Raw genomic sequence first — 71081 nt, 5'->3', positions numbered from 1 at the left:
GGGGAATGCAGCTCTCGTGGTCGCTGAAGCAAAAACTCGGGCATGGGAGGAGTTCGGTGAGGCCATGGAGAAAGACCTCCGGACGGCTTCGAGGAAATTCTGGTCCACCATCCGACGTCTCAGGAGAGGAAAGCAGTGCACCACCAAGACTGTGTATAGTGGGGATGGGGCGCTGCTGACCTCGACTCGGGACGTTGTGAGTCGGTGGGGAGAATACTTCGAAGACCTCCTCAATTCCACCGACACGCCTTCCCATGAGGAAGCAGAGTGTGGGTTCTCTGAGGCGGGCTCTCTTATCTCTGGGTTTGAGGTCACTGAGGTAGTTAAAAAGCTCCTCGGTGGCAAGGCCCCGGGGGTGGATGAGATTCGCCCGGAGTTCCTAAAGGCTCTGAATGTTGTGGGGCTGTCCTGGTTGTCACTCCTCTGCAACATCGCGTGGACATCGGGGACAGTGCCTCTGGATTGGCAGACTGGGGTGGTGGTCCCCCTTTTTAAGAAGGGGGACTGGATGGTGTGTTCCAACTACAGGGGAATCACACTGGTCAGCCTCCCTGGTAAGGTCTATTCAGGGGTGTTGGAGAGGAGGGTCCGTAGGGAAGTCGAATCTCAGATTCAGGAGGAGCAGTGTGGTTTTCGTCCTGGCCGTGGAACAATGGACCAGCTCTACACCCTCGGCAGGGTCCTCGAGGGTGCATGGGAGTTCGCCCAACCAGTCTACATGTGTTTTGTGGACTTGGAGAAGGCGTTCGACCGTGTCCCTCGGGAAGTCCTGTGGAGGGTGCTTCGGGAGTACGGGGTACCGAGTCCCCTGTTACGGGCTGTTCGGTCCCTGTACGACCAGAGTCAGAGTTTGGTCCGCATATCCGGCAGTAAGTCGGACTCGTTCCCGGTGAGGGTTGGACTCCGCCAAGGCTGCCCTTTGTCGCCGATTCTGTTCATAACTTTTATGGACAGAATTTCTAGGCGCAGCCGAGGCGTAGAGGGGGTCCGGTTTGGTGGCCTCCGTATTGCATCTCTGCTTTTTGCTGATGATGTGGTTCTGTTGGCTTCATCCAAGCCGTGAGCTCCAACTCTCACTGGAGCAGTTCGCAGCCGAGTGTGAAGCGGCTGGGATGAGAATCAGCACCTCCAAATCTGAGACCATGGTCCTCAGTCGGAAAAGGGTGGCATGCCCTCTCCAGGTCGGGGATGAGATCCTGCCCCAAGTGGAGGAGTTCAAGAATCTTGGGGTCTTGTTCACGAGTGAGGGAAGAATGGAACGGGAGATCGACAGCGTCTGCAGTGATACAGACTTTGTATCTGTCCGTTGTGGTAAAGAAGGAGCTAAGCCGAAAGGCGAAGCTCTCAATTTACCGGTCGATCTTCGTTCCTACCCTCACCTATGGTCATGAGCTGTGGGTCGTGACCGAAAGAACAAGATCCCGGATACAAGCGGCCGAAATGAGTTTCCTCCGCGGGGTGTCCGGGCTCTCCCTTAGAGATAGGCTGCGAAGCTCGGTCATCCGGGAGGATCTCAGAGTAGAGCCGCTGCTCCTCCGCATTGAGAGGAGCCAGATGAGGTGGCTGGGGCATCTGATTCGGATGCCTCCCGGACGCCTCCCTGGTGAGGTGTTCCGGGCACGTCCCACCGGGAGGAGACCCCGGGACGACCCAGGACATGCTGGAGAGACTACGTCTTTCGGCTGGGCTGGGAACGCCTCGGGATCCCCCCAGAAGACCTGGATGAAGTGGCTGGGGAGAGGGAAGTCTGGGCGTCCCTGCTAAAGCTACTGCCCCCGCGACCCGACCCGGATAAGCGGTAGAAAATGGATGGATGTCCTTCATTTTATTTATAGAAGCACAAAAAGGTTAGGCTGCTATTGTGCCTGCAAACGTCATAGTAGGAGTCGGATCGACCACTTGGGCAAAAAAAAAAAAAAGGAAGTGAAGTAATATTTCTATCAGGAATGGGAAAACAAATTTCTCATGTCATCAAATGGGAAGACGATATGTCTCATATGCAAATAATTTGCATCTATAAACAAACGAGGTAACCTCGAGCGGCTGCACCTAACTCATGACAACCTTAACGATACCACGACAGAAACGTATTTCCAAGTTAGCCATTTATTGGCTAAATACAAGGAACCTTACGGATGGTGAGTTGAGAGCCAATGAGTGTGATGGCACACACCTCCTTTGTTAACTTTGAATATAAAGAGGAAATTCAATCAAAGATTCAAAGTGTGCGCAGAACCTCAGAGATAAAAGTTATTTCCATGATCCCAAACAATTATGTGCCCGTCTGAACCAATTAGTAATTTCTTTATGAAATTACAAAGCATGAGTCAATTAATTGGTTTTGTATCCAACCCTTTCCACAACATTCACAGAAGAGCTGTGAGGGAAAATGTTTGACATTCAGTTTAATTAGATTTAGATGTTTTTGTGGGATAGGCTCCAGCACGCCCACGAACCTAGTGAGGATAAGCGGTACAGAAAATGGATGGACGGATGGATGTTCATGCCAAGATTTCTGCATTTGTTACAAAGCTACAGTGGTGTACTTGTTGTTTTATAATAGTTCAGCCTACCAAGTACTAATCTTTGCGTTATATGTGCTTGTCTTGTCAAAAGTGAAAAAAATAAATGACAGAACAGCGTGACCTGTGGCATGTGTTTTTTGAAAGATAGTGGTAGATTTCACTTACATTCTGTGGGGGAGGGGGAAAAAAACTGATTTTAGGCTTGAAAAGGTTGGTTACCACTGATGTACGTCCTTCTAACGTCTTAAATAGTTCCTGCCAGAAAATATTTGTAAAATTCCATTGTTCCAAATTAATGCATATCCTCCTTATAGATAACTGACATTAAAATTGAGTAGCATTATTATTATTATTATTTTTGCTGGCAGAAATGGTGGCGCTTGTACCGACCCATGGACGATGAGGAAATAAATCAGAATGCCCATGAGGAGGCAGCCATGTGCCTGCAGACACATTGGCGGGGGTACCGGGAACGTCAGAGATTCACTTTGTGGAAGGAGGCTGCGCTGGTGCTTCAGAGGGCATGGCGACTGTGGCTGTGTCGACGCTGCACGGCAGCGCTTGTCATTCAGACTGCCTGGCGCTGTCATTGGGCGAGAGAGGCCTATTTGCGTCTATACGCTGCTGCCGTGCACCTCCAGGCTGTAATCCGAGGCTACCTTGCTCGGGAACGGTAAGACATACAACAGGTGTTAAACAAACGTTTAGTTATTTGTTAGCGCCAATTCAGATTTGTCTTCAGGGAGTGATAATCACAACATAGTTCTGAACATTTGAAACATGACCAGTTTAATCACAAGAAACATTGTAGGTCAAGCTGGTGGAAAACGTAGATGAACATTTGCACACTGGTCTCCCAGTTCAGCGTTCAAACCAATTTTAGTATGAGCAAGGACACAAAGCAGCTCTACAATCCGCTGATCTGCGAAAAGCAAGCATTTTCATATTAGCCGCTAACTCTCGTGAAAACATTTTAAGGTAGTTGGATGTTTGATTTGGATACACAGAGCTGTATTCAAAACAGAGTGTAAACTAATATCATAAGAATCTAGTTTGAAATGAGCTAAAACTGTTTTGTTTTCTTTCTTTTCAATCACCAGCTTCAGAGAACTGACCAAGCAGAAGCTTAGGGAGAGCAAGTATCAACTACGGAATGGGCAGGTGAGCTTTTCACCAGAAGAGGAGCCTTTTGAGAAAGTCATGGATTTGGAACTTAGCACTTGGGAGGACCACTCCTACGAGGAACGGGAAAGGACGCTCAATGTCATAAGCAGCACAGATGGAGAGTTCAAGGAGGGAGGAGTGGGAGAGGAATATGCCATCTCACCAAAATGGCACTCAGAGGCATCTACATCCACAGTAGTGGTGCGAGAGAAGCTCAGAGCAGCTGATGAGCTCAGCCAGAAAGCCACTCGGGCCAAGAGAGAGAGCCGGCGGATGCGAGAGTTGGAGCAAGCCAAATTCAGTCTGGAGCTCCTCAAGGTCCGTGCAACCTGTGGTGGAAGCTCGCCCACTTCTGAGGAAAGGCGCTGGTCTGTTGAACTGGTGCCTTCCATCACTCCCCCTCTGTGTTCCCCACAGGGCACACCTGACAGTCAGAGCTCCAGAGGCAGCTTTGAACTCTTAAGTATTGAGGATGCTCCCAAAGCTACAGAGGAGGTAACTGACAGTGAAGACCTTTGCTCGCCTATTGGCTCACTCGGAGCACTGTCCGATCCAAGTATGGAGGCTCTCTCTATAAGCCCAAAGACAGAGCAACTGAACAGGTTGCCACCTTTAGATGCCGGAAGCCATTCTCAGCAACAAATAGAGCCTGCCGTCTCCTCCACTCATCCGTCCAAACTCGAGAACTACCTCCCAACCTTTTATGTCCCTGCTAGTGAAAGCAGCACTGCCATTCTTAGTCATCCAAGGGGGGCGCCCGTACTGAACACAAAGATTGCCGTCTCTACAACTACCACCATTCAACCTTCAAAGGAAAGGCGAGAATCAACACCGAGGCCGGTGGTGGTGGTCATCAGTATGCAGAAAGAAATCCCACTGAGTGAAGAGCTGAACGAGCTGGTCTATCCCTGTGTTGAGGTTTGTGACTCAGAGTCTCAGAAGAAGATGCAAGCGCATGTTCCGGCTCCAGTACTTCATGTACCCTACCCTGTTTCCACTGTCCTCCCTCAGGTTGATCACGATGCTTTGGAGAAGCTGGTAAGGCTGAATGATGAGAAGGAGGAGAGGCAGCGTAATAAGCAACAACAGAATGAGAGGGAGATGATGGAACAGATACGAAAACAGAAAGAAGTGTTGGAGCGTCAGCGCCTATTCTTTGCTCAGTATGAGAGAGAGATGTTTGAGAAACAGAAGGGAGAGGCTCTGCAGAAGATACAACAGAGCCGGCAGAGTGAACAAAATACTGGCGGACCTGCCACCTCTAGCACACCACTAAGACCTAGATCTCTGCTCATTGAGAGAACATCAGGGATAGTTCATCACAGTAGAACCCAGTCGGAATCGTCTGACCCTTCGGTACACTCCTCACAAGGGGGGAGTATCCCCAGCAGTGCCGCTATTCCCCAGCTGCCTCCGCCACCTGCCTCTGGCGCCACCGAGAGGCGTAAGGACGGCAAGCCTGCTGCGGAGGGCTGGGCTCCAAAACTCACCCTGGAATCTAAAGATGGAGCTACAAGAGTGACAGCCGCCAAGAAAGTGCAGCGTAATCAGGGCTCCACAGTCAGCCTGACAGACAAGTCAGGCAACATCTTCTTCGCTCCCAAAGACAAAGTAAAGTTTGCTAAGTAAGTATTATGTTAATAAACTGTTTTCATTCAGCCACTGCTGAGAGTATTAAGCAGTGTTTTTACGGACCTTAAATATTTTTGGGGTTTATCACTTCAGCTCAGCATCAGTATTTCTCAGTAAATGCCTTTACTATCTGAGGGAGGAGAGTGTGGCAGCACATTGCTCGACTCAGCAACATGTATTGGGGTTTAATTATTTCATATACATCGTTTTTTTTAAATATGAATAACTGAGTACTTAGAAAACTGAAATTATATCATCTTTATTGTGATACCATCAACACACTTAAAAGGATCTAGATTTTATACCACAAAGCTTCACAAATGTTCAACATGCACACCATCTGTGACACGACATACGTTAAGTCAGTCGTTCAGCACCTGCCAGACAAACTGTAGCTCTGCACAGACAGCCTTCCTCTTTTTGTACAACATTTAAATCTGCTCTCCACTATACCAAGTTTTGAGTTTTCTTGCAAATGCAAGCTGCACACAATGTTTTGACTGTGCGAGAGCTAATTTGACACGCAAAATGCAATTTCATTGCTAGTCGTTCTTCACCCTGGAAAATAAGCAAAAGGGAAACACATTTTTAAAAAGGTTTTAAAAATCTTTGTGATGATTTGACTGACAATTGGCTATGTTATTAGACTACAGAAAAATTGCAACACCCTGTATTTGGTTACCTTATTTAGCTACTTAGCTACTAAATTGAACTTATCTGTGTAAAGGAAGATTTTATACAACACTGTCTTACCGCTCATTCGATTGTGTACGACTGCATGCATAATCCATCCATCCATCCATTTTCTGAGCCGCTTCTCCTCACTAGGGTCGCGGGCGTGCTGAAGCCTATTGCATGCATAATCATTTGCTTAAACTAATTCTTGAATTAAAGCGACACATTTGGGGTGATATACAGCGAAACAGAAACAGACACTGAAAGACACACCTTTTAACATGTCTAGCATATATTGCTATGTACAATGGGGATGGAAAGTATTCGGACCCCCTTAAAGTTTTCATTCTTTATATTGCAGCCGTTTGCTCAAATCATTTAAGCTCATTGTTTTTCCTCATTAATGTACACATAGCACCCCATATTGACAGAAAGAAAACTGAATTGTTGACATTTTAGTAGATTTATTAAAGAAGAAAAACTGAAATATTACACAGCCATACGTATTCAGACCCTTTGCTGGGACACTCATATTTAACTCAGGTGCTGTCCATTTCTTCTGATCACCCTTGAGATGGTTCTACACCTTCATTGGAGTCCAGCTGTGTTTGATTATACTGATTGGACTTAATTAGGAAAGGCACACACCTGTCTATATAAGACTTTACAGCTCACAGTGGATCTCAGAGAAAATGAGAATCATGAGGTCAAAGGAACTGCCTGAAGAGCTGAGAGACAGAATTGTGGCAATGCACAGATCTGGCCAATATTACAAAAAAGATTCTGCTGCACTTAAGGTTCTAAATAGCACAGTACCCACCATAATCCTTAAATGGAAGACATTTAGGATGACCAGAACCCTTCCTAGAGCTGGTTGTTCGGCCAAACTGAGCAATCAGGGAAGAAGACCCTTTGTGAGAGAGACCCATAGATCACTGTGGTGATCTATGGGTCAAAGATGCAGTCAGAAGATGGGAGAAAGTTCCAGAAAGTCAACCATCACTGCAGCCCTCCACCAGTTGGGGCTTTATGGCAGAGTGGCCCAACGGAAGCCTCTCCTTACTGCAAGACACATGAAAGCCCGCATGGAGTTTGCTAAAAAAAACACCTGAAGGACTCCAGGATGGTGAGAAATAAGATTCTCTGGTCTGATGAGACCAAGCTAGAACTTTCTGGCCTTAATTCTAAGCAGTATGTATGGAGAAAACCAGGCACTGCTCATCACCTGTCCAATACAGTCCCAACAGTGTAGCATGGTGGTGGCAGCAGCATGCTGTGGGTGTGTTTTTCAGCTGCAGGGACAGGACGACTGGTTGCAATCGACGGAAAGATGAACGCGCCCAAGTACAGGGATATCCTGAAGGAAAACCTTCTCCAGAGTGCTCAGGACCTCAGACTGGGCCGGAGGTTCACCTTCCAACAAGACGAAGACCCTAAGCACACAGCTAAAATAACGAAGGAGTGGCTTCAGAACAACTCCATGACTGCTCTTGAATGGCCCAGCCAGAGCCCTGACATAAACCCAATTGAGCATTTCTGGAGAGACCTGAAAATGGTTGTACAAGGAGGAATGGCAGAGGATCCCCAAATCAGGTATGAAAAACTTGTTGCATCATTCCCAAAAAGACTCATGACTGTATTAGCTCAAAAGGGTGCTTCTACTAAATACTGAGCAAAGGGTCTGAATTCTTATGGCTGTGTGGTATTTCAGTTTTTCTTTTTTAATCTGCAAACATTTCAACAATTCAGTTTTTTTGCTGTCAATATGGGGTGCTGTGTGTACATTAATGAGGGGGAAAAAAGTGAACTTAATGATTTTAGCAAATGTCTGCAATATAACAGAGTGAAAAATAAGGGGGTCTGAATACTTTCCGTACCCACTGTAAGTAAATTCAAGCTCTCCTTGCTGCAAATGATTTAAATCTTACGTCTCAAACCGAGCAGACCCTGATTATATTATCTACAATAAGAGCTCCCTCTAGAGCCAGAGAAGACATAATGCAACTTGTACAGGTCAAGTTGTCTTTTATTTCCATGTAAACTGAGAGCTGTTGGCCAAATTAGCCTCTTTGATTGTTTTTTTTCCTTTTTTTTCTTCACTATTTGCATTTCAGATTTGATAGTGAATGTTTTTTTTCTTCACTATTTTCACTTCAGATTTGACAGTAACGTCACCAAAGAGACGCCACAAGCCGTCCCCACAGAGGGGCCTGCATATGTTTCCAGACTTCCTAAAGGAGCAAAACCACATGATGTAAGCAATCTAGCATTTTTCTGATAAATAAATGTGGTGAATTCTACATTTTGGTGCAAAGAATGAGTGTAAGTACAGTATTTGAGAACAGGTGGTGAAACATAACTACCTGTAGAAGAACAAGGCTATGACAGCAACAGGGCTGTAGCCTCTTACTGTTTCAACATACTGTTATCACTTCCGGTGAACTCCAGGTGGGCAGAGTGGGGCACAAAAAGAAAGCCCGAATGTCACGGACTCGCTCAGACTTCCTCACCCGCGCACCTGTCCTTTCTGTTGGGGCCGATTCAGATGAGGATGACAATGATGCCACCAGTCCCGAACATTCCCCTCTACCCCTCTCCAAGCAGAGCTCCACGGAGGAAGGCCTCGGAGGCTCGTGTTTTAGTGACTCCGACATGGTAACGGGCCACATTGATGCCATTGCTGGCCTTGGCTACGTTCTTTACGTCTGCTTCTTTTCTCCTAACCCCGACAGCATAGAGACCTCACACTTCTTTATACTGAGCTACCACATCTGTTTTATTCAAATGACTCAGTGGAAGACACATTTTGAAATGCCCAAAAATATGTTGGTATTGGAAAAACAAGCTGTCCTCGAGAAGAAGAAAACAACTGCTGGAAAATTAGTTCATGAATCAAAGGGCCCCTAATCCTCCATTTCAAAGATGTTCATCAAGAGTAAATGTTAATTTCACACAAGATGGAAGGAGGGCGATTTTTCAAATGTGTTTTCCCAGACCTTCTACTAAACCTTTAGTGGGTTTACTAACATAACTTTACCTTTCTTTCTCTCACAGGTGTTTCGGCAGTTTTTTTGCCCAATGTTCACAGTATTTTGTGCAAAATGTGCATGCCTTTGTTGTCTGTTTTAATTTTAGCTCTCTCATCATGGTTTAAGTGTAAAATTTGTCATTCCAAAACTTTCTGAGTTTCTAGTGCACTCAGTTATAGTTAGGTACTACTAGGCGGTGTTGTGGGGGGTGATCTAGGCATGATACAAGATGATGCTGCCATCTACTGGTAGGCCGTGTTATAGACCAACGTTTCAGGCAGATTTTGTCTCCATTTTGGCCTTATGAACGTTCTCACACACTGTTATTCCAGCCTGCAGGCCCAGAAGCAAAGATGAATCTACACAAAGTTTTGTCATCAGGAGATTTAAGAAAAGTGGAATCTTTGCGCAAGAACTCACAGGACGGAAGGTTTGTTGTTTTCCTAAAAAATAACCAATGGAAATTAATAATGCATGTTGTACATTTGAAACACAATTTTATGCTGCAATCACATAGTGTTTATTTTAAGTTGTTCCGTACTTTCCTTTTCAGCAGAGTTCGCGGAAAGATGCGTTTCTGGGGCAAGACTAAGCACAGCGATAAGAAGACCTCCAGAGAGAAGCTGATTTGTGGGGCTGATTCCCTGGATGGAGACCATGGAGATGCTGGGCCACTGCTGAGAGGTCTTCAAGATCATTTCTTTATTTGTCTCTCAATAGAATCAACGTTTGTTGAGTGTGGACGTAATGGAACCTCAACATACTTTTAGATTAGAAACTCTGCTATCACAATCTCTCTGACTGAGCTTCTGGTTCGTTCCACAGGTCAAGAAAACCTGTCACCTCGCTGCAGTCCTGACCCGACATTGGACCGAGGGTTCAGAGACTTGAAAGAGAATAAGGAACCTTCTCCCAAGTTGAAGCGAAGGCGCAGTGTAAAGATCAGCAGTGTGGCGGTGGAACCTATTCAGTGGGCAAGTGATAGCCTGCAGATCCTCACCTGCACCAATGACTACAGAAGCATGAATGACTTTCTTATGAAGAAGGTATGGCCACACACACACACACACACACACACACACACACACGGATTCCGTAATGGCCTTTGTAGGATAAAATAAGAAAGCCTACACACTTTTGTTAAGGTTTCTATGAGATTACTGGTAATATAATAAAATATTTGGACAGTTACACAATCTTTAAATATTTTTGCCTTCACGCATCTGTAATGGATTTAAAATGAAACGGTCAAGGTGTTCTTGGCCTCTTTCACGTCCCTTGTTGCATTTTGGTAGCTCCAGTCACGTTCAACACTTAAAATCACCAACGGAGCTTTAAGCTACGTAATGTGTCTTGAAGTAACAATGAAGCAAAGACCCCTGGCAAAGACACTGCTTGTCAGTCAATTGTCCAAATACTTAAGTGTCTCATGCTATTGTGGTACACTGCAAAAAATACCTTTCAGAAAATGTGTACAAATGCATATAATGCTCAGTGTATAAGACATATATTTGGAAAGCTGCAAAATTAAAGCCATCATTCACATATTACTTTCTTTTCAAATCCAATGCCTGTGTCATAAAAAGAGGCGAAATAATTAAAAGACATTCTGCTGTGCGACATTTACAGCTATGTTTAGTTTACTTGTGATGTTTTATTTTAGCTCAATGACTTGGACACAGAGGACAGCAAGAAGGATACCATGGTGGACGTTGTATTCAAAAAAGCACTGAAGGAATTCCGTTTGAATATCTTCAACTCCTATTCCACAGCCTTGGCGGTATGTAATCTTACTGGATTACGGTCCGTTCACCCAGCACAGTTCGATCTGCTTTGGCTGGAAAATTGTTTCCACAGTAACTTGATCAATTCTATGCCCATTTTATGCCAGTTGGACGATGGTAAGAGCATCCGCTACAAAGACCTCCACGCTCTGTTTGAGCAAATCCTGGAGAAGACCATGCGGCAGGAGCAGCGGGACTGGAGAGAGTCGCCGGTCAAAGTTTGGGTTAACACCTTTAAAGTCTTCCTGGATGAGTTCATGACTGAATATAAACCTATGGACAGCACACAAACTAAGGTAATGCCATCACAAACCTTTGGTTTCAACTATACAGCATTTCAAGTGGTGTGGATCATATTTGAAATAAACATGCACATGTTTGTGATGTCTCTTTTGTTTTACAGCAACCTAAACCTGAACGCAAAAAGCGGAGGAAGAAAGATGCAGACATCGTAGGTTTCGTCATTGACATCATCATTATATAATATTTATCCGAGAATCACAAGGGACTACTTGCCTTTACATTCTAATTTATACAATAACTTAATAAAGCGTATACACTAACCAGCTACAACATTACTACCACTTGCACAATATTATGATATATAAGAGCTGTATCAAAAATGCTGCCTTTGCAAATGTAATAATGTTCAGTTTTGACTGATCCTGTCAGAGAGGTGTGAATTTAGCAGCATGTTTATTATTGGGATTGTAATTTGGAGTGGGGGGAGAACTTCACTACATTATTATGGGAGCTGTGTCTAATATTTTATTGTCCTCAGTTGAAGGTGAGAGGGTCACAAATATTAATAGCAGCTCTTAGTATGATGCTGCTACTAAGATTTTGTGTGTACAGTTTTACACCACTGTACACTAATGCAAACTACATCAACGATTGTTAACATATTACATAATATATAACATGATACTACTCTATCTGTCATTGACCAAACATTGTCACGAATATTTGATAAAGCTTATGTATTGGAGATATCATTACGTTGTGCAAGTGGTCATTCTATTAGGGCTTGACGGTGTATACAATGTACTTAAACACTGTACATTACATGGACGAAGGTGTGAGGACACCTCCCATTATAATTACAAGAACAAGGTTGTTGTTTGTGGCGACTTGTCCATTTATCCAGAAGACCAACGGGCTCTTGCTATAAAACCTTGTAGCGCATCCAGGCATTCCATTATGGATCTTTGAGTATTAGGAACAGAAACAGGTGTTCCCCTAAACTGTTCCCTGTTGGCCTGCGATTAGCTGGCGACCAGTTCAGGGTGTACCCCGCCTCTCGCCTGAAGATAGCTGGGATAGGCTCCAGCACGCCCACCACCCTAGTGAGGATAAGCGGTACGGAAAATTAATGACTGAACCATTCCCTGTTGGAAGCATACAATTGTCCAAAATGTATTGTTATGCTGAAGATTTAGGATTCAGGGCAAACTCTGATTAAATAATTAATTGAGAGGTGTGTTCCAGTACGTTTTCCCAAAACGTCAATATCATATACAGTGAAGTGAAACCTTTCTAATAGACATTTGTTCCCCTCCCATATAAAGGTAGAGGAGCATAATGGCCACATCTTCAAGTCCACCCAATATAGCATCCCTATATACTGTGAATACTGCTCATCGCTCATTTGGATGATGGATCGTGCATATGTTTGCAAATGTGAGTATGCTTACACACAAAATAATACATTTGTATACTAATTATTTGTGAAAGTAGTTGAACTGTTATTTCATTCAATGGTTTCTGAAACAAACAAAAAAAAGAAACCAACATTTACTTCTTGCTGAAGAACTTTGTTAGCAATTCTATTAGTTTTGTATGTTTGTAATTGAACCAAAAATCAACTTTGCCAGATGGAAAATCCACTTTTTGACCTTAAACACTTACACTTGCAAACAGTGTTGTGGTTTAACAAACCACACAATATATTACTTGTGACCTAAAATAACACCCAAGTAGATATTTTTTTTATTAGTCTCAGGTCGTGCAATTACATGTTTTTTTTAATGCAACTAGTACCTCTATGGCCCGATGCGTCATAAAGACTTTCTCATGATCTCACCCGACTCTACGCCATATAACGCACATATACAGTGTCTGAGACTGGCCTTTGAAAACACATCTCGTCCTCTCTCCCTCCTCTGTCCTAATCAGATTGTCTTCAACTGGACTCATGGGGTCTGTGACTCCAGAAATTTCTCCTCACAATTTGTCCTTTCTTCACTCAGTATAGTCTCCTCATGCCCACCAATGCTGCTCTGCCATCTTAATCTCGGTAGTTTTTATTTTGACTCGCTGAAAGATGAGGAGGCATCGCCTTTATTTGGATAATGGGAATAATGCGTTTGATTTTTCTCGCTGTGCTTACCCAGTGTGCCGTTATACCTGCCACAGAAAGTGCTGCCAAAAGACGACCACTAAATGCAGTAAGAAGGTGAGTCGGCCGCATACAATTCCAATGACTTGAATTGTGTTATTGTAGCCTATAGAGTATACACTTATTTATTCTTTATTTATTAGATACCCCTTCTTCAGGTCAATACTATTTTTTACTCAAATTTAGCAAGCTAGCATTTCATTTTCATTTCTTTTATTGTATTGCTGTATCTGCATGTGTCATTAAGCAATATTTTTGGCACTGTGAGCAGTTTGACCCGGAGCTTTCCCCGAGACAATTTGGTGTTGAGGTGTCACGTCTGACAAATGATGAGCGAACAGTGCCCCTTGTGGTGGAGAAGCTAATCAACTACATCGAGATGCACGGCCTCTACACTGAGGGAATCTATCGAAAATCAGGCTCCACCAATAAAATTAGAGAACTCAAACAGGGACTTGACACAGGTAACTTTAGCAACAAGTTACAATTGTTGTAAAAATTGGATGTTGAAACCATGGATGGTAAAGATTTAAAGATGGCTGTTCATACAAGTTGAACTTTGCTTTCTCTTTCTGCACTATCTCCATGTTGCCACAGATGTGGAGAGCATGAATCTGGATGACTACAACATCCATGTGATTGCAAGTGTGTTCAAGCAGTGGTTGCGAGACCTGCCGAGTCCTCTGATGACGTTTGAGCTGTATGAGGAGTTTATACGTGCTATGGGTAAGTCATGAGCTTGTATGTGTTAAAAATGCCTTCCACTGCACATTCTCTATTCCTGTGAGTGCCTACAAATAAAAATGTGTTTTTGCTTTCTCAGGTTTGCAGGATAGAAAAGAAATGATTAGAGGGGTGTATTCGGTTGTTGACCAGCTAAACAGAACTCACCTGAACACACTGGAACGCCTCATATTTCATCTTGTCAGGTAAGCGCAGGGGATTTGAACACTGTAAAAGGGATTGCTGCTGACAGAGTAGTCAGACACTGAATTCATACTTTCAGGATTGCTTTGCAAGAGGAGACAAACCGTATGTCAGCTAATGCCTTGGCCATAGTTTTTGCTCCTTGTATCCTGCGATGTCCAGACACTATTGATCCACTTCAGAGCGTCCAGGACATCAGCAAGACCACAGCGTAAGCAACCTGTACCGTTAGTCAAGTGAAAATACAAGACTAAAATATTGTGTACTATTTGTGTGGTCAGGAAATGTTTGTAGTCCCACTGAGGTGTATTTTTGTCCCTCCGTAGGTGTGTCGAACTTGTCATTTGTGAACAGATGACAAAGTACCAAGTGCGACTGAAGGACATCAATACCCTGGAGTTTGCTGAAAATAAGGCCAAATGCAGACTGACCTTCATCCGAAGAGCAATGGTAAGATCAAACGTTGACTGTTATTCCTTCGGAAAAGGCTGAGCCACCTGTACATAACTTCTGTTCTGTGCCATTTCATTTACATGTCCCTTACTTTGCACAGTAACCTCCACTTACAGCTATTAGAGTTTTGAGCATAGTACAATACAAGGTTGTAAGTAGTCGTAATAATAATGATAATGAGGCCCTTTTTTATTCCTGCATGACTGTGCCCCAAAGTAATGCCGACTTTATGTAATTTATTTGAATATTATGAACCAAAATTACATGGTTTTCCTTTATTTTCTTTTAGGTAGTAGCTGTCTTTATCTCATACGCCATGGTTATAAGACTTAATAACACAAAGTAGCTGCTTTGACCTGACCTTTGAAGGTGTGTCATTAAAAATATTTGTAACTTTACCTTTTCATTTTTATTTGTCTATCTCACAGTCAAATGCACCTAAAAAGGTAAAGTATTGTTGATCAGTGTTGTATCTATTGTGATGCCAACTGTCTTGGGGTTTGTGGGTGTTTTTTGGTTTTTTTTTTTGTGTTGGGTGGAATTTTCCAAGGTTCCCATCCAAGGGATGGGGATGCCTATGACAGCACTGCCCTTTTCATTCTGTGATGTGCAACAACTTCTATTGCATGAAAAAGATATGGAATTAGTGTGAAGACAGGCTTTCGTTCAGGTTTCAAGGTATAACATGAACTTTGGGGGGGTCTGTTCAAATTTAGGAGCAAATTATTATCAATTATTATCATTATCACTGAAAAAATATGACTGATGCACACACTTAAAGACAAATGTAACGCTTGGAAATAAAGTGCCGCCAATGTTGTCATCAACGAGTAAAAAGGTCTATTTTTGTCATTAGCATGAATAATATAGGTGCATCTCAATAAATGAGAATAAAATGGAACATGTATTCTATTTCATTCGTTCCAGTAAAAAAAAAAAAAGCTTGTATACTGTATTATATAGAGTCACTAAACATTTTGATTATTATAGCTGTAGAATGCATCGTTTATTCAATAAATAGTCTTAATTTGTTGTAAGATCACAAACAGCAGCAGTACCTCCCACGACAACAAGTGAGATAAAGTGAAACTTAAGTGTTGGCATTACCTAGTATATAATCTTTGTTAAAAGGGGCACCACATTGCTTTGTTTATTTTGAACAGGTCCTAGCAACAACAAAACCTCGATTTCCGAAGGGTTGCTATACTCATGTAATTTGGGTAGTTCGCCGACTTTAGAGGTTCTGATCTTTGATTCAAGAAACACACAGCACAGTCCACGTATTTTGTCAGTTTTATTTTCAAATTCTACATGCAATCAAAGAGAAAAGGGAGGAAAATCAGAATCATCTTTATTTGCCAAGTATGTTAAAAAAAAAAAAAAAAAAAAAAAAAAAAAAGGAATTTGTCTCCGGTAGTTCGAGCCGCTCCACAGACAGCCAATTGACAGAAAATACTTTTGAGACATAAAATCACAGTACTGCGCAATGAACGGTTACTGGTAATGTGGTAATGCCGATACAATTTTTGTTTGTTTTGTTATTTTTAACAATGGTGCAAATGATGCAGTCCTCTAGGAAGATAGAGCAGTTTGAAATGACTAATAGAGCAATAGTCTGGTACAGTGACCATTGTGCAAATGGTGCAGACTTCCACAAATTCAAGCGTTTTAAAGTGACTAGTAGTCCGATAATCTGGAAACAGTGTCAATTGTGCAAATGGTGCAGATACTTCTCAAGCACATGGGTGGCCGGGGATAGCACGGTATGCGTCATTTAGCGTGGTATGGCAGTGGTCTATAAGGTTGTTTTCCCTGATGGTATAGTCAATGTGTTGCTTGTATTTAGGGAGTTCGTGGTTGAATTTAACTTTGTTAAAGTCACCAAGAATAATGAGAGTTGAATCTGGGTTTTTTGTTTTTTTTCAAGTTTGTTGACTTGTTCAGTAAGCCTTAGCAGTGCGGCATTAGTGTTAGCTTGAGGAGGAATGTAAACATCCACGTATGTATGAAGCGAACTCGCACGGCGAGTAGAATGACTTAAAGTCCAGGCCTCAGTGTGTGTTGCGCTCCATGACGTCGGTACACCATTTTTCGTTATTAATATTGAAGCCACCTTTAGTTTTCACCGATAACTCCGTGACACGGTCTGCCCAGTGTAGTTGGAAACGCGGGAGCATTACGCCGCCATCGGGGATGAGTTCACAAAACCATGTCTCCGTGAAGCACAGGTCGACTGAAGTTCTTTGCTGGTCTTTGTGAGAAGATGAAGCACGTCCATTTTGTGGTGTAGGGAGGGTACATTTGCAAGGTAATTCGATAGGAGCGGCATTCGGAATCCTCTCTTACGGAGCTTGACCTGCACTCCGGCTCGCTCCCCCCCCCCCCCCTGGCGTCGCCTTTGCCTCCATGCGCCGTAGACCGCGGTCGCCCCTGCGGTGAGTAACTCAGAGAAAGATTTTTGCGGATTTATGAAAGTACAAAACACGGATTGGCGCCATCTGTATTCTACTTAAAGAAAGGTGAGGCAAATAGCGAGAGATTACACAGGGTGAATGTGCCTGCTTAATCGTTACTAATTACTTTCATGGGCCGAGGGTGAGATTCGTGAGACTTTCCCACTTGCAATCTTAATCTCAATATGTGATGCGCCAGTTTGTACTTAATTTGGTAAATAGCAAAGTTTGACTCACAGTTTGAAGAGGCGGCCAAGGATGGTGCGCGCCAAGAAGGAAGTTTGCCCTGAGCAAACCGACTTGACGGAAGAAGAAAATTCAGCTTTGCCAAAAATGTGTTTTCTGGGACCAATTGTGTCGAGGTCTGGCTGGCTAACTGTGGCTCTTTTTGGGAGAAAGCGGCTGCTTTGCTGAAAAATCTGACCACGTGGGTAGCCAGTGGTTTTCCCTTACTTTGGTCATTACGACCAAGGATCGTTCAGTGACAATGGCAAGTAACGCCAGCCAGCGGCATGGACCCAAAATGGGGGGGAATAAAAGATGAAAAGAAAGGAGCTGGCTAGGTCGAAAGGTAGCACCCCGCGGGGTCAGTAACCAGAACAGAACCAAAAGCTTCTTTTCCTTTTTCAAAGCTAAAAGAGGCAGGCCGAGAGCTGCTTCTTTTAAAATTCCCGGGATACATACAATAAGGAGAGGGATGGACCCACTCGAGTTTATGATGGGTGCGAAGGTTTGTGTGCTAAATTTCTTGAAAAAAGAATTTGGTGTGACTAAACTTTCTCTCGTATCTCACGCTTGGCTCATAATTCTTACCTCGTCTTGAGGTACGGAAAATAACTTTGTCGTCAATTGTCCTTCCTTTGAATCTAAACATGACTCATTGTGTAATTTTAAACTTATCTTCATCGCCACACTAATACTATTATTTTGTATATTTGTTTAAATAAATAAAAAATAAAAATCACATTTCGTCATCTGCAATATAAGAAAAACACATAAAAACACGAGCTTAAGCTTTGCATCAACAGTTTGTCAGTCCCAAGATTCCCTTCTTAGGGGTGCTGCTGCTTCACTGTTCAGCACCGCTTTACCACCAAAGGGGTCCTCTTGTTGTTGATAATGGAACCTTCAAAAGGGACGAATTCTCTCTGATCCACGAGTTTGTGGCTTTGCAGATCGGATTTATCAAGCTATGGCTAATTAGGTTTGTCCAGACTTTCTGTCTTTTGGCCGTTGTACCCAGTTGGGGTTCTTGAGGTACCTCTCTTTGTCTTCAGAAGGAACGATGCGGTGTGACGGTATTACTGATGGCCATTTGTCCTTTGGTTTGGAGTCTGTGATATTCGTTACATAGCTTTGGCGAAGGACAACCCCAAATTTACGAGTTCAATAAATGGTAATATTCCATAAGAAACAACCAAACATTTTATATAGTTGGTAGACAATGGCTGCATTTGTTGAATCTACCGATGATGATTCATATGAGTGAGGTATGAGTTTCACTTTTGTAATTGTGAACTTCTGAAATAAAATGAACTTTTCTATGATACAGTAATCCCTCGTTTATCGCAGGGGTTCGGTTCCGGACCACCCCCGCAATAAGTGAAATCTGCGAAGTAGCGACCACATATTTCAAGGCTGTATGACCCTCCCCAGACTATTTCCCATACTCCTATTGATCTCGACCGTACTCTTAGAAACACTTTGTGTACTCTTAAACATACAGTAATGTACAGTATTACTGTAGAGTATGTACCTTTTATTCCTTGTAATGTGTGCTTTAAAGAATTTTTTAAATTTATTTTTTTAGCAGTTGTAATGTTTTTGGCTCGGAAGCGTTTATTTTACCAAGAAAAAAAATGACAGCATACACTCAAAATCCCACGATATGGGGAACTTTGCGCGATATCAATATGAAACAAACCGCAACACAGCGAGGCAACACTGTATTGTAATATATTGAGATGCATCTGTACATTTTACCTGAAAAAAAAAATCAATGCTATATTTTTAAGCATGAAAAAAGGACCCCTACAGATTGATGAATTTACCTTCTTTATGGGCGCTCAGGTGCGCTTTGTGGGTACTCCCATTGGCTCCCACGTAACTTGAACCCTGCTCTTATCTCAGTGATTTGTTTTCCAGGGAAAAAGTAACTTTCGGCGTCTCAGCTTCCATTCGCCTTCGCCTCCTGTGAGCCCGCGATTTCCCTCTTTGACAGACACCTTAAAAGAGGAGAGCGAGGGAGACGAGGGAACCGAGTCTTTGTTTGAAATCTCCGAGCATCAGCACGCAGCAATGGAGCAGGAGGAGAGAATGCTGACGGAGGAAATCGAGAACATGCAAAAAAAGAAGTAAATGCTGCCGCTGCACATAATTAGCAAGTGCCTAATGATGTGTGTTCAGCTCACATGCTAATGTGAATGCATGCTCCTACAGAGAGGAGCTGACTTTTGAGATGCTGACTCTGGAGCCACGAGCATCTGATGATGAGACTCTGGAGTCAGAGCCCTCTATCGGTACAGCTGACAGCTCTGAAAACCTCACTGTGGACTCTGAAGTCATTTCAGACTTCTCTGGTATGTCGCTATATAGAAGCTGTAAATACAGGGTGTTTCAAAAGTCGCTCATGGTTTTGTCTGGTGTATTGAACATTTTAATTGAAACAAAGTAGATGAAATTCACAGGGTAAATATTTGTGCTGCCATCTTTGACTAAGAATGTTCAAGTCAGTGGTGCACCTCGACGTGCACCACCTTTTTGGTAGCAATCAAGCCACTGTTTTATGCATGCCTGACCAACATCTGACAACATTTCGGGGGTCATTGAAGCACACTCGTTTCTGATACATTCTTCAAGCATTGGGATATCCCAAAGCCTTCATCCATAGAATTTCGACTTGATGTAACCCCACAAGGAAAAAAAAAAAATCACATTGTATGAGATCAGGTGAACGGGGAGCCCATTCCACGGGAACACGACGACCAATCCACCAATCCGGGAACTGCTCATCCAGAAATGCACAAACCTCACGCGAATAATGCACTGGGGCACAATCTTGTTGGGAAATGACTTGCATCATCAAGTCGAAAGTCTATGGAACAATTCGTCAGAATCTCCTTAACGCTTTAAGAATGTATCAGAAACACGTGTGACTCCTGAAATGTTGTCAGATGTTGGTCAGGCATGCGTGAAATAGTGGCTTGATTCCTACGAAAAACGTGGTACACACGTAGAGGTATACTACTCACTTATGGATGAAAATTGCAAATCAAAGATGGTACCACAAATATTCATAGTTAATGCAGGTTTTACCCTGTGAATTTAATCCACTTTGTTTCAATAAAATGTTTAATTAACAGTACAAAACCATGAGTGACTTTTGAAACACTCTGTATAACTATCCTGCTCAACATTGCCCTTGTGTTGTAATAATAATCCCATTATAAATAGACGAAAACGTAATTGTCCATATCTTTCAGAGAGAGGTCCACTTTTTACTTCCCCTTGGTCACGGATATCTGATGGAAAGAACCCACTACATCGCACTCGGAGACGGCAACCCGAGTCCCAGGATTCAATCGATTCTTCCTCTGTTTCCCCCTACTCCTCCTCATCACACTTCCAGCCGTCACCTTCCCCCATCTCTAGTAGCAGCCGTGGTTTTCGGTTCCACTCCACTTCCAAGTCTCCCTCTTCAAGCTCAGGTGCATCACAGGCCCAGAATGCACCTCAAGCTTCCTGCTCTGACAGTCTAAATTGCAGTCCTACAGCAGAGCTGGAGAGCATGTTTGACGAAAGACCACGGTTTACCAGCCACGGCACCTTCAATCCAGAGAGAGGCAAACAGAAATTTAGGGGGGCAAAACATTTATCCCAGAGGCATACCAGAGAAGGCGGTGGTCACAGCAGGGAACTACCCGACATTCAGCAGCAGCTTGTGTTGTATGGGAGTAATGAATTCATGGTATGAAGGACACCATGATGACACTCCCTGGATGCACTCTTACTTAGCCTTATAACCTGTCAAACAATTGTACCGAAGTGCCCTGTATAGTGTTTCCACCACCATGTGGGGGCCAACGTAGAGGTACGAGATGGTCAGCAGAAAGAGGTCCTCTTCTGTGGTCAAAGCAGCCACCCAAGCTCTCACAGTGCCTTGGCAGCTCCACACCCAGCACCAATGGAGATGTGCTGGTCTGGATGATAGAGTAAAGGGAATGTTTAAATATGCAAAAGACCACAGAATCAGTGAATATTCCAGGGCTGAAAAGCAGAAGTATTGTCCCACAAAAATGTGTGTTCAGGGATAATTGATGTTGTATTGGATCTAAATCTCGCAATTATTAGCTGCTCTCTGAGTTTCCAGTTCTTAACAATCAATGTAAACAGTGGTTGCTTGATTGCAAAATGTAATTTTCCCTTGTATTTAATTAATTTTAGTGCCACAGAAATTCTTATTAGCCCATACAGATATAAATAATGTAAAAAGCTGGAACACCATCTTATGCTGGGTAGTCGAAGTGAAATATTTATCTTCTTTTTTTCTTTCTTTTTCCTTTTTTTTTTTTTTTCTTTAGCTGTTTTGGTCAGAAGTTACAGATTTGGGCAATGGAGACTTTATGCATGTGTTCATGTGCCAAGCGCTCATGAGAGACTATACTTATATGCTACTTTTCCACACTACAAGGGAGCTACCACCATCAAAGGGACCAAGTGAGTTGGTGTGTAATTCCTGCCAAGGGGACTTGTGTGCTGCGAGCAATGTCAGATGTGTATAGAGTCTTTGCGTTAACTATTTAACAGCCATAAATCAACTCTAATGTACAATACAGTCCATATGTACAGTGTAGTGAACAGAAATGCCATCTATTGTGACACCCCAATATCAAAGCCTCTCTGACTGTTTGCTCAATAGCAACCAAAAAATAATATAAAACCACCATGTTGTCTGTCTTGATTCCTGTATTCTGTCATCTGTAGCCTCGAGGTGTCACTTTTCAAGGACGTGTTGTTATATGGGAAAAGATCAAGGTCTTTGTGGGCTTGAGGATATAAATTATTAAGTACTCAATAAGGTTTAAGAACACCAACAATCTGCCGTCCGTATAGTGCTTTTGGTCTAAAAGCAGTTTAATTCTTAACCTTGGATTATTTCCTCAAGTGCAGAAAGATGAGTTTATGTGAAATTCTTTATCTTATTTTGCTCCTGTGTAATTTGAGTTTATTTATCAAACTATGTCTCAGCTTTTGCAGAGACATCTTGAAGTCTAATATTAATGAATAATCGAATGTTAACAATTAGAATGTCTTGTAAAGATGATCAATGTGTGGAAAGGAAACATTTTAAATCCTGCTTTTACTACCAGTTGTGGTTTTTGGAGTGGTATGGCCACACAGGGAGATTTAATATTTTTGTGACTGATTGTTTTTACTGAATTTGTGACATATTAAAAGGTTTGCTACATCAATCAAAACCATGCTGGTTCGTCATGTGCATGCAAAAAGATAAACTTGGATTTCCAGAAAGTATTCAGATCCCCTTAAAATTTTCAATTTGTTATATTGCAACCATTTGCTAAAATAATTAGTTATTTCCCCCCCCCCTCAATGTACACACAGAACGCCATATTGACAGAAAAATAAAAACGGAATTGTTGAATTTTTTGCAGATTTATTAAAAAAGAAAAATGAAATATCACACAGATTGGACTTAATTAGGAAAGCCAATCACCTGTCTATATAAGATCTTACAGCTCACCGTGCATCTCAGAGCAAATGCGAATCATGAGGTCAAAGGAACTGCCTAAAGAGCTCAGAGACAGAATTGTGGCAAGGCACAGATCTGGTCAAGGTTACAAAAAGATTTCTGCTGCACTTAAGGTTCCTAAGAGCACAGTGGCCTCCATAATCTTTAAATGGAAGGCGTTTGGGACGACCAGAACCCTTGGCTGGTCGTCCAGAACCCTTGGCTGGTCGTCCAGCCAAACTGAGCAATTGGGGGAGAAGAGACTTGGTGAGAGAGGTAAAGAAGAACCCAAAGATCACTGTGGCTCAGCTCCAGAGATGATATGGGAGAAAGTTCGAGAAAGTCAACCATCACTGCAGCCCTCCACCAGTCGGGGCTTTATGGGAGAGTGGCCCAACAGAAGCCTCTCCTCAGTGCAAGACACATGAAAGCCCGCATGGAGTTTGCCAAAAAAAAAAAAAACACCCTAAGGACTCAAAGATGGTGAGAAATAAGATTCCCTGGTCTGATGAGACCACAATAGAACTTTTTAGCGTTAATTCTAAGTGGAATGTGTGGAGAAAACCAGGCACTGCTCATCACCTGTCCAATACAGTCCCAACAGTGAAGCATGGTGGTGGCAGCAGCATGCTGTGGGTGTGTTTTTCGGCTGCAGGGACAGGACGACTGGTTGCAATCGAAGGAAAGATGAATGCGGCCAAGTACGGGGATATCCTGGACGAAAACCTGCTCCAAAGTTCTATGGACCTCAGACTGGGCCGAAGGTTCACTTTCAAACAAGACAAAGACCCTAAGCACACAGCTAAAATAATGGAGTGGCTTCAGAACAAGTCCATGACTATTCTTGAATGGCCCAGCCAGAGCCCTGACTCTGGAGAGACCTGAAAATGGCTGTACAACAACGTTCACCCTCCAACCTGACAGAACTGGAGAGGATCTACAAGGAGGAATGGCAGAGGATCCCCAAATCTAGGTGTGAAAAACTTGTCGCATCATTCCCAAAAAGACTCGTGGCTGTATTAGCTCAAAAGGGTGCCTCTACTAAATACTGAGCAAAGGGTCTGAATACTAACGACTGTGTGATATTTCAGTTTTTATTTTTTAATAAATTTGTAAAAAAAAAATCAACAATTCAGTTTTTATTTCTGTCAATATGGGGTGCTGTGTGAACATTAATTAGGAAAAAAAAAAGGATTTTAGCCAATTGCTGCAATATAACAAAAAGTGAAAATTTAAGGGGATCTGAATACGTACCCCACTGTTTAAGGGTCATTTTCATGTAATTTGACTGATAACAGTAAAGACACGTGTAAAAAAAGCATTTTTTTTTATACCGCCTTGGTTTTGTGTAAATGTCTCCCATGCTGAAACACCCATGCTTTAAGTCCTATTTTCTAAAAGTTGATTTAAAATTCAATCCAAATGTAATCGCAACAAGATTTCTTTCAACTTGTATGGGAAAAATCATAAATGTTCATAACTTAAATATTACTTTAGAACGTCTTTTTCTTCGAAACAATTACAGTATTATTTTTGTGTGAATGATGAAAACTGCCAGTTACTCCAATACTCAGTAAATTGCTATTTAAAATGGAATTCAGAGGGGTATGTCTTTACCGTTATTGAGCAAATGATATGAAAATGACCCATAAGGTCATTTATTTTCAGTTTTAAATCCAAAGAGCAATTTTGTGACGAGAACAACCAGTTGCTCGAGACTGCAAATAAACGTCACCTCCCCCAGGCTCGAGTAATCGATAAGAAGTGACGCGTCCACCTGGCGAGTGACGCATGCGCAGAAGGCCGCCCACCGCAGCGCCATCAGGAGCAGTTGCTGCCTTGCTTATTGACAAGAAGGAACCCACGCTACGATGTCAGGATATGACAGCAACCCATTCGCCGACCCCGTGGACGTGAATCCCTTCCAGGTGAGGTTTTGGTGTGTTGTATGGGAGAACGACTTTTTTTCCCCGTAGTTTGGGCCACGACCGAAACCTGTTTGGTCGGTTGCTGGGTTTGGCCTCAACATTTCCTACCCCGACAAGCGTCACTAAAAGTCAAATTTAAATATGAAATGTTGTCAAAATGTTGGCAGTTTATAAAGAAAAAGACTCTGAATCGAGCTACACGCATCGACTATATCGGTACTATTGCCTGAACAGGTACGAGTCGCAACAGGTGCCTGCTGGTATTCGGCCACTTGTGTGGCTCCACAACGCCATTTATAAACCAGTTTAAAGACTTTTATTTATAAATTAAATCATCTACTGTTTGAGGAATAGTTTTGAATATATATATATATATATATATATATATATAATATCATAGTCGCTTTTGTGTGTCTGTCCTCATTTGTCAGTAATGTTCATTTTGTGTGGCGTACATATTTGCTAAGGAAAGGTGTTTGTTTAACCTCGAAACGTTTGAACAAATGCTTAAAGGCTCAGAGCCTGTCACTTAATAGTTAATATAGCATCTGGAAAACGTGACCTTCCAAAGCACTTCCTGGACTCTCTGGACCTGGGCTGTCGTTGCGCCACATTAAATGCACCCTTGAGCATATGTTCTCCCCCTTCGTATTCATAAGTATGATTACTAATCATATCAATAATTTGTTAACTACTTTTTTTTTTTTTAGGATGCCTCGATCACTCGGGCCACCCGAGGAGTCGTAAATGGTGTTCGGGAATACAACGCATTCTCTACAACTGAATTGGTGAGCCTCTTGTCTATTGATGTGTATCACAGTTATTCCAAATCCAACCTTTAATTCTTTATCAACCACTATTGGGTGGGGGGGAACCTGCATTCCTTGATGTTTCACAGAAAGACCGCAGTGACACGACCATCCCCATCTCAGCAGTTTCATCTCAACCCGCCATACTACAAACCTCTGTGGAGCAGAGTTCACAAGTGAGACACGCATGCAATCCTATGGAAATTAAATAAGCAGGTGTGCAATTATATTAAAGAGATTCTGTACACCTGTGGGCTAGTGTGCTGTGACTTTTAACATCAAGTCTCAAGATGAGGTCGTCACAGCATTGTGTTACATTTGTCATCTAGTTGGAATCCAGCCATTTTCTATAACCCTTGTTATGTGTTAGCTCAAGTGATCCCAGCTGACCTGGGCAAGAGGCAGGGTAGACCCTGGACCGGTTGACCGGTTGCCAGTCAATGGCAGGGCATATACAGTATAGACAAACAAGCATTCACACTCCCATCTAAGGATAATTTAGAGTGGTCAACTAATGTCTCGATAAGACTACAAGATAAATTTGGTCTTTCACGATGGCACTATGTCAGACTGCAGAAATGTTGCCGTATTTCGGCCAGATGGTACCAACGCTACGTGACATTTAATACCATGTCTTTACGATCACTGGACTTGTCAAATCAAATACTGTCTGGGGAGGCGAGACCAGCAAACACTGCGACCAGATATGCCTATTACTATGGCGACGACAACAATGGATTACTCAAATGTGTTTGGGAGAAAAAAGAACAAAAAGAGGGGATGTAAAAACATGTGGTGTCGTCACCGGGTGCTCGGGAGATGACTTTTGGGCTGTCCATTCAAGGAGAGCTTGAGGTATGTTCATGTAATTTTATTACGGCTCACAAGCGGGCAGGATATAACGTTATGTAGCCTGCTAATGCTAGCACTAACGTTTGCATGTAAACATGCTGCCGTTCTGTCGAATCAGGCTCTAAAGCTTCAGTAAACATTGGTTTGCGCGCATGAATACATGTTAAAAACGGTGAGCAAGGTAGGTAGTACGTAATCCTATTGGTCGACGTAAATGTGCGCTGTCGGAGAGATGTCGTTCATATGTCCCACTGCACAGAAGAGTTCCCCCAAAAATCAAACATGCTCGACTTTTCGTTTTGGCATCGTTGGGCTATCGTAGGGCCAAATCGTTGGTTTCCAAAATATGTTGGGCACGATCTGTGAAATCGGCCATGATAGTAAACCAGGCTAACAACTGGGCTAAAATCTTATAGTCTGATATAAGCGTAACCTAACATCCATGTTCTTGGAATGTGTGATGAAGCTGGAATACCAAAAGAAAACCCACACCGGCTCGGGGAAAACGTGCAATTTTTTTTTGTCGTCCTGTTCAGCTGTTAGGTCAAGCAGAAAGGAGGATCTGTATCCCTTTTATGCCGGAACAGTTTTACTATGCCACAGTGATGTTTTTAAGCTGCCACTGTGTTTCTTTGTATTCTGATAGATATTTATTGAACAATGTTTTAAAGGGGAGTGACAGAAAAACAAAGGGGAGTGACAGTGAAAACATAAAATAATATAGGAAGAGAAGATGACAAAATACAGGACATTAACTTGAAGAAAGTAAGTTATTATATGCCTAGTACAGTGACACATTAGATTTGAGTGTTGTATGGGGCAGTCGTGCTACACCCTGTGAAGGAAGGACAGGACGATATAGGATAGGACTGGACAGGAGGGGAAGCATGCAGGACAGAGGTCGTGGGCCTGGCTTTACAACTGAAGTGTGGTGGCAGTGACTCTGTCAATTCTAAACCTCTATAGAAACAGAGTGCAAGCGAGGGGATGCACAGGAAGTTTGCATAGATAGGAGTTATTTATCGCAATGAGTGAGTGAGTGGGCCCAACCAAGTGACTAAGTCCCGGAGGTGAGCTTCAGAAGTGGCCTGTAATTGCTGCGCCTGCAGGGTAGGGGCTGAGGACCCCACCCCGCCCACCCAAGAAGCCGGGTCGGGCCCGGCAGCCCACCCGAGAGCAGGAAAAACGTGCACGCTCAACACGGGAAGGCTCGAGCTGAGATTCAAACCTAGAACGGCTTGACTGTGTGGCAGACATGCTAACCACAAGCCGTATTGCCTCATTTTTCATATATACAGTGTATCTTAAAAAAATGACAATTGACTTACTGTACCTAAAGACCTAATACAGTATGTGGCCTTAGGAGTACTAATGTCATCGCTGTGGTTTTCATTGCAAGGCTTCTTTGAGGAAATGTCTGTGTGACTGTACATAACTCAGGAGCCTCTCTGTTGCCCAGCAGGCATCTGCTGTGGCTGCTGCAGGTCAAGCTAATCTGATCAAGCAGCAAGAGGAGCTGGAGAGGAAAGCAGCAGAGTTGGAGAGAAAGGAGCAGGAACTTCAGAACAGAACAAGCCAGAACACCGGCGGTAAGTCACTGCAGTCTTTTTTTAATGGTCGTTATGTTGTTCAACCGTTCAAGGAAACACATCTTTGCGATTTTTGACCACCAGTCAACGAGAACAACTGGCCTCCCCTGCCCAAGTTCTTTCCTGTGAAGCCATGCTTTTACCAGGACTTTGAGGCAGACATCCCAGAGGAATACCGCCGGCTCTGCAAAAGAATGTACTACTTGTGGATGTGTAAGTCTCCTAAATCCCACCACATGATAATGTATTTCAATCCATAAATTCTGCAGAGCACTTCCACTGTCCTTTTTATTCAATTTTAGCTGTCATTTGGCTATAATCGTGATGCAGAGGATGATCGTCAATCAAAAGCCTCTTTCGCACAGGCCGTTTAAGATGGCATTGTCAAGGCTTTTTCCCAACTCACTGCCCTTTGTGTATGTGGAATTTATGATAATAAATTCAAGCTCTACTGTTGTGCCTCTTAAATGCAAATTCATAGGGAATCCATTATAAAAGCAGCTACAGACTTGCACAATAAAAATTTTGATTAGGGATTTCTCTGAAAATGCTGCCATTACAAAAGTAAATAGGCATACCTTTGCCCCTTTTATTTATCTTATTCAGATTACCAAAATATTGCTGTTAATGATGGTGTAATTCTACCCCACTGCAAACTTCAAATCCAGCATTGACGCATCCAAAGTGGAATGCCCCATAAATCAAAACGTCTTGTTCAAGCAAAATTTTCTGTAAAACGACGACAAAGAAAAACCATCGTCATGCTTGACATTGGCAAATTTCAGGAGACATCAGCTCACTGAACTTGCATTCAAATTAGTTCACAGGTTGGTGTTTTCTGTCTTCGCTTTGCTGCCACCTCCCAAGGGGTACCACTAATGACAAAAAGGAGGTGTGTAATGATTAATGATGTAACAATATCTGTTCTCACGGTTCGATTTTTACCGAGGTATTAATCTCACGGTACGATAACTGCGATATCGTGGGGAAAATTCAGTATTACAGAAAGGTTAATGGTACAGAGGGGCAAAGATGCAAAAGCAGGAAAACCAAAAAACTTCTTTTTTTTTTTTATTTTTTTTTTTTATTTACTTTATTTATTTTTTTCTTGCTGGCCAGGTCCTCAACAGGCTTCAGTAGTTTCTGTGCGTTTACCCACAGGTTTTTGTGCGAAAGACGTCTTCAAATCGTACTGTATATTACCGTGCACTTCTATCCTCGTCCATCCAATGTTTGCATTCGTATACTATAGCTCCAAAACGCTATTATTGCTGCAGCATCATGCTATGCTCACAGTAACAAAACTATCCATGGAGAAATTGTCCGTCCATCCATCCATCCATCCATCCATCCATTTTTCTGAGCCGCTTCTCCTCACGAGGGTCGCTGGAGCCGATCCCAGCTATCATCGGGCAGGAGGCGGGGTACACCCTGAACTGGTTGCCAGCCAATCGCAGGCACATGGAGAAATTGTCTCTCCGCTAATATTACAGTATATACTGTCATTTTTTTAATATAAAATTTTAAACTGGATACTGCCTTCTAACAGTGATTTCTTTGCTTAACTCAAAATTCAATTCATAAACACAGGAACACTCTTAAAGGCATGGGAATGATTAGTTTATTTTCCTCTGCTTAGTGATATTGTAGGGTGATTTATTTTTCTTACTAGCCTCTGCAATGTTTTAATTTGAAATATGGACATTTCATTTGAAGAGAGGGAAGTATGTCAGATTTATTTTTGCGTTGATATTTTTATGGAGTGGCTCTCTCTTATTATTTCATTTTTGGGACTAATTGAATGTTATTGGTATTGGCGAATCATTATTCTCTCTCTGTGACGTTGTTTCGCCCACGACTTTGACGTGAGATAAACACTCACTAGTACACCACTAAACTGTGCTATTATTACAATATGCTTAAATAAATCGGCGGATCATCTCTTCGAGGGGGAAAGGTGGTGGCGGCCCGTGGAGGGCCGGCTAATGAGGCTTCCCAGTGGTGGACTCCACCAGCCGGGATGCGGCTTCGCAAAGCGGAGGTCCACTCGCAGCCGATCGCTCACGTGGGCCAGTTCAACCAATCGGTGTATTTTTTTTTTTTTTTTTTTTAGAGGTAGCCACAGTGTTATATGGGTTACATGGCCAGTCGGGTGCGTTGATCCTCTCAAAGAGGAAGTGGAGCGCTTCCAGCCTGGGTAAGCAGTGTGGCTGCACATAGCCACTCTAAAACAAAATTTTAAGCACAATGGCTCATTGTGTTATACTGAGACAGGACCACGACGATATTGAGGCACTTTTAATTTTGCAATATCGTGAATATTGTTATATCCCTAGTAATGATAAGCATAGAATGAGAAATGGAACTTTCTGCTACAGAGGAAAGCGTCTGACTTTTCAATACAATATGAGCAACATATGTAAATATTATGTACACACAAGTAATTGTACCAAGAACAGTGAAGCCCCACGTTTTGGCATTTGCATATTTTTAAAGTTTTTATTTATTTTACCTGTCCACCGTTATTCTATGAAATTCTTATTTACTATTGTGCTCTGGCAGAAGCAGTGAATGCATTGGCACCTTCTAATGGAATCATCTTGTTTTTATGTTGACTTATTGGTAATGTAGTTTTTTTTTTATTTTATTTTTTTAATTGTCTGATTTTGAGGTCCTGATGCACCTCGTACACTGTAAAAATGAAAGTTTTTCTGTTTCTCTTCCAAGGTAGCAACTAATAGTCCGTGTCGTCTACTTTGCTGTTACAGTTTGCCAAACATTATTTTGTGTAAATGCCAATAAGTGAGTTTCATGTCTTGATACTGTTTGTTTCAAGTGCAAGTACCTATATTTGTTTTCCCATGAGTAATGTCTGGTGAATTTGTGCTCGTTTTTCTGAGCCCCATGGGAAATTGGTTGTTGAATAATTTAACTACTGCATTTAGTTTTTTTTTTTTTTATGTAACCTGGGTTCCCGATTGTATTTACTGTTGTCACCCCTGGGGTGCCAATATTTTTTAGCATGACTGAATTGTCTGTTATACAGTGGCTGAAATAAGTTTTTAACATGTCACCATTTATCTCACTAAATATACTTTCAAGGATGTTAGTGACCTGAAAATGTCACCAAATGTTGGGGAACAACCCAAGTAATCCAGACGTACAACAAATAAGATCAGAAATTAAGTTGTGTGTGTAAAAATGTGAAATGACACAGGGAAAAAGTATTGAACACATGAAGAGAGGGATGTGCAAAAGCAGGGAAAGCCAAGACCACACCTAAAATATATCAATAATCAAACTGCAATCCACCCCCTGTCAGTGAAAATGAGTATCAGCTGGTTCGGTCCTCATTGATGGCCTACAAAAAGGTCTCATTATGAAGGTGTGAGTCCAGACACATCTTATGATGGGTAAGAGCAGAGAGCTCTCTCAAGACCATCACAAACTAATTGTTGCAAAACATAACAATGGCATTGGTTACAGGCGCATATCTAAGCTTCTGAACGTTCTATTGAGCACAGTTAGGGCCATAATACGCAAGTGGAAAGCCAATCATACCGCCATGAATTGCCTCGATCAGGTGCTCTTTGCCCGATTTCTGACAGAGGAGTGCAAAAAATAATCCGAAGTTGTCCAAGGACCACCTGTGGAGATCTTAAAAAATAAATAAATAAATAAATAAATAAAAAAGACCTGGAAATAGCAGGTACTGTTGTCACAAAGGCGGCACGGTTATCGACTGGTATGCACATCTGCCTCACAGTTCTGAGGACTCTGGTTCAAATCCCAGCCCCGCCTGTGTGGAGTTTGCATGTTTTGCCTGTGTGGGTTTTCTCTAGGCACTCCGGTTTCCTCCCACATCCCAAAAACATGCGTGGTAGGTTAATTGAAGACTCTAAATTTCCCATAAGTATGAATGGTTGTTTGTTTATATGTCCCCTGCAATTGACTGGCGACCAGTAAGGGGTGTATCCCGCTTCTTGCCCGAAGATGTCTGGGATAGGCTCCAGCACGCCTGTGACCCTAGTGAGGATAAGCAGTAAAGAAAATTGATGGATGGATGTCACCAGGAAAACGGTGAGCCATGACCAGTTGCTGGGAAAAAAAAAAAAAAAAAAGCATGTCAGAGCTTGTTCAAAGTTTGGTGAACAACATTTGGACAAGCCAGTTAAAAATTGGGAGATAATAGTCTGGTCGGAGGAGAGCAAAATTGAACTCTTTGGATGCAATATTGCACACCACATTTGGAAGGGAAATGGCACTGCACATTACCCTAAAAACACCATACCAACAATGATGTTCGGAGGTGGGAGCATGATGGTGTGGGGCTGCTTTTCTGCAAATGGTACTGGTAAAGTTAACGTTGAAGGAAGGATGAATGGGCAAATGTACCGAGACATTCCTGACAAAAGTCTGCTGCTATCTCCGAGGGTGATGATGATAAATGAAACAAGGGTGGATATTTCATCAGGATAATGATCCAAAACATACTGCCAAGGAAACGATCAATTGGTTTCAAAGAGAAAAATAAAGCTGCTAGAATGACCTAGCCAATCCCATGATTTAAATCCAATTGAAAATCTATGGAAATAACTGAAACTCGAGGTCCATGGAGCCTTCAAGATTTGAAGATTTGCATGAGACTAGTTTCTCCATACAGGAGGCGTCTTGAAGCTGTCATTGCAAACAAAGGCTTTTGTACAAAGTATCAAATAAATACCAGTTGGTGTGTTCGATACTTTTTCCCTGTGTCATTTCACATTATTACACACACTTTCTGATCTTATTTTTTCTACTTTCTTTGTATGTATGGGTTACTTGGGTTGTTCACATCATCTGGTGAAATTGTCATGTCAGTAGCACATTTATATTTAATGAGAAAAAGTGTGACCTGTTAAATACTTACTACAGCCCCTGTACATATTTGTCTTAAAAAAAAAAAATCCTTCTCTCACTTTTCTGGCATTTAGCAAATGGAAATAATTTTGGTAATCCCGTTTGACCTAAAACGGGAAGTTTAGTCTTTCATGTCAGACCGTCAAGAAAAAAAGCATAGTCTTTTTATAGTCATGCTTAAAAATATAGGCACCCCAGGGGTGCCTATATTTTTAAGCATGACTGTATGCTAGATGCAGTGTTGTTGCTTTATGGTTCTGTTTTTACTCCAGTGCCACCGTTTTGTGGGATCTGTACACAATTACAAAAGCCAATATTTCACACATTTTATTTGCTATTTGTATATTTCACAGATTTGTATTCGCTATTTGCAGCAGGTCCTTATCCCCCGGGAATAGCGGGGGTTAAGTAGATTCCTTGGTTGGCAAACATAGTTGCTTAAATAGTACATGCTGGCGAAACCACATAGTTCAACTAGTCTTCTCGTTCTGTCTGCCAATTTACTTACTTTCATTCATTCCTGTAGTACCACTGAAATTGCAAAACGTGACTATATTACTTATAGTATAGTACACAGTGGGTGTCCTGGATGATCTTTAAGAATATTACACAGGGCAAATTACTTTCGATTGTGGAGGCTCCACTCTCAATACAGTGTAAATCTGTCAATCAAAACAAAATGTTTATTTATTGAATTCATCTTCGACCACTTTAGATTGTACAGGTATAGCTCATCATGTGGTGAGTGACTGCATATTGAAATGAATATATTATAAGGTGAATGTATTGATTATATTGTAAAACTGTCATGGTTCTTCTGTCCCACCCTTTGTATTTGTGTTCTTCTGTCCCACCCTTTGTATTTGTGTTTGTTTTAGATCCTAGCATTTCACTGATCATGTATTCATGTACTGTACGTCATTAATTGTCTTGTGTGTGTGTGTGTGTGTGTGTGTGTGTGTGCGCGCAGTCCACAGTGCCACACTGTTCCTCAATGTGCTGGCCTGCCTGGCCTACTTCACAGTGGACTCTCAATATGGCGTAGACTTTGGTCTGTCCATCCTTTGGTTCATGCTCTTCACTCCTGTCTCGTTCGTCTGCTGGTACAGGCCTGTATACAAGGCCTTCAGGTACATTGTGATATGCTGCTGGCTTTGTGCTCGTGAACCAAAACATTTTGTTAAATTCATGGTAATCTATCAAAGCTATAATAGCTGTAAATACCATTGATGACTTGTTTCCTTCCTTATGTTGTCCATCTTTTCTTTCTAGGTCTGATAGTTCCTTCAGCTTCTTTTTCTTCTTCTTTGTCTTTTTCTTCCAAGTGGCCGTGTACATCATCCAGACAGTGGGGATCCCCAAGTGGGGCAACAGGTGAGTGAGAACACTTGCGTGTCGAGTGCATGGGTGTGTGGCGTACACGCAGCAGAATGCGGCCACTACTTTAATGGGGTTTGTGCGTTTTCTTGTCTGTATGTGGTTTTGTGGTCTCTATCTTCTCTTTTGAGTCTCTGACAGATCGCTGTTGTCCGAACTTTTAAGGGGTTCTCTATGTTGTGGTTCTTTTCTCTCTGCATTTCCGCTTGAATATATCCATTAACCTTTTTTCCCCATTATTCATTGGTGAAAGTTTAGCTGAAATACTTATTTTGTATACTCTTACACAATGCTCCCTGCTTGTAGATCATAATGTGTCTGTATTTCTGTTTTGTTGACAGTGGCTGGATTGCATCCATCAGCATGATCAACACAAACTTGGCTGTAGCCGTGGTCATGATGGTGGTGGCTGGCTTTTTCACTGTCAACGCCATCCTGGCCGTCTTCCTGCTGAAAATGGTATTTCCAGCTAAGCTTTCTAAAACTTTATAAAGGAGATGAGTCATCTTTTTTTTTTTTTTTTGCAAACAGCACACGTATGTGCCACCACTAGTCTAAACCGCGTTCATGGAGAATTAAACGGATGAATTCATAAATTTTCAGCCATCTCAGGGGCCTGCCATGTTGGCCAATATCGACCTCTGCTGTCAACCAAAATTAACATCACATCTGCTCTCCCTCTTCTGTTGCGAACATCACATGAAAACCCGGAAAACATGTCGCAGACTCCTTTTGCGGGTTGATGACTTGATGATTTGAAACCAAACTTTTTGCAGTACACATAGGCAGTCCACGACCTGTTTTCCAGGTTTGGTCACGTAACGTTTCCAACACAAGTAGGAAAGCAGTTGTGATGTTCATTTCAGTCGACAACAGAGGGCGATATTGGCAAACATGGCGGGGCCCTAAGATGGATGAAAATTAATTTGATTGATATTCCACGAACACAATATTTGTCAGAATAATGTGTTTAGACAGGTGGGAAATGCAGCCCTATTGGGGGCACAAGCCAGTGCAAATTGTAGGCTGGTCCCAAGCCCGGATAAATGCACAGTGTTTCGTCAGGAAGGGCATCCGGGTTAAATCTTTGCCAAACAAATATGAGCGTTCATCTAAAGAATTCCATACCGGATCGGTCGTGGCCCGGGTTAACAACGTCCTCCCCCGGCACCATTAACCTGCAGGGCGCCGGTGGAAATTCAGCTACTGTGGGTCAAAGACGAAGGAGAGTTGGAAAGCGGGTTCTTAGGCAGAAAGAGAAGAGGAAAGTACAGAGCCTAGAATTGAATGTTGGGACTATGACAGGAAAATCTTGGGATTTGGTTGACATGATGATTAGGAGAAAGGTTGATGTGTGTTCAGGAGACCAAGTGGAAAGGCAGTTAGGCTAGAAGTTTAGGGGCAGGGTTTAAATTAATTTACCTTGGTGTAGATGGGAAGAGAAATGGTGTAGGGGTTATTTTATAGGAAGAGTTGGCTAAGAATGTCTTGGAGATGAAAAGAGTATCAGATCGAGTGATGAGGTTGAAACTTGAAATTGAGGGTGTTATGTATAATGTGATTAGCGGCTATGCCTCACAGGTAGGATGTGACCTAGAGGTGAAAGAGAAATTCTGGAGGGAGCTAGACGAAGTAGTTCTGAGCATCCCAGACAGAGAGAGTGAGTCGTAATTGGTGCAGATTGTAATGGACATGTTGGTGAAGGTAATAGGGTTGATGAAGAAGTGATGGGTAAGTACGGCATCCAGGAAAGGAACTTGGAGGGACAGATGGTGGCAGACTTTGCAAAAAGGATGGAAATGGCTGTAGTGAACACCTTTTTCCAGAAGAGGCAGGAACATAGGGTGATCTACAAGAGCGGAGGTAGAAGCACACAGGTGGATTACATCTTGTGCAGACGACCTAATCTGAAGGAGGTTACTGACTGTAAGGTAGTGGTAGGCGAGAGTGTGGCTAGAGGGCATAGGATGGTGGGGAGGAAGATTAAGAAGACAAATGCAGAGCAGAGAACCATGTGGTGGAAGCTGAGAAAGGAAGAGTGTTGTACGGCTTTTCGGGAAGAGGTCAGGCAGGCTCTCAGTGGACAGGAAGAGCTTCCAGAACACTGGACCACTACAGCCAAGGTGATCAATGAGACAGGCAGGAGAGTTCTTGGTGTATCTTCTGGCAGGAAAGGAGAGTACAGGAAGTACAGTCAATCATACAAGGAAAGAGGTTAGCTAAGAAGTGGGACACTGAGAGGAACCGAGGAGAGGAGAAAGGAATACATTGAGATGCGACGTAGGGCAAAGGTATAGGTGGCAAAGGCCAAACGACACATATGATGACATGTATGCCAGGTTGGACACTAAAGAAGGAGAAAAGCATCTATACAGGTTGGCCAGACAGAGGAATAGAGATGGGAAGGATGTGCAGCAGGTTAGGGTGATTAAGGATGGAGAAATGTGTTGACTGGTGCCCGTAGTGTGCTGGACAGATGGAAAGAATACTTTGATGAATGAGGAAAATGAGACAGAAGGAAGAGTAGAACAGGCAAGTGTGGTGGACCAGCAAGTGGCAATGATTAGTCAGGAGGAAGTTAGAAGGGCATTAAAGAGGATGAAAAATGGAAAAGCAGTTGATCCTCATGACATTCCTGTGGAGGTATGGAAGCATCTAGGAGAGGTGGCTGTGGAGTTTTTGACCAGCTTGTTCAATAGAATTCTAGCGCGTGAGAAGATGCCTGAGCAATGGAGGAAAAGTGTGCTGGTGCCTATTTTTAAGAACAAGGGTGATGTGCAGAGCTGTGGGAACTATAGAGGAATAAAGTTGATGAGCCACACAATGAAGTTATGGGAAAGAGTAGTGGAGGCTAGACTCAGGACAGAAGTGAGTATTTGCGACCAACAGTATAGTTTCATGCCAAGAAAGAGTACCACAGATGCATTATTTGCCTTGAGGATGTTGATTGAAAAGTACAGAGAAGGTCAGTAGGATCGACATTCTGTCTTTGTGGATTTAGAGAAAGCCTATGACAGAGTACCCAGAGAGGAACTGTGGTACTGCATGCGGAAGTCTGGAGTGGCAGAGAAGTATGTTCAAATAGGACATGTTGGAGGGCAGCAGAACAGCGGTGAGGTGTGCTGTAGGTATGACAGAGGAATTTAAGGTGGAGGTGGGACTGCATCAGGGATCAGCCCTGAGACCCTTCCTGTTTGCAATGGTGATGGATAGGCTGACAGATGAGGTTAGACTGGAATCCCCGTGGACCATGTTTGCAGATGACATTGTGATCTGTCGTGAAAGCAGGGAGCAGATGGAGGAACATTTAGAAAGATGGAGGCATGCACTTGAAAGAAGAGGAATGAAGGTGAGCCGAAATAAGACAGAATATACGTGCATGAATGAGAGGGGTGGGGGGGATGAATGAGGCTACAAGGAGAAGAGATAGCAAGGGTGGAGGACTTTAAATACAGTCCAGGGCAATGGTGAGTGTGGTAAGGAAGTGAAGAAACGGGTCCAAGCAGTTGGAACGGGTGGAGGAAGGTGTCAAGTGTGTTATGTGATAGAAGAGTCTCTGCTCAGATTAAGGGCAAAGTTTATATCGATGTCAATTACTTTATTTCTCTGGATCGTGTCATTTTGTTGCAGCTTTTAAAGATCTTTTGTTCGACTTGATTTTGTCGGGACAGCTTGTGTTTCAGTGATTTCTTGATTGAACAGGTAATGAGGTAATCAGGCTTGGGTGTGATCAGTGAAAATTGGCCAAAAAATGTGATTGGCCACAATTAATTCATGATTTAACAAGGGGGGTGCTTACTTTTTCCACACATGACCAGGTAACTGAATCGTTTTTTTCGATAATTTTTTTTCCCCGTAGTAAATGAAATCACCTTTTAAAAAAACAGCATTTTATGTTAACTTGGGTTGTATGTGCCTGATATTTACATTTGTTTGATGATCTTAAACATTTAAGTGGGGAAACTATGCAAAAATATAAGAATTTGAAAAGGGGACCCATACTTAACCCTTTATATGACAGGGGTGAGGCCAGCCATGATGTAAGAATTAGAGATAACAGGAAGTTGAGGTGGCGGAAATGAAGATGTCGAGGTTTGCTCGAACAGTGACCAGGTTGGATAAAATTAGAAATGAGCTCATCAGAGGGACGGCCAAGGTTCGATGTTTGGGAGACAAAGTTAGAGAGAGCAGACTTCGATGGTTCGGACACATCCAGAGGAGAGATAGTGAGTATATCTGTGGAAGGATGGTGAGGATGGAGTTGCCAGGTAAGAGAGCTTAGAGGAAGACCAAAGAAAAGGTTGATGGATGTTGTGTTGGAAGACATGAGGACAGTTGGTGTTCAAGAGGAAGATGCAAGAGATAGGCTTACATGAAAAAGGATGACACGCTGTGGCGACCGCTAATGGGACAAGCTGAAAGGAAAAGAAGTGTTTCGACAGGTATGTTTTCTTATGAATATAGGTTAAGTTCCCCTTGAAGTAAGACAATAGTTGTACATCTTGGGGGGGGGGAGCATAGTAGCGGTTCATCATAAAATTGCTGTTAAACAGTTGCAAAAAATTTACTTCTGACTCTATCATCCATAAAGGTCCACTCCAAGTACAGACGTACAGGAGCCAGCTTCACCAAAGCTCAGCAGGAGTTCTCCAGCAGTGTCCTGACCGACAGAACCTTCCAGTCTGCTGCTACGACAGCTGCTCAGGGAGCTTTTGGCAGGAACTAACGCATTACACCATGCTCTTTATTCATTTTCTATTACACTAGTCGTATCTGTGGTGCACATATTGCAAAAACTGGCGGGGGGGAAACAAAACAAGTAACCTGACCAAAATAATGGTTGCGGTATGTGTTAAACGTGCAATATCCAGGGAGCATGGTCGTACACTGTATTTAATAATGTAGAAGTCAAGCTGTAGGTCTTGTTTGGTGTATGACTTGCACGTGGTTTGAAATGCACTCTGGAGTAAGTTCCCTCGTGCAACATGAGGCTGTTATCAGAGTTAGTGTGGAGACTCGCTAACATAGCTGTATTGGACAAGAAGGCAGGGCAAATTCCATTACATCCACCACAAATAAAGCAATTTGATGTTCACTAATGCCATAGTGCTGTTAGTGCGCTACTTTTGAGAGTCCAGTCAAATTATTTTGAGATTTAGATCTTGTCAATAGCGAAGCATTGGATGTTTTTTTTCTATGTCACATTTTTGTAAAGACGGAACACAGAAATGTGAAATTGTTAATTCTGGCCATGAGCCACGGACCCCTGATATAAAACTGGTTAGCAACTGAAAATGCTGTGGTCATAATATGTGAAAACAGATGGCTGAGGTCAATTAGTTTCATAGTCTCTGCATGCACAGCCTCGCAAATACTGTATCTCGAGATGAAGGTTACCCTTTACTGCGACCCTCTTTTGGATGTTTTCTTGTGTATACTTCTGATAAGTAATGAAGGGTCGGGCATGAAGGAGTTTCTTTGCTTACTGGCTCAAATGAAGGTAGAAAAGTAACTGTTCACAAGCTAATGTTACGTTATATCTTAAGCAAGTGATTGCATTTTATACATATTGATTTTTAAAGAATTCCACACGTTCAGAGCCTCAAAGGACATGGGGCAGTTTGATTTACTCACTGTTGCTGAGAGAATGTAGACCAACCAAGAAATTAAATTAATGAGCAAAAGAACACTTTTATGAAGAACATGTATGTCTATTTTGTAGACACTGGTAGTTGTATTAAAGACGGCACCTATGTGAAACTCAAAAGACAATGATAGTCAATTCAGTCTGATAGTTATTTGCTTCTCTTTTTTTTTTTTTTTTTTTAAACTGTAGTTATAGCATGTTTCTGCTAAATTCACAATTTTATGGATATTTCCATTCCTAAGTCTGTCTGCATCACTGGTTTGGCCTGACATTCTGCTACTTCCTGTTGTTTTTTTTTTTTTTGTTGTTTGTTTTTTTAAGTCACCTTTACAAATGTAGACTCTTTAGTGTTGCAGTTATGAAATCTTTGAAATGTTCAAATAGTTCCAATCCATCTTGAAGACGAAGAAATTTGAAGGATGCCCAAAAATGTTTAACCTTTTCCTTCAAAGGTTAGACAAGTGCGAATTTTTGTAGGTTAAAAAAATATTTTTTTTTTTTAAGTGTAAAATATATATTTACCAGTAAGGGCCACAAAATGCATATTAACTTAGTCCTCGTGTCTCTTTTAAGGCACTGTAAATGCAAATGTCAGTTTTTATTTGGTTTGTGCAAAATGTAACCTCATTTCTGTGGTGATTTTTATTTTATTTTTTTATTTTTTTTAATGGTTTGTGGTTATCTCTTCTTTCTAACACTCTTTTGTCATATTCAAGAAATGATTTGTTCTGTTATAGTGGTGAACAATTTTAATATATATTTATTTTTAGGGCTTCTGATGGGACAGTTGATTCAATAAATTCCTCCTGAATATTCTTGTATACAGTGCTGTCCACAATGATGTCATCCATCCAGCCATTTTCCATACCGCTTATCTGCACAAGGGTCGCGGGCGTGCTGGAGCCTATCCCAGCTATCTTCGGGCGGGAGGGGTGGTACACCCTGAACTGGTTGCCAGCCAATCACAGGGCACAATATAAGCACTCACATCACACCCATGGACAATTTCAACCAACTTACCATGCATGCTTTTGGGATGTGGGAGGAAACCCACGCAGACACAGGGAGAACATGCAAACTCCACACAGGCAGGGCCGGGGATTGAACCCGGGTCCTCAGAACTGTGAGGCAGATGTGCTAACCAGTCGTCCACCGTGCCGACTGATGTCATCCATTTAGTTAAAAACTGCTTTTCATGCGGGGTTGTTGTTTTGAAAGCACGTACAGGTGTCCGGCAGGGAAACAAATGAAGAGGAATGGAATTGATGTATAAAACTAACATATTGTAACTACTAATTTCTGGGGGAAAACAAATAATTTTGATACAGCAGCACCTCTACATAGACATTAACAGTATGCGTTCTCCCCCCCTGGAGCAAACCAGCCCCCTATAGCGTGTGCTGGAAATACCAAAAATTGACATTGGACTTATTTTGGGGAATTTCTAATGACATGCAAGGGACAGCATGTGAAACCCAGGACTTTTGTGAATACTGTTATAATAAATGTCAATTTTTAAAGGTGGTGGGATTCAATTGTCTTGAGCAACCAGCAAAAATGAGCTAGAAACGCATCTTTCTCCGCTTGCGTTTTGTCAGCGTCTTGTGTGTACACGAGAACGGGCCAAGTAAAATCGCAAGCTCCTGTGATTGGCGGAGACTGAAGGGGGCGGTTCCTTCAGAAGTTGATTCACTCCATCTCCGCCTTCCACACTTGTATCCATGGCAACAGCTTCTGTCTTTGACGACTCCAAGATGGCGGACGTGGAGCAACACACAACGGTGAGCCCGAAAATCACAGCTCCTTGTCGTTTGCGTCAGTATTCACACAACACTTGCAGCTTGTTTGCCCTTGTTAGAATCCACAGGAAATTATGTTGGGGTGTATGAACACGGAGGGATTTGAACGCGACACTGTAAGCCACTCTAAAATCCGAGCTAAGTTAATTATCCCACTGCTAGCAGTATGTAGCAGTGTGTTTAATCGCCTGTGTCTACCGAAAATAAATGAAAATAAATGTTCCTGCTGTCTGTCGGATTTTTAGCTATGGTGAAATACCCACTGCTTGCTTGTGCTAATGTTATTCTTAAATTTTCATTGACCGTAAACTAATAACTACATCTGATTTAAAAAAAAAACAAAAAACATGTAACCAGTTACTGCCAAAAACACAAACACAACACGACTCGTGACCCGAGGCATCTTATGTGGCTGGGGAAGATAAAAATAATTCAAAAAAAATAAAAATAAAATAAATCTGCCACGTCCAACCCGGTGACTAAAAAGTGTGGTGAGTGCGCGTGTGCCTTTGTGGGTTAATATATTCCGAGAGGCTGTTTATTGCGATATGCAACACCGAGAAATCTTTTGAGTTTCTCGAGATATAATTACTCTCTCCAGTCCTCTGTGAAGGCAAGATACAAAGAAAAGGTAGAAAGCTGTGGTCTTGATCCATATAGATTAAAAGCATCAGATTATATTGCAGATTTAACATTTTTTACCACCCACTGTATTTCCTGATATAGCAGGTATGTTACTAGAAGTTTCAAAATACCTTTATATCAAAATAGACCATATCATTGGGTGTAGAAGTTTCACATGAATAAAATGAGCCATAGTTTGTAAGAATCAGATAAGGGTTAAAGATATCATGCTACTGCCCACAAATCAATGTAAATCATTAGGAAATTTGTGACCGAAACCTTGACTCTTTGGGAGAAAAATGTCCTTATCTTTCTTTTTAGTTGAGATATCTCGATCAAATTAAAAGTGTTAGAATGCTCGATCAAATCTCCATTGAATTAAGATGATAGTTATTTAAGACATTCAAAATTGCTGGAAATGTAAGTTTCTTGGGCACGGTGGATGACTGGTTAGCACATCTGCCTCACAGTTCTGAGGACCGGGGTTAAAATCCTGGCCCTTCCTGTGTGGAGTTTGCATGTTCTTCCCTTGCTTGTGTGGGTTTTCTCCAGGTACTCTGGTTTCCTCCCACATCCCAAAAACATGGTTGGTTAATTGAAGACTCTAAATTGTGAATGTGAGTGCGAATGTTTTTTTTGTTTCTATGTGCCCTGCGATTGGCTGGAGACTAGTTCAGGGTGTACCCCGCCTCTCGTCCAGAGTCAACTGGGATAGGCTCCAGCAGGCCCGCGACCCGAGTCAGGATAAACGGTTAGGAAAATGAATGGATGGATGTTTTAAATCAGAATAGTGAAGACCTTATCTTTCCATTTACTGATAATTTTGCCTGAAACATAGGGATGTTCAATACCACTTTTTCTTTTTTCAGACTGATATCATGAATATTCAAACTTGAGTCCTCACCAACACAGGTACTGAGTACCAATACCACTAATACTTTTGACACCCATCCATCCATTTTCTGAGCTGCTTCTCCTCACTAGGGTCACGGGCGTGCTGGAGCCTATCCCAGCTATCATCGGGCAGGAGGCGGGGTACACCCTGAACTGGTTTCCAGCCAATTGTAGGGTACATACAAACAAACAACCATCCGCACTCATATTCACACGTACGGGCAATTTAGAGTTGTCAATTAACCTACCATGCATGTTTTTGGGATGTGGGAGGAAACCGGAGTGCCGGGAGAAAACCCACGCAGACACGGGGAGAACATGAAAACTCCACACAGGCGGGGCCGGGGGATTGAACCCCAATCCTCAGAACTGTGAGGCAGACGCTCTAACCAGTCGCTCACGCGTCGCCGACTTTTGACACATAAAATTTAAATTAGCACATTGACAGATAATTATAAACAACATTTCTTTCTTTCTGACGCGCATGGTGATTAGCTGCTGTGTCTAATCACCACAGTATAGTGTCACTTAATGGCAAGGAGGATTTACTTAATGTCAGATTATTATTATTTTTTTTTAATCTTAATTACCAGTGGTTGACATCAGCAGACTTGGCCTAGAAATAAGGCCATTATCGGCCTGATACAGATACCTGGTACAGTATCAGTACTCACCCATCTCTACTGAAAAACATCAATTTGGGTTCACTTTAATAACATAAATGATCTTAATCTGAAATAAAGAGAGTGCAGTTATTAGGGCCATAATTCACCAGTTTGTGCACTCCCTGGGTTCCATAATTTTAATCCTAGTATATTTTTATTTAAATCCATACTTTAGAATCTGTCCACGGCATACTGAATGATGACAGTAATTTATGTAAAGTCTCTTTTTCCTGAAGCATAATATTGTGTTTGTTTCTGAGCCAACATGAATGTAAAAAGTGTCTTTCCCGAAACAGTTTTACTGTAATTTGCCATAACCAATGCCATCACGATGTTTTGCAACAATTAGGTTGCGATGGTCTTGAGACAGCTCTTTGCGCTTACCCATCATGAGATGTCTTGACTCACACCTTGGCAATGAGACTTTTTTGTAGGCCATCAATTAGGAATGAACCAGCTGATATTCATTTGCACTGACAAGGGGCTCGATTGCTGTTTGATTATTAATAGATTTTAGGTGTTGTCTTGGCTTTCCTTTTTGCACCTCCCTTTCTTCAGAATCAGAATCATCTTTATTTTGCCAAGTATGTCCAAAAAACGGGCGGCACGGTGGACGACTGGTTAGAGCGTCAGCCTCACAGTTCTGAGGACCCGGGTTCAATCCCCGGCCCCGCCTGTGTGGAGTTTGCATGTTCTCCCCGTGCCTGCGTGGGTTTTCTCCGGGCACTCCGGTTTCCTCCCACATCGCAAAAACATGCATTAATTGGAGACTAAATTGCCCGTCGGTGTGACTGTGAGTGCGAATGGTTGTTTGTTTGTATGTGCCCTGCGATTGGGTGGCAACCAGTTCAGGGTGTACCCCGCCTCCTGCCCGATGATAGCTGGGATAGGCTCCATCACTCCCGCGACCCAAGTGAGGAGAAGCGGTTCAGAAAATGGATGGATGGATGTCCAAAAAACACACAATGAATTTGTGTCCAGTAGCCGCTCTAGTCCGACAACAGACAGTCAATTGACAGAGAACACTATTGAGACATAAAGACATTGAGGAAAAACAGTCACCGAGCAATAAAGGGTTGCTGGTTATCTGGTAATGTCGGTACAATTTAAAAAAATGAGTCCAGTGCAATGACCATTGTGCAAAGGGCGCCGAGACTTCAAGGAATGTATGCAGTTTAAAGTGACTAGTAGTGCCATAATCTGGGACAATGTTGATTGTGGAAATGTTGCAGATACTCCTCAATCAGTGTGCAAATGGAGCAGATGCTACTCTGGCATGAGTGGCCAGTATTGGTCAACAACAGATATGCAAATAGTGCAGCGTGGCGAGACTACTACAGTGAGTGGACGAGTAATGTATAATTGGCCTGACAGAAATGTGACAACAAAGTCACGACAAAAAAAATTGGCAAAATTTAAGAAGTTGATTGGAAGAGGGAAGAAGCTGTTGGAAAATCTGCTAGTTTAGTTTGCATTGATCGGTAGCGCCTACCTGAGGGAAGGAGCTGGAAGAGCTGGTGACCGGGATTTGGAGGGTCCAAGAAGATTTTGCACGCTCTTGTCTTAGTTCTGGCAGCGTGTAAGTCCTCAAGGGTGGGTCGGGTACCGACAATCTTTTCGGCAGTTTTGATTGTCCGTTGCAGTCGGAGTTTGGCCTTTTTTGTAGCAGCACCAAACCAGACTGTGATGGAAGAACACAGGACTGATTCGATGACCGCTGTGTAGAACTGCCTCAGCAGCTCCCGTAGCAGGCCGTGCTTTCTCAGAAGCCGCAGGAAGTACATCTCTGCTGGGCCTTTTTTGAGGACGGAGTTGATGTTGGCCGCCCACTTCAGGTCCTGAGAGACTGTAATTCCCAGGAATCTGAAGGTTTCAACGGTTGACACAAGTCAGCTGGACAACGTGAGGGGCAGCTGTGGCGAAGGATGCCTCCTGAAGTCCACGATCATCTCTACAGTCTTGAGCGTGTTCACGTGTTCAATACTTTTTCCCTGTGTCATTTCACAATAGTCCACACAACTTAATTTCTGATCTTATTTGTTCTACTTTCTTTGTATGTATGGATTACTTGGGTTGTTTCCAACATCTGGTGAAAAGTTTGTCAATAGCACCTTTGGTGACATGGTGTTTTTGTGTGAAGTTACTTTTCGTGCAAAATACTGAGTTCCGGTGAGTACCCTTCAAAATAAAAGACTACAAGCTTAAAACAAGTCAAGTTAAAACTTGCACATATAAATCATTTGACGTGATGAAACGGAATACAGGGGCAACTATATAGCATTGTTAAAATAACTATTTTAACAATGCTGTCTGTGAAGTGAGGCGGGGTACACCCTGAACTGGTCCCCAGCCAATTGTGAGTGAAACAATAAAATAACTATTTTAACAATGCTATATTTAACTTTTAGGTGAAACATTAATTCATAATTATTAAGTCAATTGGGTTAGTTCCACACACATTGCCTTTTAGTTCATAGGTTTGATATTGATACTGGTTATAATGAACCTCGAGTCAAATGTTCATTTTAGTCTATGCTGTGGGCTGCTAAGAAAATGGATGTTCATGTTCACCCTTTATTTAAAACCATGCAAACTTTTTTGACCCAGCCCCCTAAAAGAATCTGAATCAAGAATCGTTTGGAAGCGGATTTGAACTAAGGAACCGGAACCGGAATCGTTCAAAATTCAAACGGTGCCCAACTGGAAAACCCCAGTAGAATAGTCACAGTCACATAACATTTCAATCACAAAGTCATGTTTGTTCTCCCGAACAACGGTAATAAATGTTCACACTGTTCAACGGGCCCCAAGAGATCGCTGGACAACTTAGTGTGCCTTAGCAACTTTTGCTATGCAATGTGGTCTGCGATTGCATTTTGAATCATTTGCATTATGTTTTATGTATTTCAGCTCCCGGTGGTCTCAGAAGTAAAAAAACGTCGAGCACCTAAAGGTAAAGTTACTAAACTTGATTTAAAATGATTTCTTTATCAAAGTTGTTTGTATTTGTTTTCCATTTCACATTTCAGACTAAATGTTCCACTTTATGTTTCACTGTGATGGGTAAAATGCAGAGAACACATTTTGTGTGCATTCATGCATGTTCGTGACAATAAAGATGATGATGATGATGATGATTATTATTATCCCTGGTAAGGTTATTCATGCATGTGTGATGTTAACTGTCCTGCAGGGGTCACTCTCCTCCTTTCCCATAATGGGCTTAAAATGGAAGCATTGCGGGTGTTTTCTCTGCACATAAATTGTCATAAACTATGGTATTATTTGTCATTTGTGCTTTATACTGACACGCCTGTGAAATAATGTTTAATAATTTACCATGTAATGTATTAGACAAGGTTAAATGGTTCATTTGTATTCTATAGCATTGTACACCCTAACTCTATCTCACTGTGATGTGTAAGGTGGCATGTTGACTGAAATTTCCACCTAAGTGGTGGAGACTGAACAGTGAAAATAAGAGTTTATTTTAATTATAAAGTCAGAAGGGGGTCTTGAGTATTTAATATACAAAATGAGGTAATCCTTGGTTATGCCAAAAATATTTTTAAAAAATACTGTACTGTGACATTAATTATATAGAGCAACAGCAGGTTTCGGCGACAAGGTGGTCAATCCCCGTCCCCGCCTGTGTGGAGTTTCCTCCCACATCCCAAAAACATGCATGCTAGGTTAACTGAAGACTATAAATTGCCCTTAGGTGTGAATGTGAGTGTGAATGGTTGTTTGTTAATATGTGCCCTGTGATTGGCTGGCAACCAGTTCAGGGTGTACCCCGCCTCCTGCCCGATGATAGCTGGGATAGGCTCCAGCACTCCCGCGACCTTTTGAGGATAAGCGGCTCAGAAAATGGATGGATAGATGGAACAGCAAGTTTATAAGTACTGTATGCAATAAAACTAAAAGACCATAGCTACTTAAATGGCTTTACCAATGATGCGTACAACTCAAATTATGGCTATGTAATTACATTTGAGCTGAAAATCACTTAATTACAAGCAAGAATTAAATGCAGAAATGACATAGCAGGACATTTTCTGTGGGTAAAACTATATTTCCTTATATTTTCCATTACTTTTTTTCTTCAGTGTGTCTTTTGATCTCAGCATGCATCTCATCTGCTCTTGTACCCCATTAGAAAAGTTGGAGCGTGCGCGCAAGCATTAGCCTGATCAAATATCAAAAATGAACTGCACCATGAAGTTTTTCAACTTTTTCAAGACTATTTTTAGGAGACTCCATGCTGTGGCCTCTTTCCTGGCAACCTTTTATTATTTATATTATTATTATTCATACAAAACCTGCAGGAATACATGTGCAATATGTATGCCGTTGCTGCTCCCCAGATTTCAGTTAGTGGACACCGAGGAGCTTCGGGCCACAGCTGAGAGAATATGATTGCTGTCTCAGCAGGAAGAAAGCGGATTAGGTCACTACAAATAGGACCATTCCCAATCTTGACCCAGTGAGTGCGTTTCAAGCGCATGCAGCCATGGAGAAGATTTTCTGAGAACAAGTTGGAAGTAGCTGCGTTTTCAGCAGCAAATCAAAGGATCGCTGCTTGAAGTGCCGACAGCAAAGGAGCAGAAGGGAGCTGTGTTGTAATTCACACGATTCTTACACAGGCAGTTCATTAAAGATATTCATAAATGTCAGTGGCATATTTAAACCCAAACACTTCTTTTTTTACATTTCCTCTAATCCTATTTTTAGACTTGAACACGCTTTAGACTTGTTTCCTTTTGAAATAAAGATTGCCCTTTACTGGTAAGAAGCTTTGGACCGTTGTGGTCCCATTTCTACTGATCCAGCCCTCAATTCTTCCAGTCTTCTTCCTCAGTTCCTTCTGTGTTCTGTCACCAGTACCTGACTAGTAAGAGTCATTGTTGCCCAGGCAACAAGCAGACTATCCTTACCTGCCGAAACGTTAAAAAGATTGAAAGTATGGCAATATTCACATCGTGACTTGTGAGTTGATTGCCGTTTCATATGCGGCGTTAACGTCTGCAGTCTGCTAACTGTCAGATTGGGTGGTAGATTATCAGACAAATTAGGACTGTATGAATTGAAAATTGTCTCAAATAGAGCGAGCGGTGCGTTTCTAAGAGGGGAAAAGCGCTTACAAGCCGTGACTGGCAGTGGGCCATGAGGCTTTGGCTCAGAGACGTAATAATGACTGCAAAAGGAGGGACTTCTTAGGATAAATCAGTCAGCCGTCGACAAAGACATGATGTGAATGGAAAACGGTAATGGTCTAACTATTCACTTTTCAGAATCAGAATCAGCTTTTTTGGCCAAGTATGTTCCAGGACACACAAGGAATTTGTCTCCGGTTGTTGGAGCTGCTCTACTATGACACCAAATAGCCACTATGACAAAATACACATTTAGGACATAAAAAAACAGGAGTATGGAGAGTCATTGAGCAATGAAAGTGTTCCACGAGTTTCATGATACTGATAATTGTGCAAATGATGCAGAGTCCTCAAGCAATTTAGAGCAGTTTAATGTGACCAATTGTGCAATGATCTGGTACAGTGCCGATTGTGCAAATGGTGCAGAGAGTTCTCAGACACATAAGTGGCCAATAATAATCAACAACAGTATGCAAATAATGCAACGTGATAAAACAGTCAGTGTACGAATAATGTACTGTAGTAGCGTCCCGACAGAGATGTGCAAAATTGGCAACATGTTACGATGAAATTGGTTAAGAAGTTAATGGCAAGAGGGAAGAAGCTGTTGGAATGTCTGCTGGTTTTGGTTTGCATTGTTCGATAGCGCCTACCCGAGGGAAAGAGCTGGAATAGGTGGTGACCAGGATGCCCTTGTCTTATAGTCCTGGCATTGTGCAAGTCCTCAAAAGTGGGTAGGTGGGTACCGATAATATTTTGGGCAGCCTTGACTCTCCATTGCAGTCTGATTTTGTCCATCTTTGTGGCAACACCAAACCAGTACACCCTCTGCTGGGCCTTTTAGGGAATGGAGTTGATGTTGGTCCTGAGAGACTGTAATTCCCAGGAACCTGAGGGTCTCAACGGCTGACACAGGGCAGTTGGACAGCGTGAGGGGCAGCTGTGGCGAAGCATGTTTCTTGAAGTCCACCATCATCTCTGGTCTTGAACGTGTTCAGCTCCAGGTTGTGCTGGCTGCAACAAAGCCCCAGCTGTTCCACTTCCTGTTGATACGCAGACTCGTCACCATCTTTGATGAGGCTGATGACTGTGGTGTCGTCTGCAAACTTCAGGAGTTTGACAGCAAGGAGCCTTGAGGTGAAGTCGTTCGTGTAGAGAGAGAAGACAACCAGAGAGAGGACACATCCTGAGGGGCCCCGGTGGTGATGGTGCGTGTGGATGAGGTGCTTCACCCGCTCTGTCCTGCCCGTCAGGAAGTTGTAGATCCACTGGCAGATTGCAGGTGAAATGCTTGGAGGAGAGGAGTTTGAGAATTATGGTGTTGAACGCAGAGCTGAAGTCAACGAATAGGATCCTCGTGTAGGTCTCTGAGCCGTCGAGGTGTTCCAGGATGAAGTGCATTCCCATTTTGACTGCATCATCCACAGACCTGTTTGCTCGATAGGCAAACTGCATGGGGTGCAGCAGGGGTCCTGTGACGCTCTTGAGGTGGTCCAGCATGAGTCAAGTTCAAAGGACTTCATGACCACAAATGTCAGTGCGACAGGTCTGCAGTCATTCAGTCCTGAAATTGCAGGTTGCTTGGGGAATGGGATGATGGTGGAACGTTTGAGGTAGGATGGGACTTCACACAGTTCCAAATCTGTGTGAAAACTGGAGCAAGCTGGTCCGTGCAGACTCTCAAGCAGGACGGGGACACACTCTTTTCTATGTGCTTTCTTTCAGCCCCCGAGCTTCCAATAGTAGAGAGGAGAAACTGGCTCATCCACCAGCACTATATACATAAAGATTATGAAAACTGCAAGGTAAACAGCCTTCATCAATGCATATCTGACCATACACAAGACCTGCGTCACACTGAGAACTGACTAATATTTTGACTGTGCTGTAGCTAAAACAATAAACCAAAATGCAGGGTGTCAGTTAAAATATGAATATCTGAGTAACTTTTATGTTCTAGGTAAAACAAATTAAAAGAGAATATTTCAACAACCTATGCAGACAGATATAGATTTTCATGATCAATTTCACAAAGCTTCACGATTGTTCAATATGCACAGCGACTGTCATGAAACACACATTTTCCTTCTTGCCTTCCTCTTGGAATTTTTGTGCCATGTCCAAATCTGCTTTCCTGCAGATTTGCTGATTTTTATTTGTATTGAATATCCTTGAAAATGAAGGCTGCACACTCTTGTTTGACTGCATGTTCTTCCACACAGTGCTTTTTCAGTGCGAGTGAGAATAATTCTTTTGCCTGCAAAAAAGAAAACGCAAACCATTAAACCAAGACTGAACTTAAACCTAAGCTTTTTGCGGATACCTTGTTTGTAAACAATAGACGCCAGGGTACTTCTGGGTGGCAGAAATGAGCGTGGCTACCGCTGACCTGAGCTGAAGCGAAGACGAAAACCTTTGTTTGGGGTTGCACCACACCCTAAAACGGTTTAAGCTTTTTTCAATTCCGTTCAAACAAATACAAATTAATCCCACAAAACCTGTAGGTGAAGAGGGTAAATCGAGTGGCTGTCGTAAATAGTCGTGCAGAGAAGATAGCGTGACCGCCTCTAAAGGGTCGGACTGGGAACCTAACCTCATCATCACCTGGTTTGGTGAAGACATTTTCTTAAAAGAGAAGTCGATTCATTTGCCAATCCTCAATGATCATCTTAACAATGTTCACATTATTGTTGAATCAACTTGTTGAAATGTAAATTATGGCTGGCATTCTATCTCCCTTCAAAGCAATTGACCTCACGTAACATCTTCTTTTCCAAAAAACACTTCACACATTCAAACTACGGCAGTAGAGAAGAAGGCGAGAAAGCCATTTCAGCTGTTTTCTCAAAACGCTTTTGCCTTGATCACATGACATGGAAGGTTGTTGCTTTTACGAGCGGTGCCGTCAGAGAAAGCGCCGTCTCTTGCCACCCGGAAGTGATTGTGATGTCGTGATGAAATGGTCTATTGTTCAATGAATACTTGAATACTGACTCACTTTTCTCAATCGTGTCCATGTAGGTAATCATTAAGGAGCAGTTGCAGGAGACAAATGGAATGTGTGAATACGCCATATATGTGCAAGGTGAGCTGGTGCACACATGCAACCTGAAGTTAGTGAAATCTCTGTAGACTGGGATCCCCGAGATGTGCTGACATGTGACTCTTTGGACCTCTTACGGTTCCTTAGATGTTTAATGTAGTTTTTTTTTTTTTTTGGGTGCAATTTAAGCTTCTTCTTTTTTTGTTTGTTCTTTTTCTTTTTCCTGCAACAGCACTAATCTTGCGTCTCGAGGGCAAGATCCAACAATCCCTGGAGCTGTTTCAGAGCTGTGCCATCCTTAATCCCAGCAGCGCTGACAATCTGAAGCAAGTAGCCAGATCTCTGTGAGTTAGCTCCAGCCTGGCCCGACACCATGAAGAATTTTACTAATGTTCTCAGCATTACAAATACGTTCGGGAAAGATTAGAAGCCTAAGCGTGACGACAACTGCAACTGCTGGAAGGATAGAATGTCTGTTGAGCATGTTAAGATATTTCTCATATGGATCGTGGTTGTCTTGTAGGTTTTTACTGGGAAAGCACAAAGCAGCGATTGAATTCTATCGTGAAGCTGCAAGGCTCAACGAGAAAGACTGGGTAAAAGAAAAGAAGCCCTCTTACAATACTCAATGTCCTAACAGTACTAAATTTTGTACACATTCATAAGGCTTTAACAGCAAAAAAAGTTTTACTTAGAAATGGCAATGACCAGATTCACCCTCAGATTGAACCCTGTGTTATCAAATAACATCTGCACGCTTATACTTGCCAAAATATTATGAGCTATTTTACGATGATGTCTACCCCAATTTTGCTGAACCAGATCCAAGGGCTTCATATCATTTGGTTGCTTAAACACAGCCTTTTGGCTCCTTTTTTTTGTAATAAGCATGGGTAATTTCATAACGCACCACATGAAAGCCTGCAGGCGGCCCAGTCTAAGTAGCTACACCCTCCCTACAAATATGTGCATAATTTCACTTCATGTGATGTGCATTGTGCCATGGGGCATAACATTTTACATTGCTTGCGAAGGTTTTGGGCAATCAGGCTCAGTAGTATTGAAGGATGACTGCACTTGAGTAGCTTTCTACTGTGTGCAAAAAGACCTCATAACTTTAAATTCATGTAAAAATCCAACTCTTTGTCCCCACAGGAGATCACTCACAATCTGGGAGTGTGCCAATTCTTCATCAAAGATTTCAGACAGGTGAGTATGCTGATTGAAACCAATAATTCTTGACCAATTCTTAACTTGAATTTCTTTGTCTTCTCGGTGTCAGGCTGAGGAGCAACTCAACATCGCTCTTCAGTTAAACAAACACGACACGACTTTCATGATGCTCGGGAAAGTCCACTTGCTGGCCGGCGAAACGGACAAAGCCATTGAAGTGTACAAGAGGGCAGTGGAGTAAGTTGAGCTCAGATTGGACTAAATATATATATTCTTAACATTACGTTAAAATAGAATGACACCCATTAGAACCAAGACCTCAACCTAGGCTGAACTGAAAATAGTTAAGGAACATTTGTCATTTTGACTGAGGATAGTGTAACACAATTGTGATGTCCCTTTTTCTAATCTGTGGCTGGGTGAATGATAAATATATTTATCTGTATTCTCATCCAGATTTGTACCAAAATGTAGTGCATTCTTCCTCAGTCAGCTGATGTTCCACTTCTGCCCAAAGTTTAATGTTTACATTTTTGCGTAATCCTGCTAACAAATCAACAACAGCTGCAGTTATAGGATGCTAGGGAGCTGCATTTATTGCCAGCTATTGCCAGTTTTCATTCCAAAACCAAGTACCTGTCCAGTGTTCCCCTGCATATTCGTCATGTGCTACTCGCCTTTTTTTTAATTAATTTTTTTTGTGGGGTGGCTGCACGGTGGACGCCTGGTCTGCCTCACAGTTCTGAGGACCGGGGTTCAATCCCCGGCCCCGCCTGTGTGGAGTTTGCATGTTCTCCCCGTGCCTGCGGGGGTTTTCTCCGGGCACTCCGGTTTCCTCCCACATCCCAAGAACATGCATGGTAGGTTAATTGACAACTCTAAATTGCCCGTAGGTGTGAATGTGAGTGCGAATGGTTGTTTGTTTATATGTGCCCTGCGATTGGCTGGCAACCGCCTCCTGCCCGATGATAGCTGGGATAGGCTCCAGCACGCCCGCGACCCTAGTGAGGAGAAGCGGCTCAGAAAATGGATGGATGGATGGATGGGTGCAGGGGGAACCCATCTTCTGTTCTTCTAGAAAAACTGTTATTTGTGCTGAGGCCGTATTGCTATGGCACTATCTTGTGGCATCTTGGTGCCCTAGAACTTTGTTCAAGTGAGGGGAGGAGCTTCATTTGACGAATAGAAAAGTAGTGCTCTTTTCTAATGCAATTGCAGGGATCACTTTCTCTTATTTCTTTGTTTCTTTCTCCTTTCTTCTAATCACCACCTCCCCCAAATGTACAATTTTGGGAGTTTTTGGTCCAAGATGTATCGTCCGGGAGTGTTGACGCTATCAGACGTTTTTCCCCTTTTTGTTTGCAACATTTTACTTACGACCACAAGGGACTACTGCTAGCCGGCATCCTGCAGGATATATGGTGGGGGTCTAGAGCCAAAGCTATAAAGTAAAGTGAAGTGGGAGAGAGGACTAAATGGGACAGACGATTTGAACCGTTCGTTCCATTGATCATTATTGACTAATGTGAGGTTCGTCACCATCAGACGAAGTAATGGCTGTTAGAAAACGGCAGTTGTTGTTTGCATTCAAACTTCAGCTGCTGCAGCCAACGCAAGAAACGTCATTCACGTTGTGATCAAGTGATTACAATGTCAGCATCCCGGTGCCGTAATACTGGTCTGTGGGGACGTGGGTCTTCTTCCTCTGTCATCTCCTAACAACTTCACACATCATGTTGATTGTGCAACGAGAGGAACTAAAACTCTGGACCTCCTGTATACCAATGTGAAGGGAGCATACGGCTCTTATTGTCTCCCTCCTCTGGGGAATCTGCCCGCAACCTCATCCACATTGAGACCACCAACAGGCTGCAGGCGGCCAACATGACAGTTTGACAATTTAAAAAGAAATAACAAAAAAGAACTTTTTTTGGGGTGGGGGGTGTCAATTACTTGCAGGGGAATACTGTTAAGCACTGTGAAACACACCTTTCATATATGACCAACATTTCAATAAGGTGTTTTAATTCATTAAAACATTTCCTCCTCATTTGTCTGCTCATATTTCGTCGTTAAGTCTGCACCTGAGGGGCCTTTTCACTTCTGTATAGATTTAGTTCATTTCCACCTCTATTCATATGTTGAATATTTAAACATCAGGCCTTGGTGTAAATAAGGAAATGATATCTGTGTCATGGTGCTCATTATGGCTGCCTCCTGGTGGCAGCAAATGAATTAATCAAGTGCTCCAACACTGTTGTTGTTTAATTGAGACTTACCAAAGTGAGTTTGATTTAAATACTGATGGGCCCCCTCGTTACCATTTCTTTTTCAATTAATATGCCACCATTATGTTGAAATGAATACTGACTGAATAAGCAGCACAATCTGTGAATATTACCTATGCTTGTTTAAGATTAAGCAGGGTCATTAAACAAAATTACAAGCACGGCTAAAGTTTCATTTTAAATTATTTTTTTTTTTCCCCCATTATCGCATTCTCCTTTCAGATTCTCTCCGGAGAATACGGAACTGCTGACAACACTCGGCCTGCTCTTTCTCTCCGTAGGTCAACCGATATCAGTGCTATCATGTTATACAAGGGAGAAATTTCATTTTAGTGCCAGTTCACCTGTTGTGTGCATTTTTTACAGCTTGGTAAATACCAAAAAGCTTTTGAGCACCTTGGAAATGCCCTCACGTTCGACCCTAACAATTATAAGGTATGTATGTGCACACGCATGCGCAATGTGCTGTGGTCTTTGGTTCATCAGCCTAACTGATAGCATCGCGTTGAATCATTTGAAATGAAAAGGTCATTGTCTGTCACATGGTCCACTCCATCGTTCATCCTGTTTGAAAGGGCGCATGGCCTTCCTCTGATACCTCGCTAATGATTGCTTTTGTTTGCAGGCCATATTGGCTGCAGGCAGCATGATGCAGACCCACGGGGATTTCGATGTGGCTATGAACAAGTATCGGGTCGCAGCATGCGCCGTGCCTGAAAGCCCCCCTCTCTGGAACAACATCGGCATGTGCTTCTTTGGCAAAAAGAAATATGTTGCCGTAAGTCGTGTTCCCCCTCGATTAGCTCCTTCCTCAACTCTCTGCAGGTAGTAATCCGCAACAAAAGGATTGAGCCAAAAATTCAATGGTTTATTTGCGTCATGTTTTGGTGCTTAAAAGTAGGACAGTAAGGTTTTTAAACTACTGTATTAGAGTTTCCAACTACTATATAGAGAAATCAAGTGCATACCCAGCTTTCTGTTCTTATCTGTGCAATGAAACCATCTTTAAATGAAAGTAGTGTATCACACACAGATGAGACATTTTATACTGGGTTTGTCTTATGCAATAGGTTCATAAAATATGTTTGTTGTATCTGTGTCAGTCTGTCAGTGCAGTGGCACCACATTAAAATGAGCCAATCCCTGGTGGAGAGTCACGCAACAATAACATTGTGGCACTCAATCCACGCTCCCCTGTTAAGACAACTCAAATTCAAAGTCAAATAGCTCAGTGCAACAGACTGCAGGCTGGCTGTCTCCTCAGCATGCATTGCATATTCATCTTCTTCATTTGTTTAGTGTGGATACAGGCTTTACAGTCTCAGGCTCTAACTATAATTATACTCCTAGCTTTGAGAATACGTTCCCTAGAGACGACACTTATCACTTCAAAAAAACATGACGCGCTTTCGCTGGGGTTCGTGTGAGTTGTTCAGGAGATCAAAATCGGCGGTTTTCAGTCGCTGCGTCCAGTCTGCACCAGTCTTGGAAATGAGCTCGGAAAATCTTTTCCTGACTTTTCTTGTGCTGTTTTTTTTAGAGGTTGATCTGTTAACCAAATATCCATACATCCTGGTGCATTCACTACTCAGGTGGTTTTATAGCTGCATGCACACCCGAACCCACGACCAACTTAGCCACCATCATGTTGGATTGCAAAACACACCCCCTCGGGAGTCACTGGAGATTTTTGGGGATAGTTATACACAAGATGAAATGTATTTACACCAGTGTTATCATCAAAACTTAGCGGTAAACACTGAAAAGAATTTTCATAAAAACCCATTGTTTCATGCTTTACCGACCAACCACAACATTATGACCACTTCCAAATTATATTATCCAATACAAGAGATCTCTTGAATATTCTGCCTTTACAGGTATCATGCTCACTTTTAATTGATGCTCTCAGACAAGTATTACCGTAATTTCTCGTGTATAATGCGCTTTTTTTTCCCCCCCAAAAAATTTCAAAAATAACTGGTGCGCATTTTGGTATAGGGGGAAATGGAAAAAACTTTCCCATTTTATAAATGTATGCCAGCATCTAGAGGTTATGAAAAAGCAGTACACGTTCATTTCAAAATGCCACCGCCACCTAGAGGTCATGAGATAGGTGTAGCTTACACTTTCATTCCAATATGACAGGGGTACGTACATATGCCTGCATATGTACAGTTGTGCTCATAAGTTTACATACCCTGGCAGAATTTATGAAATATAGTTTTTTTTAAATATGACTGATGACTAAACAGCAACCATCATTCATTTCTTTAAGGTTATGTTTTGTTTGATGATAATGCTTTTCTCAAATGCTTGACAGTTTAATTTGAATCCCATTAAAATAAAACTAAATGTGTTTCGCCTGCCCCTTCATGTTTTCTTTAAAGAATTGTACCCATCTTACAACTTATCCCCGGGTAATCGAAACATATGAGCACAACTGTGTGTTTTCTCATTTACAAAATAAAAGTAGGGCTGTGAAGTAAGTAAAATAAAAGTAAAGAAAAAGATAGTATTAAGTGTTCAAATGAAGTGCTTAACTTCAGAATAATTCTTTAAAAAAAACTAACAAAATACAGATAATACTTCATGTTTTGATCATATGGGTAGAAGGAAAATCATGCATTGTAAAAATGCATTATACATAGGTTTTTCCAGAATTTTGAGGTCAACTTTGGGGCTGCGTATTATACATGGGTGCGCATTATTCACGAGAAATTACGGTAATCTAATCATGTATGTGTTGTTGAAGTTGGTCTCATATTTGCTAGTTCTTTCTTTCACAAGAGAGTCAAAAATATTAGGAACGGCTCTCATTATGATATAATACAGTTCTAGACTACAGCAAACTACAGCCACACTAAATAAACATTAATTTGCTAGGGTCTATTTCTTAACAGTGTGGCTCACGCAGATTTGTAATCAAGTTTCAGCTTCTGACATCTCCCTCTCTCTTTCTTTCCCAGGCCATCAGCTGCCTGAAGCGAGCCCACTACTTGTCTCCTTTTGACTGGAAAGTTTTGTACAACCTGGGGCTGGTACACCTGACCATGCAGCAGTACGCTTCTGCTTTCCACTTCCTCAGCGCCGCTATCAACCTGAGTCCGCGACTGGGCGAGCTCTACATGCTGCTGGCAGGTACCGGGTGCACAAATGACAAAACAGATCCTTCGGAATTTACATTGCACAGGTCATCATAGCCTTTTATAGTATTGCAAGTCAAGTGTGTACCCTTGATAACAGTGGCTTTGACCAACTTGGATGATGCGGAGAATGCCACCAAAGCGTACGAGCAAGCTGTGAATCTGGACCAGTAAGTCCTATGTTCTCTCTCGTATTTCCTACGCTGTAAAGAGAAAAACAAAACAAAACAAATGTTGGGTGAACTCAAAATTTCAAAGTAACAATAACATTTTAAGTTGAGCAATTCAACTAGTTTTCTTTTGTGAAAGCTGGCTTCCCCGCAACAACAGAGTTTACAGAACTGTTTTCCCATGTTTTGAACCCCAACATAAACATACTGTATGAGTCAAACGAACTCGGCAAATTGTTTTGGAACAAACGGCTTGGTTGCTTTGTTTTGCTAACTAACATTGTTGCCATAAATGTCAATGAATTGTATTTTAAAGTTTTTCCAACATAAATTACTGTTTTAAGTCCAAATATACAAGTTTTTTTTTTCTTTTGAAAGTGTATTAATTCTGCAACTTGAAGCATTTAATTTCTCTCTCGGTGAATTTTCTTTGCAGATCAAACCCTCTGGTCAACCTGAACTTTGCAATCTTCCTCTACAATCACGGCGACAAGAAGGGAGCGCTGAATCAGTACCAGGAAATGGAGAGAAAAGTCAACACGCTGCGAGACACCAGTAGCAGCTTCGACTTTGACCCAGAGGTACCCAAACTGCCTATGTGGCGATAACTGTTATTAAAGCCTGTAAATCATCTTGAACTATTTACCTCTTTTTCACAGCTCATAGACATGGCTCAGAAGATGGGAGCAGCCCTACAGGTGACAGAGAGTGTGGTGTGGACCAAACCATGCAAGGATTCCAAGTCCAAAGCGAGCTCAGGAGCAGCCACTCCGAGCCCGGGTGCCCCTCTTGGTACTAATCAAGCTCTGGGTCAGGCCATGTCTTCTGCTGCCAGCTACAACAAAAACATCCAACTACCAACAAGTACATTTGACCTCTGTGATAGACACTCAATGTGTGGTTTGAGTTTATAGCACTGAAAGCATGTTTCACTTATTGCAGAGTCAGTTTCATTGGTAATCTAAAACAGATTTTTCCCTTCACCATGCCAATAAAACCAGCTGTTATTGTAAAATGTAAAATAACCACAAGCTACAATATGGCACATTCTTGCCCATAAGTAATTGTTAGCTTCTTCTGTTGTTCAAAGGTAAGCAAACCCTTGGGCATTGTTTTGTTTCTGACCAAACAAATTACGCCAAATATAAATATATTTCCAAAGGCGCTATTGATGTGAGATTTTCACCAGATGTTGGGAACAACCCAAGTAATTCATACATACAAAGAAATTAGAACAAATAAGAGAAAAAATTCAGTTGTATCTCATATTGTGAAATGACACAGGGAAAAAGTAATCAACACATGAAAAAAGGGAGGTGCAAAAAGGCGTGGAAAGCCAAGACAACACCTACAATCTATCAATAATCAAACAGCAATTCAGCCCCTTGTCAGTGCAAATGAGTATCACCTGGTTCAGTCCTAATTGATGGCCTACAAAAAGGTCTCATTGCCAAGGCACGTCTCATGATGGGTAAGAGCAGAGAGCCTTCTCAAGACCATCCCAAAGTAATTGGTGCAAAAAATAACGATGGCATTGGTTACAGGCGCATATCGAAGCTTCTGAATGTTCCAGTGAGCACGGTTGGGGCCATAGTACATAAATTGAAAGCCAATCATACCACCATAAATCAGGTGCTCCTCGCAGGATTTTTACAGAGGAGTGCAAAGAATAATCCGAAGAGTTGTCCAAGAGCCAAGGACCACCTGTGGAGAGCTTCAAAAAGACCTGGAATTAGCGGGTACTGTTGTCACAAGGAAAACAGTGAGTCATGCACTCCGCCGCCATGGCCTGTGTGCATGCTCATCACGCAAGACACCGATGCTGTTTAAAGTTTAATACCGGGAGATTACAATTAAATACTGGTAGAATAAAGTCTGGTCTGATAAGAGCAAAATGTAACTCTTTGGATGCCATAATGCACACCACGTTTGGAGAAGAAAGGGCACTGCACATCACCTTAAAAACACAATACCAACAGTGAATTTTGGAGGTGGGAACATGATGGTGTGGGGCTCCTTTTCAGCACATGGTACCGGTAAACTTCACATTATTGAAGGAAGGATGAATGGGTAAATGTACCGAGACATTCTTGACAAAAATCTGCTGACATCTAGGAGGATGATGAAAATGAATCGAGGGTGGACATTTCATCAGGATAATGATCCAAAACATACTGCCAAGGAAACTCTCAATTGGTTTAAAACATAAATAAATAAAGCTGCTCGAATGGCACAGCCAATCACCTGACTTGAATCCAATCGCAAAATCTATGGAAAGAACTGAAACTCAAGGTCCATAAAAGAAGCCCACGGAACCTTCAAGAGTTGAAGACTGCTTGTGTGGAGGAATGGGCCAAAATCACACCGGAGCAATGCATGCGACTAGTTTCTCCATACAGGAGGCGTCGTGAACCTGTCATTGCAAACAAAGGCGTTTGTACAAAGTATTAAATGAATACCAGTTGGCGTGTTTCATACTTTTTCCCTGTGTCCTGTCACATGATTACACACAACTTAATTTCTGAGCTCATTTGTTCTACTTTCTTTGTATGTATGGATTACTTGGGTTGTTCCCAACATCTGGTGAAAATTTCATGACAATAGGTTATTGGAAATCTATTTCGTGTGAAAAATGGTGACATGTTAAATAAATATTTCAGCCGTTGTATATTCCTTTGACGTATCTGTCTTGTTCCGAAGGACGCTCCACATCGCTTGACCCTGACCCAGAAGTGGGTAACGTTCCCAGCCTGCCTTCTGATCTTCCAGGTTCCCCAGAACCTGCCCAAGCAGAGGACCCCAGACCCAAAACCTCCAAGAGAAAATCAAAGGTGGAAGATTGAATTAGTATGGAGGAATCTCTGCCGCTCTCCTGTTGAGAGGGAAGATTTAGCGTTTGAACTCTCTGACTCATGAGGTGTAGCTGAATGATGTGAGTGTTTTACTTTACACTGAGCTAGGTGATGTTTTTTTGTTTGTTTTCCCCCCCCCAGCACATTCACATAAAATGGTCCAACTACAAGAGATTGTTTGAGCTTGCTTACAACAAATTGATAGAATTTCCTACAGTTAAATGTCAGCGCTACTACAATCATTGCACTACACAAAGATGCTTACAAGATTATAATGGTTTGATAAATAGAAATGTTTTCGTTGGGTGTAAATAGTGATTTTTATTTGTCAAATGTCACGTGCATGTAGAGTAATGTGTTCAATATTAAATTCTAGATTGGTCGACTGTTTCCCTACACATTGTGCTTATTAGTGCAATTCATTACTAGCTAGGGTAATGAGTTTGCAACAACAAAAAAGTTACAAATCCAAATCAAAACAGGTACCCATTTATTTTCAACATATTGTGTTTAAAATGTTTGGATATAGTAGCTTGTCATGGATTTTTAGAAATCGGTAATATATGTGCCCTGCGATTGGCTGGCGACCAGTTCAAGGTGTACCCCGCCTCTCGCCCGAAGATAGCTGGGATAGACTCCAGCGCTAGTGAGGATAAAGCGGTACAGAAAATGGATGAATGGATAATAATCCAAGGTATTGACGCTTGACCTGTTAAAATGAGGCTTTACACGATCAGGATTTTTGGGGCCGATCAGCGAGTTTGAAAAAAACGATCACCGATCCGATCACAAGATGGCGGAATGTGTCTATTTAAATGACCTGTTCATTTACTGTATATACTTGTGTACTTAATTGCTAAAAAAATGTTATTTACATTAAATAATGTATCTTTGTTCCTCTCTTTATGCCAGTGAGGCATAGTGACAGACAGAACAAATTAATGGTCTTCTATTTGATGGAAGGAAGTAAATACAGTAATGAATCTATGCACTTTTTGTGACATTTTTGTTTGTTGGTGTGCCGTGAGATTTTTCAATTGTAAAATATGTTCCTTGGCTCCATAAAGGTTGGAAATCACTGCTCTTGTCAGATCGTATATTCTAATCACTCAAGTCAAAACAAAGTCACATGACAGGAATAATGGGTGCTAACTTACTGTAATTAAATGACTTTATTTTTAATTAAATGACTTCACCCACACCGAAACTTTAGAGCATGATTTGACAGAACGGCGGCATGTTTACGTCCAACCGTTCGTGCTCGCGGTACCTTGCTAGGCTACATAACATTTTATTGCCTGCTTGTGAGCCGTATCGTATTAAAAGTACGTGAACATACCTCCCGCAAGCCTTAAACGAACGTCCTCTCCTGTCCTGAGCACCGGTGACCACCAACGCAAGTTTTTTACCATTTTCCACTCTTGTTGTCGTCGCCACGGTGACGAGTGTATCCGGTCCCATTTGAGTTGACAAGATAAAGCCCAATGATCGTAAAAAACGGGATGCGTTGTATCGGAAGACAACATTTTATTGCAGTAGTCTGACCGTGCAATCGTGAAAAAGCAAATTTGTCTTGTAGTCTGATCCGGGTATTACGTGTCATTAGCCGTCAGATATTTACAGTCCTACGTCAAAAGACACGCGACAAGGCTAAAAATAAACTACCTTTTGGATTCAAATATACTGTGCACGCGGCGACGTGGAGTAAATGTCTTGCGGAGGCGATCAATGACGTCATTGATCGGATCACCGAATTATGACATTAAAGCCGATCAGCATAAAATGCTAAATATCGGCCGATACCGATCAGCCCGATAAAATCGGTGTAAAGTCGAGTTAAAATGGGTCATGATGATATCCTTGCGTACTATGACGTTAGAGTGTTCCTTCGCTATATCACGGTTTACCTATTCTGGATTCAATGCATTGCTGATTTTTTTTTTCCCATATTCGTAATACATATAAGTCACCATATCATGTGATTTTTGAGTGTATGCTGTAATTTTTGGGTGGTAAAATAAATGCTTCGTAGCCTAAAACAAAACTGTGAAACATATATTAAAACACGTACTACAAGGAGTAAAATGTACATAGTGTACAGTACTGCTGTGCATTACTATGGTAAAGAGTTTAAAAGGTGTTTAAGAGTATGGAAAGTGTACAGTATATAAGAGTGGTAGGGGTAAATAGGAGTGTGGAGAAGATTTCTCATAAGAGTATGGGCAGGTTCATACTGATTTATAATGTGTATAAAAAAATCCCAAAAAGATGTGGTCATTACTTTGCACATTTCACCTATTGCAGGGGTGGCCCGGAACCTAACCCCCACGATAAACGAGGGAGTCTCTTTACTTTTCCCCCCCGACCTCACTTGTGTCTAATTCAATCCACTGACTGAGGACGTTCACATGCCCACTTGAGTCACATCATCAAAAGTGTCAGCTGTCATTTCAGTGGATCAAGCGTCGTCTTCTACCCGTCACCTCGCCATCACGATTGCCTGTTCGCCCGAGTTGATGAGTAGTCCTGCTTCACATCACATTCTGCCAGATTGGATGTCTCTGGCTGACAGGCCCTATCAAAATGATGCCATCCTGACTGGTCACATACAACCCCAATTCCAATGAAGTTGGGACGTTGTGTTAACATAAATAAAAACAGAATACAAATCATGTTCAACCTATATTTAATTGAATACACTACAAATACAAGATATTTCATATTCCAACTGATAAACGTGATTGTTTTGATCAAATAATCATTTACTTACAATTTTATGGCTGCAACACTATCCAAAAAACCTGGGTCAGATGGCAAAAAAGACCGAGAAAGTTGAGGAATGCTCATCAAACACCTGTTTGGAACGTCCCACAGGTGAACAGGCTAATTGGGAGCAGGTGGGTCCATGATTGGGTATAAAAGGAGCTTCCCTGAATTGCTCAGTCATTCACAAGCAAAGATGGGGCGAGATTCACCTATTTGTGAAAAAGTGCGTGAGAATATAGTCGAACATTTTAAGGACAATGTTCCTCAACGTACAATTGCAAGGAATTTAGGGATTTCATCATCTGCGGTCCATCATATCATCAAAAGGTTCAGAGAATCTGGAGAAATTACTGCATGTAAGTGGCAAGGCCGAAAACCAACATTGAATGCCCGTGACCTTTGATCCCTCAGGCGGCAATGCATCAAAAACCGACATCAATGTGTAAATGATATCACCACTTGGGCTCAGGAACACTTCAGTAAATACAGTTCGGCCCTAAATCTATAAGCGCAACTTGAAACTCTACTATGCAACGCAAAAGCCCTTTATCAACAATACCCAGAAATCCCGTCGACTTCTCTGGGCCCGAGCTCATCGCGGATCTAAGACTGATGCAAAGTGGAAAAGTGTTCTGTGGTCCGACGAGTCCACATTTCAAATTGTTTTTGGAAATTGTGGACGTCGTGTCCTCCGGGCCAAAGAGGAAAAGAACGATGCGGACTGTTATGGACGCAAAGTTCAAAAGCCAGCAGCTGTGATGGTATGAGGCTGTGTTAGTGCCAATGGCATAGTTGACTTACACATATGTGAAGGCACCATTAATGCTGAAAGGTACATACAGGTTTTGAAGAAACATATGCTGCCATCCAAGCAACGTCTTTTTCATGGACGCCCCTGCTTATTTCAGCAAGACAATGCCAAACCACATTCTGCACGTGTTACAACAGTGTGGCTTCGTAGTAAAAGAGCGCGGGTATTAGACTGGCCTGCCTGCCATTGAAAATGTCTGGCGCATTATGAAGCGTAAAATACGACAACGGAGACCCCTGACTGTTGAACAGCTGAAGCTGTTCATCAAGCAAGAATGGGAACGAATTCCACCTACAAAGCTTCAACAATTAGTGTCCTCAGTTCCCAAACGTTTATTTGAATGTTGTTAAAAGAAAAGGTGATGTAACACAGTGGTAAACATGACCCTGTCCCAGCTTTTTTTGGAACGTGTTGCAGCCATAAAATTCTAAGTTCATGATTATTTGCTAAAAACAATCAAGTTCATCAGTTTGAACATTAAATATCTTGTCTTTGTAGTGTTTTCAATTAAATATAGGTTGAACATGATTTGCAAATCAGTTTTCTGTTTTTATTTATGTTTAACACAACGTCCCAACTTCATTGGAATTGGGGTTGTAGTTCCGAGGCCTGTTTTACACACTCTCTCTGAATCCTTATTGATTGAACTACTATATAGAGAATGATGTTTACATGTGCTGCTGCGGTAACCAAGGGACTGGAGTTGACTTTAAGCGTGTTCTGCATGCCTGAAGTGCTTGCGCTTGTAATGTTAACAAGGCTGCTGACGGCCTGTGAGTTACCTCCCTTGCTGCACTTAACTTGTGGAACGTTGCTTTGCCAGTTGTCATCTTTTTACATTACACATCGCCTGTGGAAGTGGCCCCGAGCCGAATATCATTTACCAAGAAACAGTAAGCATCTTTGGAAACCTAGATTTTACACAATCTCTTTTAATATTCTTTAGTATTGATTCAGTTGTAAGTATTAAAATCCTGCCTGCTGTCGTAAAATCATTCAGTTGGTGATCACAATGTTTGGCTTCTTGGTGGGATTTGAACACAGGTGGGTAGTAATGCGCTACATTTACTCCGTTACAATTACTCAAGTGACAGTTTCCATAAACTGTACTTGTCAGAGTACTTTAAATGCACCTTACTTTTTCTAGAGTATTTATGTGAAGAAGGATCGATACTTTTACTCCGTTACAAGGATCGACATGCCGTTCGCTACTTTTATTTATTCATTCGTGCGTGTGCGTGTCTATTTTTAGACTTCATCTTCGACTTCCGCATAGGGGGCCTGAATTTGAACTATTATTTAGTCATGCTACACCTTTCTGGTGCAGCAAATTTGACTACAGTTCCCTTCCTTTTGTCTCAGAGGACAGCATTGTATCCTAATCTATGGCGCAGAAAATGCATGCGGCTGCGTTCACATTGAACCAAATACACTCAAACTCATGTTTAATTGGACTCCGCACACACCTGCCGTTATTCAAAGTGACTCTGATGTGTGCGTTTTAGGAAGTAGGCAGGACAAACTCTCTTGTGAATACATTCAGTGTACAACTGAATAGGCCTGACGTGAAGTCATTCAGAACTGAACTGACACGGATTTTGTGCCGACCTTGCAATGAAAAAAAGGTCACTGAAACAGAGAGTGCCTCTGATGAACCTTAAATGTAGATTAAGTTCTCGTGGCCTTTTCCTGACTCTTTTCTTTTTAGCAGAATCCTGAAGGTTATGCGCTAACTAAACTGGTATTTCTCTCCGCCTTCCTTTTTTTTGTTTTCTTCTCCTTTGAAGAATAATGCTCCCATCTTGCTACCCCGCCCCATAGCTCATACATAAGAAGAAGACAGGAAATGATCACATGTACCGACTGCCATTACTTGCCGGAAATTCCTCCTCCTCCAAGGTTGCTGTCAGCTTCTTGACAGCCCGACCAGTTTTCATTTTGTCATTTCCTCAATTTTAGAGGGATGTTCACTTCTTGGTAATGTCACAGTTGTGCCATATTTTCTACACTTGGTGATGACTATCTTCACATTGTTCCGTGCTGTATTTAATGCCTTGGAAAGTCGTTTGTATCATTCCTCTGACTGACACGTGAGCAATGAGATTTCTGATGCTGTGGAAGCTCTGCAGACCACGGCTTGTGCTGTAAGACGTGACGACAAAAAAAGAAGAAGCTGACCAGAACAGCTGAACATTATCTGGGGTTAACCAGAAGTTATGTGCTCACTCCTATTTAACATGAGTTTAATTGTTATTGGTTAAAACTGAATAGCCACATGTCCACATCCCCAGTTATGACAGGGTGTGCACACTGTTGCAACCACATTATCTCAGTTGTTAAATTTTACCTCCCCTCTCCAAAGGGTCAACTCCCCCCCACACCCCCAGTTGTTTTTTAAATGTTCTAGGTCACATTAATGGTGGAAAACGTTTTGAAATGATTTATTGTTCTAATTATTTTATTTTTTACTATATATCACAAAAACTTGACATTTTAATGGGTGTGTAGACTTTTGAAGTCCACTATATGTGTCATCTTCCTATTCTGTTTTCTACCATGAACAATTTTCAACTGTTCTTCAAAGTGGTATTTCTTTATTCCGTTCCTACGCAATGTGGTTGCTGTGGTTCGTGGTCCAATTCCTGAATGCTTTTGTTGGTGTCGATGATTTTTTTTTTTTTTTTTTTTTTTTGCTTTCAACCAATTTTGCAGACTACCAATCCTCAATGACTAACACGATGGTTATAGCTTTGTTCAAAGGTTATACAACACGGACATCCCCACTTGGTCACAAAAGTGAAACTTGGCCTTAAACATACATTCATGCTTATAGACAGGAGGCAAGGCTCCGTTACACTTGATTTATTATCTGAGTAAACGTCAGGTTCCAGGGGTTTTTTCCCATGGGGCTGATTTGCTATTTAGGTTGTGAATTTTAGCAGCTAATTTAGAAAAAAAAAAAAAAAAAAAGGAAAATAGCCAGGTGACTCAGCCCATGTCATATTTGAATGCAAGCTCATAAAGGTTTGGCGCATGTCAATGGACACATACACGTTTGCATCAGGTGTATGTGAGTTGACTGTACTGCATGCAATGCGTGTGTACGTGAATGAAGAGACAGACGTTAACATTGGATGCAAATAGCCAGATGTTTGGCGACCAGTCTAGGGTGTACCCCAGCTTCTTGTTGAAAGTCAGCTGGCATAGGCTCCAGTTTACCCACGACCCAAATGGGGACAAACGCTATAGAAAATTAATTGATGTCCATCATCAATTAATCCATATAGCTGGGACAGTGAGAAAGTTTCCAAGTCATGTAAATAGACTCCTTGCTTCATCTTGTGATCGGATCGGTTATCTTTTTTCTTTTTTTTTTTTTTTAACTTGCCGAGCCCCAAGAATCCTGATCGTGTATAGCCTAGTAATAAGACATGTTTACAGCCACGCTTGATGTGAGCATCCAGGTTGTAACTGGGGACAGCTAATACAGTGAGCACCAAATTTCCCAGTGGAATGCTTCGTATTCTCTCAGCAGTGCTGCTGGCTGACACCTGGCTGGAACGTGGCAATGCAACGGAAGATGAGATTTAAGAGAGATGATAGTGTTTACAGCCAAGCTGTAAAGCAGCACAAGCATTGTAACACAGTGAAGTGCTGTTGTTGTGTGAGTGGAGCCTGGAGATCTGACCTGATTTTAATCTTCAAAGGATATGATCAGCCCAAACTTTTAAGTATATCTAATTTATGAACGCAAAGCGTTTTTTTCCTATTCGACCAATTTCATGGTCAGGTTCAAATACAAGTGAGAAACTGAGAAGATGAGATAATTTGTAAAGTTGACTGTGGAGGAAAAGCACTCTTTCATTCGTGTTTACTGCCTGCTTTAGGATTGTGCTTTCTGAAGAGAGAATGTACAATAACTGAAAAGTTCAATAATTCAACCACGAGTTATGATCTGTTCTCCTAGTCTGCTGTTTGTTGTGTCAATTTCAAATCATCAAGACATTTTTTTTTGCCTTTATCATAGGGGAGAACTGATAGTGTTGCCCTATAAATGTTCCGGAGAAAGCAGTTTAGTCATGCAGTTGTAGAGGAACTACCCTCCAGGCGCCTTAACCCTCTCGTTCCCTGCGGAAAGCCCAATACTTGCAAAAATATTGTGCACATCAAACAGTTCAAGGTTTTATTGCAATGCTTCAGGATTGACAATATGTTTTTTTTCTCATCTTATTCTCTGCCAGTATACACAAATCATTTAGATCTGCCATCACTCGAACAACCATCATAAAACTGAAACATGGCGAACGCAAATCCAATCCAGCAACTTTAAGACACTGACCTTGTGACTTGTTGATACTCATTGCAAAACAAATTGACATAGGAAACTGAAGCCTTCTGAATTTAACTGGTAAATCATTACAAAATGGTATTCGGGGTAGAAATGCTGTGTCACCTTTAAAACGACCTGTGATTTATAATAGCTTCAAGCACGTTGGGCAACATCTATATACTTCAAACTCAGACTTTGTGTGTACCGTTTTCAGGGAGCTTTCTGGAGCGGGAACGTTTTCTTGCACGTTTTTGAGAGTTCTTACATGTTTTTGCACGTTCTGCAATAAACCTCCAGTTAAGGCCTCTTTATCCTCCCGCGGCCGACAGCGCCCGCATTGCATCACGTGACCGACGAATTGGCCCGCGCGGGCCCCTTTCCGTCGCTTGATGCGCACACGGCAAAAATTGTTGCTGCGCGTAGAATGCCGCGGAGATCGTCTCTCGTCATTGGTCCGTTTTAGTCACATGCTGTGATGATGTCATCAGCGTTCCTCCCTTTTCCACATAGCAACTTTTCCACAAACTCCACCCTGTGGCGTCCTAGCCAATACCAGCAAGTAGCGACCACCCAGGTTTGGAGGAGAACTGCAGTACACTTTCAAAACAGCGCGCGTGGGTTGCGCTCGAATATAAAGGCAAACCGCAGTGACGGCAGCGCAAGTGTAAAGAAGCCTTTATACTACATGTTTCGGCATGTTTTTACATGTCCGTGGTCGCATTTAATAGTACAAATTACCTGTCATGATATGTATTATTAGTTTGGTATTTAGAGAGGTGCAAAACGTGTCGGAGCGTGTGGGGGCGAGCGGGAGGGCGGTTCTTTGAAAAGGGACACACAAACTTTGAGGTTTAAGTATATAGATGTGGCTCACTACTTCAGCAAAAGCGAACAATTAGAGGTGTCCAAATTGCTCATCATTTTTTTTAATGATTGTCACAACATCCATTACGGGGAAATTGATTTATTTGTATAATGAACTGTTACATAACTCTTTTTAGGGCTGTAATAAAGTTGAAGCAATACAAAAAAATGTAAATAAATACTGTACTTGGAAAAATACAGAATGGCATTGTTGCTACACTGAAACACTTATTGTAAAGTAACAATTAAGTTGTTCTTTTAATGAGAAACATATCCCAATTTTACAAGGTTAAAATCATGTTTTTACACCAAAACCAAAGTTTTAAAAGTCAGAATTTTATAAGAATAAATTACAAGTAAAATAAAGTAAAACAATAACATACATGCAAAATTTGCCATTTTGAACTCAATCCGATGAGTTTTTCTTGCTATATATATTCTTGATGAGTCGTAGGCTGTTTCGTACTCCTCGAACGCTGGAAGCTGGATCCATTCCACACATCCACCATCCACACACAGATGTAATTTCGGAATATTCTGAATATAAGTAATGTTGCTTTTACTCCGTGACCATGATCGAAATGTCGCTCGCTACTTTTATTGATCAATT

The 71081-nt window shown here is 42.0% G+C and overlaps 3 protein-coding genes across 15 annotated transcripts in view; all 3 read left to right on the top strand.

Moving 5' to 3' along the window:
• The window catches only part of myo9aa (myosin IXAa), a 153069-nt gene extending 130529 nt beyond the window's left edge, over window positions 1–22540 (top strand). For 6 of the 9 annotated variants that reach the window (XM_061670378.1, XM_061670381.1, XM_061670377.1 and 3 more), the window contains 20 exons: window positions 2894–3198; window positions 3626–5314; window positions 8154–8250; window positions 8445–8651; window positions 9358–9455; window positions 9579–9709; window positions 9851–10071; window positions 10689–10805; window positions 10917–11105; window positions 11213–11264; window positions 12382–12489; window positions 13203–13264; window positions 13479–13671; window positions 13805–13933; window positions 14031–14136; window positions 14214–14345; window positions 14461–14584; window positions 19186–19394; window positions 19480–19619; window positions 20523–22540. In XM_061670378.1, the coding sequence (XP_061526362.1) occupies window positions 2894–3198; window positions 3626–5314; window positions 8154–8250; window positions 8445–8651; window positions 9358–9455; window positions 9579–9709; window positions 9851–10071; window positions 10689–10805; window positions 10917–11105; window positions 11213–11264; window positions 12382–12489; window positions 13203–13264; window positions 13479–13671; window positions 13805–13933; window positions 14031–14136; window positions 14214–14345; window positions 14461–14584; window positions 19186–19394; window positions 19480–19619; window positions 20523–21013 (4800 nt within the window). In that variant the 3' untranslated portion in view covers window positions 21014–22540. The remainder of the gene's footprint in view (window positions 1–2893; window positions 3199–3625; window positions 5315–8153; window positions 8251–8444; window positions 8652–9357; window positions 9456–9578; window positions 9710–9850; window positions 10072–10688; window positions 10806–10916; window positions 11106–11212; window positions 11265–12381; window positions 12490–13202; window positions 13265–13478; window positions 13672–13804; window positions 13934–14030; window positions 14137–14213; window positions 14346–14460; window positions 14585–19185; window positions 19395–19479; window positions 19620–20522) is intronic. The other 3 variants (XM_061670379.1, XM_061670376.1, XM_061670382.1) reach the window with 3 other exon arrangements.
• Window positions 22541–24596: 2056 nt separating this feature from the next.
• Window positions 24597–40800, top strand: scamp2l (secretory carrier membrane protein 2, like). 3 transcript variants are annotated; one of them, XM_061670371.1, is made up of 9 exons: window positions 24597–24717; window positions 25428–25505; window positions 25616–25702; window positions 27838–27967; window positions 28052–28180; window positions 33837–33996; window positions 34192–34240; window positions 34585–34702; window positions 38835–40800. In XM_061670371.1, the coding sequence occupies exons 1-9, from the start codon at window positions 24661–24663 to the stop codon at window positions 39008–39010; spliced, it is 984 nt and encodes a 327-aa protein (XP_061526355.1). In that variant the 5' UTR covers window positions 24597–24660; the 3' UTR covers window positions 39011–40800. The 3 variants fall into 3 exon arrangements, with proteins under 3 accessions (XP_061526355.1, XP_061526354.1, XP_061526356.1); XM_061670370.1 differs by having other exon boundaries at window positions 34139–34240; window positions 38835–40799; XM_061670372.1 differs by having other exon boundaries at window positions 24646–24717; window positions 27841–27967; window positions 34139–34240.
• Window positions 40801–41595: 795 nt separating this feature from the next.
• Window positions 41596–62096, top strand: bbs4 (Bardet-Biedl syndrome 4). Of its 3 annotated transcripts, none has more exons than XM_061670368.1 (16): window positions 41596–41671; window positions 46783–46825; window positions 50754–50833; window positions 52050–52113; window positions 52304–52415; window positions 52595–52667; window positions 53227–53280; window positions 53354–53481; window positions 55755–55809; window positions 55899–55967; window positions 56158–56310; window positions 58502–58673; window positions 58779–58848; window positions 59285–59429; window positions 59508–59640; window positions 61549–62096. In XM_061670368.1, the coding sequence occupies exons 1-16, from the start codon at window positions 41612–41614 to the stop codon at window positions 61689–61691; spliced, it is 1554 nt and encodes a 517-aa protein (XP_061526352.1). In that variant the 5' UTR covers window positions 41596–41611; the 3' UTR covers window positions 61692–62096. The 3 variants fall into 3 exon arrangements, with proteins under 3 accessions (XP_061526352.1, XP_061526351.1, XP_061526353.1); XM_061670367.1 differs by having other exon boundaries at window positions 41597–41671; window positions 59508–59712; XM_061670369.1 differs by lacking the exon at window positions 50754–50833 and having other exon boundaries at window positions 41598–41671; window positions 59508–59712.
• The last annotated feature ends 8985 nt before the right edge of the window (window positions 62097–71081 follow it).

The sequence above is a fragment of the Phycodurus eques genome, chromosome 2 (genome assembly GCF_024500275.1).
Source record: "Phycodurus eques isolate BA_2022a chromosome 2, UOR_Pequ_1.1, whole genome shotgun sequence".
Classification (NCBI taxonomy): domain Eukaryota; kingdom Metazoa; phylum Chordata; class Actinopteri; order Syngnathiformes; family Syngnathidae; genus Phycodurus; species Phycodurus eques.
The sequence above is the reverse complement of the archived record's forward strand: the minus strand, read 5'-3'. Positions and strand labels throughout refer to the sequence as shown.

Excerpts from the sequence above, each read along its gene's own strand:
- scamp2l (XM_061670370.1), top strand. The coding sequence starts at position 24,661 with ATGTCAGGATATGACAGCAACCCATTCGCCGACCCCGTGGACGTGAAT. Across the intron at positions 24,718-25,427 it reads TGGACGTGAATCCCTTCCAG|GATGCCTCGATCACTCGGGC; the intron begins GTGAGGTTTTGG and ends TTTTTTTTTTAG. Across the intron at positions 25,703-27,837 it reads CTGTGGAGCAGAGTTCACAA|CAGGCATCTGCTGTGGCTGC; the intron begins GTGAGACACGCA and ends TCTGTTGCCCAG.
- bbs4 (XM_061670367.1), top strand. The coding sequence starts at position 41,612 with ATGGCAACAGCTTCTGTCTTTGACGACTCCAAGATGGCGGACGTGGAG. Across the intron at positions 50,834-52,049 it reads AAGATTATGAAAACTGCAAG|GTAATCATTAAGGAGCAGTT; the intron begins GTAAACAGCCTT and ends GTGTCCATGTAG. Across the intron at positions 56,311-58,501 it reads GCAAAAAGAAATATGTTGCC|GCCATCAGCTGCCTGAAGCG; the intron begins GTAAGTCGTGTT and ends TTTCTTTCCCAG.